Source organism: Manacus candei, unplaced genomic scaffold, assembly GCF_025592945.1.
Source record: "Manacus candei isolate 608988 ecotype Guabito, Panama unplaced genomic scaffold, ASM2559294v1 h1tg000067l, whole genome shotgun sequence".
Lineage (NCBI taxonomy): Eukaryota > Metazoa > Chordata > Aves > Passeriformes > Pipridae > Manacus > Manacus candei.
This window is the reverse complement of record NW_026138115.1, coordinates 9,942,490-10,003,437: the sequence shown is the minus strand read 5'-3', so window position 1 is coordinate 10,003,437 and position 60,948 is coordinate 9,942,490. Positions and strand designations below refer to the sequence as shown.

Here is a 60,948-nt window from a genome sequence, read left to right as displayed (position 1 = left end):
ATTTTGCTGAGGACATTTATTCCAGTCTTTCACTGTCCTCTGTAAAGTTTTGTCTAATGTATAACCTGACTCTTTCACATAATATTTTAAAGATATATTATTTCTTGTCCCATATACCCTAGAAGTGTAAGACATACCTCTTATTCAAGAATATTTTTATATCTAAAGACTGTACCATCTCAGGCTTCTCTTTCACAAGACTTAATAAAGTCAGCTCCCCCACTTATTCCACACAAAAAACAAGGTTTCATGTAAATATGTTCATAAAACGTAAGTACTGTGAATCCAAATTAACACCATATCTCGTGTAAAGATTTTGCATAGAGAATTTGTCACTAAAAAGCTGTACAAGTTTCTTCCCCGTCCTTCCACTGAGCACAGCAGTTCTGCTAACTTGTCAGGTCAAGGCCATCCTGGACTCCACCATGACATCCCTCCCAGCCCATTTCTCTCTGCAATGGGATTCAGTGAGACACTGCAGGGCCCAGACACAGTCAGGCAGCTGCAAACCTCACTTCCTGCCCTTCTGCTCCCCACCTCCTCTCATACCAGCCCCCAGTAGAGTCAAGCCTGAATGAAAATATGAGAATCTGCTGGAATTTTCCTACAGATTTCCAACAGGTGCAAAGGAATCTGTGACACACAAGAATTCTTCTTGGTAAAAAGAGACCTTACAAAGTATGTTACAAGCTATCCAGGGTGATACAGGGGCACCGAATGTCTCAATGGCAAAGTTCTGAAAAATCATTTTAGAAAAACTACAGGTGCTTTTGAAAGAAGCATTCCAAAGACACAGAGAATTAAACAGAATTAATATGTTAAAAACACTGAAAGAACTTCAATGGATTTAGATAACAGCTTCAAAGCTAAATAAACTCTGGGAAACAGAGTCAGAAACATGCTGATTTGTCACATGAGGCTTTTCACAGAGCTCTTTCAGGAATACAGAAAAGGGAACCCACTCTGAAACAGTTACAAAAAAGGAAGTTAGTGGCATAGAGAAGTTCAGATCACAAAGAGTTAGGCCAAGGTCAATAAAGACAGTACAATCCCTACTCATGCTCTAAGCAACATTCAGTGTTTCATAGAATCATTCAGGTTGGAAAAAATCCTTAAGATCATTGAGATGTTCCAGTTCACACTAAGAAAATGTATGTTAACTAAACAGTGGCCTAAAATCACCATAAAGAAAAAGAAATCTCCACTGTGTTTGAATTGCTCCTATGCAAGTTCACAAAGACACTATTTGAAGATTGAAAAAAAAAACTACAAAAGCAAAATGATAGCATAACAACAAATGATTGTCAGAAGTAAAAAAAATTAAATATTAATCAAAATGTAAAAGACAATATAAAATAAAGTCAACAGTATCACTCACCACCCTTGTTCACAAAAACTAATTTTGGATCCTCTCTAATAAAGACAAAATTCCCAGTTCACACAGAAGAACAGAGAGAATTTATTTTTCTAGTGCAGTCTACACCACTTTCATACTTTTATCAAATATAAGTTCTGCCTTGATTTCAATTCTTTATCAATGTTATTTATTTTTTCACTAACAGAAAAACTTAAGTCTGTCTTAACAAAATTTCACCCATTTAAACCATTCTCAGGTGTGATACACACAGAGTTTCTGCACAGTCTTCCTCTACAGAGCATAGGGAAATGAAAGATTGATGCTGTTATTTAACAAAAATTGTATGATCTGGTCTCTCATCATCCTAGCCACAATAAGGTGCTGCCAGAAATTAAAGGCAGTGTTTAATGCCCACTACACAGCCTGCACTGCGGGTAACAGCATCTGTGGTGTAGGGACAGGAAGGTATATGCAAATTTATTTGAGGAGGATAAAGAGTTCTTGCTCAAGGAAGTTTTCACTGCTAGGAAAACTAGGCCTGGGAAAAGATCAGTACAGGAAAATCCCATTTATTACACCCATGGATGTTTATTATCTGCCTATTTTGAGAATTAGGATTCCTGTGTAAAGATAATACGCTGTGAGGTCCTTGCTGAGAGAAAGAGGATCCATAAAAGAACAGGGGGAGAACACAGCCTTGAAGTTATGTGCATGTGAAAGTTATTGTTATAAAAGCACCAGAAAACAGGCCTGGGGTGTTCTTTCACCCACTGTGTTATTTTTGCAGTGTATTTAGGGTTTCCAACCTTGGAATAAACTTTTCCTTAATATCTTAGCCATGGTTTGGTATCTGGGTTTACCTGCGTGCATAACAGTTCTCACACGCAGCAAGGAAGCACAAGCTGTACAGAAAAGGAACTGAAATCTCTGTCCTCTGCTGTCACCTCAGTTGCTTTCAGTCCCCACTGCAGGGACTGGCTTACTTGGCATGGCTGTGCTCTCCCTTTTTCAGCAAAACAAAGTGCCATGGCATTACCTTATAATACTGATACCCTGTTGCTGCCCAATTATTTGAGTGATGGTAAGAAGGGAGGGGCACTGCCTAATAATTAACCAATACAAATTGAAGCAAAAATCCTTAATAGGCCTTATTTTGTGGTCTGCTGATATTTACCAGCTACATTTCCTCCGAGATTCGAGAATATATTTTAAGACACTAAACATACAAGGATTGTATTTCACTTCTACTAAAATATTTTTATTTTTAAGAAAGAATAATTGCTAATGTGCCAAAAATGCCAACTGATCCTTTCAAAATCTCTGGCTGCAAGTCAGGGTTATTAGCACTTCCCTTTTACAGGTAGAAAAGCACAAGTACAGAAGGCAATGTGAACTACCATCTTGAATTAGCGCTGGAGCTTTGAATCAAAACTTGCTTCTACAGGCAGTGGTGCCTAGTTTTAGCCAGGGGAGGCAATATGGCTCTAAAAGAAGCATTTAAAATCTTTGCACCCTGTCCTTTCCCCAGTGCTGTTACTGGAAACACACCTGCCACTCAACTACAATGCAGATGATGTCCCCCATTACGCCTGTGCCATTGCACGACTGGTTCCCTTCCAGTCCCATGTCTGTAGAGGAACTGAGAACCACTGGGGCTGAAGGGATCGAGGACATGGGAGCTTATGAACCATTCTTACAAAATGCATCCATTCAGAGGATGTAGATTTATTCCTGACCCAGGCTTTGCTGCCTCTTTAGATATAAGGAGTCAACTTCTACCAACCACCACTTGCACACAGGTAAAAGGCAAAAGCAATAAAAACTGTAAAAACCTTACTGAGGTGATAAATCAGCAGAGCTTAAGGTCCCCATTGAAGAGAAAATCCTTATTCAGAGACATATATGTTTGAGTATTGCAGAAGTTAACATAGGCTGCATGAAGTGATGCTGGTGATTAGTTTCGAAGAGAGAAGGAAGAAGCAGGGATACACATTTAGCTTACTTTTCCTAAAGGAAATCAACCTTTCAGCATTTGGGGCAATGTTGAGCTTGACAGAAATACTGCATTCAAACATTTTGCCTTCAGAAATGATCTCATGTGAAGAATGGCACACAGAGCACTACAGGAGAAGTAGCATTTCTCTCTGAAGTCCTCTACCAGGCTCTGTAAAGGTTATACCCAGTTCCCAGGACACATCAAATCCCATGGCAACCGGGACGTATTTCCCCTCATTTCCCATGACCCTTTGTTTGGAGCTCTAAAAGCAAGTATTTCAAGATGCCCTTCAGAAGGTTCCTCGGCAGCTGACCTGGTAATTTGTACACATTTCTTGTACTTGGTGCTTAAGTTACAGAACACTTTTTATGCCAGAGCTTTCAAAATGGACTCACAGGGTAGTGAGAAAATATAGTCAGCAGTCCTGTCTGTGGCAAGACATAGCCTGGCTCTTACAGATGAGGACAGAACCATTGTACCAGATACGCACTGGAGGACAGGTTTACAAATCTCCTGCATCATGTGGAGAACCTCCCATCAGAGTTCATGCTTCTCAGCACTTCAAGAGAACAGAACCAGGTGACGAGAACAGAACCAGGTGACGAAGCCAGAGCAAAACACTCGATCTTTAACTTTTAGTGCACCTCCAGACCTTAGGGATAGTGCATTTTATCTCTTCCCAGGCAGAAATGCCCTGCTCGGTCCCTCCCTTGGGAGGGACACTCTACACGTGGCACACCCCGATATCAGCAGCACCATTCCCCCTAGGAAGAAGTGCATCCTTCACCATCGCTTTGTGCCACAGGAACATCCCAATACCCTCCTCACCACCCCTCACTGCTTCCCACCTGGCAATTTCATCCCAGCTGTCCCGTTCCTCAAAGCTACCTTAACACGGAAACCTGCCCCTGGCTCCCCGCGGTACTTTATCGTCCAGCGGGACCACCTCCAGGACTCCTCCGGCCGCCCCGCCCAGCCCGACCGTCCTTTACCCCCTCACACCCTGACCACAGACCCCCGGCGAGCAGCGCTCAGTGAATGACCTCAGCCCCGCACGGCGACCCTTAAGCCGTCGCTTCATGGCCCCGCCTCAGCCTCTCCCCCGGACCCGCTCCCGCCCTCCCGCCCCGCCCCCTTATCGCCTGGCCACAGACGGCTCCCTTATCGCCCTCATCTGCTTATCGCCCACGGGCAGCATCACCGCCACCCGTCAGCGGCAGCCCGGCTGCGGTACAGCGGTGGGCACCCGGCGCCGCCCGGCCCGGGGCGGAGGGGAGCGACGCCCAGCCCCGCCCAGCCCCGCCCCGCCCCGCCCCGCCCCGCCCCGCCCCGCCCCGCCCCGCCCCGCGCGGGGCTTTGTTACCCCGCATGCAGCCCCCACCCGGGACGTGGCTGTGCCCGCCCGCCCCGCGCAGCGCGCGGGAGGCGGCGCGGCGGGGGCGCCCCGGCGGCAGGCCCGCCCCGCGCGGTGCCCGCCGTCACTGCCGCGGGCGCTCGGGCCGCCGGCGCCTCCCCCGCCGCCGCGGCGGCCTGATGCGGCACCCGGCACCGCCCCGCCCGGCTTTTTCTCTCCTTCCACCCGCGAAGCCTTCGCTCTGATATCTCCGGGGGCGAGGCGGGGGCGGTGACGCCCTGTGCCCGGAGCGCCGGCCATGCGGGGCGCGGCCCCCGGCGGCCCCGGGGCGGGCGGCGGGCGCTGAGCGCGGGCGGCGGCGATGCCGATGCCGGGGGGCGGTGGGGCCGCGGCCGCCGCCAGGCAGCCCCCGTCCGGCGAGGCGGCGGCGCCGCGGGACGAGGAGCAGCAGGAGGAGGAGGGCGAGGAGGATCTCCGCGACGGCGGCGTCCCCTTCTTCGTCAACCGCGGCGGGCTGCCCGTGGACGAGCCCACCTGGGAGCGGATGTGGCGGCATGTGGGCAGGATCCACCCCGAGGGGGAGCGGGTGGCGCAGAGGATCCGGGGCGCCGCCGACCTGCCCAAGGTGAGACCCCCCTGCGCGGGGCTGGTGCGGCGCGGGGTCCCGCCCGGGGCGGACCGTCTGCCGCAGGGCGAGCGAAGGGAAGGGGGGAAACGGCGGCACGGGAGGGGGTGTCCGCCTGCCCGCCTTAGGGACCGGGCTCCCTAGCTCGGGAGCGGTCCTTCGGCAAAAGGGCCCCCGGAGTACTCTTGAGGGAAGCAAAGCCCCGCTCTAACTCGGAGCGCCAGAGGGTGTCTGCGGGGCTCTGCCCTATCGGTGCGCCAGCAGCACCCCCTTCCTCTGCGGCCTTGTTGGAAAACAGACTTCAGGTGGCTGATGTGCGAGCAGCCTGGGGGTGGAGATGGGCAATGGCTAAACAGAAAGAGTGGATAAGTGATGAAAAGATGAGGAGAATAAGATTTAGAAAAGTCCTAATATTTGGGGGTGAGACAGACAGAGGTGAGTCTTTGAACCTGAAGAAATTCAGTTTCAGTACAGTCTCCCACACCAAAAGACATTTTCGAACAGAGCTGTGTCTGACAAACAGAGACTCTTGATGCCAGGAGTTTTAAGAGGAGTTCTCAAATGCTTGCAGAACGTATTCGTGGTGTAGGGTCAGATGTGATTTCCAAGCACGTTCTTGGCCTTGCTGTAGAGAATTGTACAAAAAGAGAAACCGCTGACCATTCCACATAACCTTGTGTCATACTGAAACATTTGCATGTGAATTCTTGTAATTGTTGCTATCTATGTTGAACCTTAGCCTGAGAAAAATCTCCCACTTTCATTGGCATCCTGTGAACAAAAGGGACTGCAAACATTTAGTGTGTCACTCCACTGGTTATGAGAATATTCCCATCACTCTAATAGGGGAAATTCAGATACTAAAAGATAAAGGTTTTTTGGCTCAGGCTTTTTTAGCAAAGACTTAGTTTCTTGGGAAGGTAATTTGAAGTATGGAAGAACATGCTATTATATAGTGCACAGGCAATTCATGCTGCTTTCCATGAGGAACTCTGGAGAAGCATGTGATGCAACATCCTTTGTGCAGTGAAGAGTTATAGGCAGCTGTGGCAGCAACCGGAACAAATCCTGAGTCCTGATTACAGTCCCTATTCTAACCCCACTAGACTTTTCCTTCCTTTTCAGATTTCCTTCCTTTCCTCTGACTTTGTCTGAGCCTAGGTAAAGACTGAAAACGTGTTTCAGTCAGAACACACACTACTTAATTTCGTAACCATAAGGGCTGATTTTGCCAGGAGAGCTGGGGGTAAAATGGAAGAAAGAAGTTAACAAACAGGAATACGGTGCATGAGGGGAGGGAAATACAGTGCTGCCTCTGGTTTTGGTCTTATGTGAAGAACTTCCACTGTTCTCACTTTGTAGTCTTGGTGCCAAAGGGTTACAGTTAGAGGGCACAAGTGGAATGAGTTCTTGCAATAATGGGTGAAATTAGGCTGTTTTGTTTTGGGGGTTGTTGGTTTTTGAGGTTTGGGGGTTTTTTGCATCTGCTAGCACCTCTGGGAAACAAATCTATAAACTCAGTGCTCCACCATCTGAAATCTCATTCCCTAGCTCCCCAGGCATGCAGCTGAGAGGATACTAGGATGCAGGAAACCACAAAGATGGGTGAGCTCTGTTTCTCTAGCTCTTTCTCCACTCTAGGGACGTATTTTTGTCTTTGAAGGCTGCTCATCACCACCTGTCTCCATGCCATCAAATTTCTTTGAATGGCTGAATGAGAACTAGGGCAATGGGTATACTCTGCAAGGCTAGCTCCTTTGAAAAGCCAGAGACTCTCCATGTGCACCTTTTTAGGTGTTGGGAATGGGACAGTGATTCACCTACTCCAAAATTTTGGCCTTGAATGGTAGCCAGCATTGTGTGTTGGGGGAAGTAACTCTCAAAAGAATTCTCTATAAACTAAAATACTCTAAAATGATGACTGCAGGAGACTGTGATCAGACTTTATAAATATGTTCACTGATGAGCTTCAGGGACCGTGTCTCTCACTGGGGTGAGCCAGAGTCAGAGATCTCCTCTAATCTTCATTTCCTTCCAGTAGATTTGGGGTGAGTCGGCATCAAGTGAGTTGTGCCACAGTGGCAGGACATAGCTGATTGGCCATGCATGCTGGGCTTGAGAGTGCCACCCTCCTTGGTTGTCTTTTCTAGCAACAGGGTGGGGTATTGCTTTGCTTGGAGCTGCTGGTACCATCAAATGGGAGCACACTGGAAATACAAAGTGATGTGTGCTTGCCTCATTAAGAAATGATGGATTTTAAATGAGGTGGTTATGAGAGCAAAGCCAGGAAGAGTTGCATCTAATGTATTTATACAGAGAGAGATGGAAAAAAATGTTTTCTTTTTTTCAGGCTATCAACCAAGATTGGTATTGCTCCCATGTTGTTGTTTCCAGAAGGAAGAGTAAGGGAGGAGCTTGGATACACATAAGTGCCATAAAAGAAACTGTTGCTAAACTAGGCTGGCAAAAAAAGCACCTCTGTTATATGGATAAGGGTGGAGCTTTGTGCCTTTCTCCCATCTGCCTTTTCTTATGTACAGCATGACCCACTAACTACATGAAAATCTCTGTTGTTCTCAGGATGCCCTTTCTAACAGCAGGGTCCCAATCCCATGCATATAGCCAGCCCACTGGGGTGCATGAATCTGGGAGTGGGGTGATGCAACCCCTCCACACAAATGATGAGGAACCAAGGATGCGTTCATTCAGTCTGCTAAGTCTGGCAGAGGTTATATACTCTGGGAAATCTGGGCTCTCTTTCTAGCTCTCTCTCCAGCTTTCAGAATAACCAACAGGAAATCAAAATAGATCTGATTTCCTGTATTTTCTGCTACAGATAAATTCCTCTCTGCTTTCTGGAGATTATGAAAATTGCCTAATATTTATAGCCCTTCTGAGATGTGCAGTGGATGATGCTGGATAGGAAAAAAGTGTAAGGATCTCTCATCCTGTCAGTGTGGGATAGAGAGATTAGGAACCTTATTCCTCTCCTGCTTCTGTTGCCCCATTAAAATGCTATAGACCTGATGCAAAAGAAACTGTAGCCCAGTCTGGGCTGCAGGCCCAGATCTGAGAGAGAGAGCACAGTGTACTTTCATCAGTTTAATTACTTGAGGTGCAGGAGGCTCTTCTGCATTAACTAGTCCCCTCCTGAACTGGTTGCCACTGCGCTGTCTCAGTGTTACACAGTCCTTTGAGGAAAAGGAGATCTGGGGGTCTATAGTAGTAAGGGAGGAGTAACTACCCAGTAACTCCTGCAGTTACAGTCTGTGCTGTCAACATGTACTCAATCTATCTGTCTCCACTCAAAAGCATGAAAGTCTCCCTGCAGAAGAAATGAAACAAAGTTAAATAGTCCGCCTGCCTTGGTTGTTACCTCCTTTATTGTTTCTGCCTGGAAATTATTTCCTATGACTCAGTATGTCAGCTCACAGCATCCAAACTGACTCAGCTTGTGTGGTTCCAGAGATGGCTTCATTCCTGTGCTGCTCTCTGGAGCCTTCCCTGCTCCTGCTGCAGTTGAACAAACTCAGTTTCACATCTGCTCCCACCATTCCTGTGCTGCCTTCTGCAAGTGAGCCAGCCGGTGCCTCTGCTTGATTAGGAGAGGCAGCAACAGCCTGTCTCTCAAATTTAAGTGGTCTCTGGTCCTTGTACTGGGGATGAGGGGGGGTGCACAAGGAGAGTGCAACCACGTGGCAAACCAGGACAAGGAGCTGATCTGACTGAAAACTACCCATGCTTGCTGGCTCAGTTTTCAGCTGCTTAAGGTGCCTGACCTGGTTCACCAGTCAGTTGTGCCAACCCAGGGCAGAATGAGGTATATGGGAATGAGTGGCCACAGAAATAGACATGAAGGGTGCACTAAGCAGTGCCACTGGCTACAAAACCGTGCACAGCAGAGGCAGTTGTGCACAGCAGAGTGGAAGGCCCAAGAGAAGAACTGGCTCTGACTCACTCTTTCATAGCTGTGGATAGCTGAGCTCTGGAGGAAGTCTGAGGAGGAACTGAAATGTTAAAAGCCAAGCTGCTGAGAAAAGATGCAGTCTGGTATCAGAGAGGTGCATGCAAGGCATGAGCTATCCTTCAGAGAGAAAATACTGGGCTGTTTCTCCAAGTCTGTCAGTCATCCCAAATTTGTGTCTTCTCCTTTATATTTGTCCTGTGGGCAGGACCTTACTTTTTCCTTAGACACATTTTCTCAGCTGCTGACAAGACTGCAAGTTATCCTCTCTGGAGCAAATGGTGAGGAAAATCTGACTGGACCCATAAGGCTGAGACCTCAGAATGGGGCAGCAGTCTAAATGGTGAACTTCCAGAAGTCATTCTCTGACCATGTAGTACGAAATACCAGACAGTGCAGGGCAGGGGGTCATGCTGTCAAGTCTCTGTCCAAGTAAGTGCTGACTCACCTGAGATGCCAGGAGGCAGTGAGGGACCTTCATACCCTTTTTTACAGGACTCTGGTGGCTCTAGGGAAACTCATTCTCCATTTCTGCCTTTCTCTCTCCTTCTCTTATTTTTATTTTGTGCCTTCTAGTTTCAATACTCTAATGAGATCCCTCAGGTGATAGCTTTCCTGTCTTGCATCTTGCCTTGTCAGTTAATTCTAATTGTTCCAATGTTGCATAAATGCAGGACCTTTTCACATAGTTTCTCCTGCAGCTGTGTAGTAATGCTTCATTCTGAATCCCTTCCCAGTTACCAGTGTGGAAACAGAGGAATGTTTCTGGTGTGGTCACTTTTGGGCAGCAAAAAGGGTCTGGTTTCAGAGGAACGTGCTCCCTATAGCTGTGTGTGACTGAGTTCAGCAGGAAGCTGGAGAGGTTTGGAAGCAGTGATTTATGTTCTGCTCCTCATTTCAGATTCCCATACCAAGTGTGCCTGTGTTCCAGCCGTCCACCCCCATCCCTGAGCGCCTGGAAGCTGTACAGCGCTACATCAGGGAGCTTCAGTATCCTTTGCTGTTACCTTAGTCACTGCTGTGATAACCCAGGAAAAGGGACCAAGGGGACTTTCTTTTCCTCTGAAGAACAGAAAAGTGCCTTCTGTTGTAGCTGGAGGAGAACTGAAACTTGCTCCTTGAAAACAGGAAGCTGGACTTGGGATATTTTTTTGGTTTGCTGCTCTGTTTCTTTTCTTCTCTGCCTAAGTTACCTTTTGATTCTGTTCACTCCATGTAATAAATGGGCATGTTGTCAAGGGCCTTTCCCCACTACCCACTCTTCTAGGTCAGCACCTTTACAGTGGCATTTTGTTAAAAACACATATCTGAGATCCTGACAGCCAGGTGTCAGATGGACATGGGTGAGCTGTGGTGATGAGAAAACCCTCTCAGGTCATTGTACTCACTCATTCTTCTCTGTAGCTGTCTAAATGACGGTCAGCCACCCTGCTTTTGTGCATCTGTGGTATCCTACTCCTTTATATGCAGAGCTGCCTGTGTGACTGTGTTCTGGGAATGAAATTTCTCTGTCCCTGTTGTGCTCGAGACCAGGTATGTGCCATGGAAACACAGTCTAATCTCACTGATGAGATACAGATCTAGCTCTGGCTTCAGCTCTACTTCAAGGTAAGAAGGCAGACCTTTTGACACCATCCAGGGTGGTTGTGCTCTGGATTGGGTCCCAGTCAGTCTTAGAATTTGGTGCCATGAATGTTTCATTGCTCTGTGCAGATCAGAGCAGGAAGAGATTTGTCAAACTCTATTCTGCCCTGGTAACTGGAAAGATGAGCAGAGTATGTACTGTCAGTATGGACCTTCGGGAAATGGAGTGGAAACCTGTCTGTATGAGAAAGAGAAGAATTGACAAGAAGGAAATACAGTGGAAGTAAGGAGGGACTATAAATGGGAGAAATGCAGGAGAGGGAAGTGAGGATTTTCTTGTGTTGCTATTATACTTGTGGAATCATGACTTTCCTGTGAGAATGGTAAATAACATGAAAGTTCTTCAGACAAGTTTTCTTCAAATTCTACTTTCCAAGCTGCCAAGCCCTTAACTTCTTGCCTCCAGGTACAATCACACTGGGACACAATTCTTTGAGATTAAGAAGAGCAGACCTCTGACTGGGTAAGTGTCTACAGCAGCCTCTACAGCATTTTATCCTTTCTTTGTTGTTGGAGCCCTGCTGTAAGCACTGCTTTTTCTCCATCCCCTGCCCAAGGTCTAGTGGCGCTCAGGGCTTTCAGTACTGCAGCTCCATCCTACTTTAGATGACTTTACTGTCTGTTGCCTCGGGCATAGCTGGGCAGAGCTGTGTCTCATCTTTCTCAAGAACAAGAGTAGAGTGGTTTTTTTGTCATGAATCAGTAAATCCTGTAAAATCACTAAAATGTGCTGCAAAGATGTGCAGATTCTGCCTGCTTCTAATTGGAATGTAACTATATGAACTTCTGATGGATTCTGAAATTAGGTCCTACTCTAAACAAATTTTGTAAAAGCCAAGTATCTTTACAAGTCTAACTTCATATCTCCTGTGAGTGCCTTTGCAGAATCTAGGCTCACTAAGCTTTTGGTGGCTCATACTTTGAATGAGAAATGGGAATTCTCCTCATTGCAGATTTTGGGAAGAGATGTGCCCCGTAAGTTCCTCAAGATAAGCACCTGATGTTCATTGACTCTCTTGAACAGCATATTATGGGTCTCCCAAGACTGGCTTTTTACTATTGGTCTAGTCCATAGACTTATGTGATTCCAAATGCCTTGTTTTGTAATCAGTGCAACGTCTCCTTCATGGTACTTGTTGAACAGAGACTAGGGTTGATGCCAGAGAAGTAGGCTTCGTTGTCCTTGAGCCTTGTGAGCCTAACGCTGCTGGGTCTTGGTCCTTTGAGGGTTTTACTTGTGGTCACATTGGTGTCCATCCAGAACTTGCTGAGCTATGTACTGTGTTCTCTCTGAGAACAGCGGTTGGCCTAGTAGGCAGCTTTGCTGTAACTCACTGAAGGGAGTTCCTTGTAAGCAGCAACAGCATGTGGCAGAGACCTGGTATGGATTTAATGTCTTCCTAGAGAAGATACTTTGTTCTGTTCCCTGTAGTCAGTGGGCCACCCTCTCCTGAAAACCTACCTTACCTTACGTGTATAGTGAAAAAAGGCTGAACTGGCCATACTTGCATAACTCAAGCCCTCTAATTGTCCTTGTCTTTCCCTTGTCCCACTTTGCAGGCTGATGGACCTGGCCAAAGAAATGACCAAAGAGGCCCTGCCAATAAAATGCCTGGAAGCTGTGATCCTGGGAATGTATCCTTCCCTCTTGAAGTTGTGCGTGTCTGCCCATCCTTGTGTTTTCACCTCTGCTCTCTCTCTTATGATGCTTTGAGGCTGTTTATAATATTGTCATCAAGCCCCACATTCCTCCCTTTTTTCCTCCCCAGTTCTGCCACAAAACTCTAGCAATAAAGTCCAAATCCAAGCAATTAAGTTAGGAACCCTCCCTAGCTTCCAATTATGGCATATGTCACTTATTAGCTTAGGCGATACCTTTATTAGTTCTGGACAGTTGTCTTTAAGTACGCATCTTTCCTAGCTGTCTTCCATGTTTAGTTTATGGCACTCAGGCTATAGGTTCTTTGTGCACATTGGTAAAACCAGCTGGAAGGGCAGAGGTGGTGAGTGAATGGTTCAGAAGGGTAGCTTTTGTCCTAAAGGTGAGTGAAACAGTAGCTAGTGAAACAGATTAAAACAAACTGAGGAATAATGCCGCAGTGTTAACAGTTTGGGAACTATGGAATACAGTAAACTTGAGGTGCTAGCATTGCAACTTCTGCATCACAAAACTGCCTCGAAATTAACTTCCCTTTGTTGACTGTCTCCTTGAAGAGGCCAAGTCTGTTTTCCCTGTGACCTAGATGAAAGTAGGGCAGCCTGCAATGAGCTGGACCCTGGGTCTGGAGAACGAATCCTGCCTGTGTGATGTGTGAATCAATAGTGAGTCTGCCGAGCAGGCTGGGAGGGTCTGGAGTAGGGAGGAAGTATCTTGTCAAGAAACTGGTATCACCAGTTGTTTCCTGAATAGTGGCTGCTGTCAGTTACCTCACCAACAACATGACCACACTGGACCGTTTCCCCATCAGCTTCAAAACCCACTTCTCAGGGAACTACTTCCGACACATTGTGCTGGGGGTGAACTTTGGAGGCCGCTATGGGGCACTGGGCATCAGCCGACGCGAGGAGCTTATGTACAAAGCACCTGTCTTCCGCACACTGAGCGAGCTCATCTTTGACTTCGAGGAGGCATATCGCCGCTGCTGGCACACGCTCAAAAAGGTGAAGCTGGGCCACTGTGTGTCCCATGACCCACACAGTGTGGAGCAGATTGAGTGGAAGCGCTCCGTCTTGGATCTAGACAAGCTAACCAGGGAAGACTTTCGCAAAGAGCTTGAGAGACATGCCCGTGATATGAGGCTGAAGGTAAGCGGCAAGGATGGAGTAGTTTGCTGCTGCATCCACTGTCTTGCTTGGCTGCTGGTGTTCTGGGGTAATGAAGCAACAGGAAGCGCTCCTAAACGATGGTGGAGTAGAGCGTGAATTGGAAGCTGCAGCCTCTTTCCCTTTGTATACAGGCTGGTCCCCTAATAGATGCTCATGCAGTGCTGCAGTTGAGATTAGCTTGGACTGTATATGGTCCTTGGAGCCATAGCTGTCACTGTAACTTTTTTTTCTGGTTTTTGCATTTTTGATACGCTTGCTTTGCCTTTTTGTCTTTTATTCCCATGTAATAAATCATTGTTAGTTTTTGTGTTTTCTGTTATTACTCATATTGGGTTTCTGCTCCTGTTGCTTTTTAATTTTCCTGGCAGATTGGGAAAGGAACTGGACCACCATCTCCCACTAAAGACAGAAAGAAAGATGTCTCCTCCCCACAAAGAGGTCAGGCCAGCCCCCATCGACGCAACAGCCGTGGGGACCGACGGTGAGTGGGGCTGCTGAGCAGGAGGCCTGTTTAGAGCACCTCTGTTTTACTCAGTCTCCACCTTGTTATTTGGGTTTGGATCCTTCTGATGTTCTGCTGGGTTTCTTTAGAACACGTGATACTTCTCTGACCTGCAGTAGCATTCTTCCCTAGTTTTGTGCCTTTGTGAGTTTATCATTGCTTAGGGAGTTGAGGGGACAGTTGGTTTTCTGTTTATTTGTTTGTTTTGGCAGGGAGGAGGAAGGCAGCTCAAACAGTGATTTTTTTGGTAGCTGACATTTAACCTTATGCATGGGTCTGAGCTCTGGTGTCTCACAGACCTGTGCCTCAAAGAGATCCAAAAATTACACTGCTGTCAGTAAGATTGTTTTCCTGAAACTAACCTGGGGTTCCAGAGTGGACTTCCTACTCTTCCTAACTTGCATTCTCTTCTATTGAGGTTGTTGGGAGAATTACTGGACGTTGCAGAAGATCCTGCCCTCAATAGTGCAGGACCAGTCTAAAGCTTTCCTGTGTACCTTCTCCTCTGCTGCCATCTCTATGTGCAGCATCTCCTGACTGAAAACAGTTTCTGAAGAGTTGTTACCCTCTTTGCTCACAGGCCGTCTGGTGAGAAGAAGCCTGCCGATTCCAAAGCCATGCCAGACCTCAATGGGTACCAGATCCGGGTGTGAGGAGAGCTGTGCCTTGCGTGCCTAGCTCCATAGACTTCTTGCTGGTCGCAGTTGGGACCTGGATCTACCTGCAGTGATTCTGACAAAGGGAACAGGGGAACAGGAGCAAAAGAGTGCTGATTTTCCCAGGTACTTACTACTGGGCCAGTCCCAGAGCTGGATCCCGTGGGTCCCAGAGGATTCACCTGTCTGTTTCTGGGAGAGGTATCCATCTTAATTCACTAAGTATTTTTAAAAAAAAAAAAAAAAAGGAAAAAAAAAGAAAAAGTTCTGTACATTGGTGGGAGTTTGCTTCAGGAAGAATATGGAGTGAGTGGGGTCAGCAGACTTGCTGTCAACTTTTTTGCCTTTACAGCAAGTAGATGAAGCGTCTTGTCAACAGTACTTCTTCCCTGTCTGCACAGAAGTCTTCAATCCACGGAAGGCCTGCAGGGCTGAGGGAGAAGTGCTGCTGGAATGGGATGGCCCCCAAATCTTGTGCAAAAACTCCTGGTTTTGTCATTATGAACACTTTGTTTATCATTTCTCATGTGAGACAGGTCTGAATTTGCTCAGCCCGATTTATTGATTATACGAAGTCCTCTTATCCAGCAAAAACATATCCTGTATGTTTAGTCCTGCCTATTTCAAAGCATTTCATTGTCTCTGAGGGGGTAGACAGTGGGATGAACCTCTTTGCCCACTGCAGTGCTGGTGAACTGTTGCTGTAAGTCCTTTTGTGGTTGAGTGGGTCAGGATATGCCTATGCCATTACCATATGAAAACAGGCACAGAGACCTCAATTGTCCCAGCAGTGGAGACAGGGTAGGCAGGGGCTGATGGGAACCCTGAGCTTTGAGTCATCTCTTCATCAGCCTTCTGTCTATTACTTCTAGTAACTGCTACTCTGAAGGCTTGTGGAAGGCACTTCAGTCACTGAGGTATGAGTTTAAAGAGTAAAAAGTTAAAGAAGAATGTAATGATGTGAACAGGTTTTACAAGCATTTTTTCCTTTCCACAAGGGTCTTGCTCCTTCCTCCCTGTAGTATTAGGGCTAGAGTTACATACACCTGTTTGCAAGGAGCCCTGCTCAAGGAAATTGTAGTTGCTTTCCTGACATCTCAGCCTGGAGCCTCCTGAAGGCATTTCCCCACCCCAGTGCCAGAGCTGTGCTTGTGTTCTGGCTCTTTGGATAACTGCACTATGTAACAGCACCACTTATGCTAACCTTTGCCAAAGGGCTCGCATGGGCCTTGCTACCACTTACAGCTTTGGCTCTTCCTACACTTCTTTTGGGGGAGTGTTGTACTACTGATTAAGTAATGTAATGCTTGTCAGAAATCTGGAGCGTTGTCAGACCTCTCTTTGAGGCCTAGAGCCTGGGAACAATGGGGTTTCCAGAAGTCAGAACAGCATGGTCTTGAAGTGATTTAGATGAATGGATCTAGGGGATGCAAGAGCTGAGCTTGGTAGCGGGAGTATCCTTGAGAGAAAGTGTCTTGTTTTATCACAGCACTGACAAGGAGCTAAACTTTCTGAAATATTGCATATTTAATTTCGTTAGAACCAGGCTTATTCTTTCCTGTGAACTTGTTAGAAACATAATGGAGTTTAGCTCTACCAGCTTTTTGTTGCAGTATTGCTGTGCCACATCCTGAAATAAGCAGAGCTATTTCGGTGGCAGAGAACGGGTTCTTAACCCGTCTTAATCAGCTCTTCTGTCTAGTTAAAGCAGTGTTAATCCTCGAAGCACCACCCACAAGCAACTTAACTCAGGCCTTACAGGTTCCTAATTGTACATCCTTAACTGTGATGTAACTTGCAAGGTCTATCCGTACCACCACCGTCTGTTTTTCGCTATGCTGTACAGCCAGGAGGACAAACCACAAGAAGGTGGCAGAACTTGCTGCTGAGCCACGAGAAGATTAATCCAGAATAAGATGCCAGTTTCCACAGTGCAGTGCAATGCCTGTCCATTCCCTTGCACTGCAGCTACATGCAACAATTGAAATTAACAGCAGTAGCGAGCCAAGCACCCTTTTGAATGTGTCCTCTGCTCATTTCTATGTGGCTGTAAATTAACATTTAGTGTATGGATGCTAACGATGATGTTAGCTGTAAAGGTAACAGTTACCTGTAAATAATATGGGCCACTTGGAAGCCACAAACTGCCTTTGCATAATGTTTGTTATGCAGAGGACTGAAAGTTCAGATGCCACTGTGAATCATATGATAAATAGAAGTAGCATTCAGCAAGGGAAACTGAATGTCAGGTTTTATTAAAGTGGATGAAATACGGGATTAAAAAAAAAATATGACTAGGATGCACCCTCACCATGACTTTGGTTAGTTGATTGATCAGTTAATTCAAAATAACTGAAAAGCTCTTGAGAATAATTAGCAGCTTCATACAGAGAACATTCAATAGGTGGACAGACTTGAGCCTTTTTAGATGGAAAGGAGGGGAAATGTGGGGGGAGGAAGAATTCAAAACAAATGAGGCAAGTGAGGGGTCAGCTGCAAGTTAATGATGCTTTCTTGAGAGCAGGGCAACAGGGATGCTCAGCAGTATTAGATCACCAGGGCAGAATGGCTTAAAACAAAATGCTTTGTTTGACTTCGTAATTAAGCGCTTTCCTGCAGGATGTAACTGAGGCCAATAGCTTAGAAAAACAAAGGAAGTGGATGTTTAAGAAATGAATGACAGGTAGCATTCAAGGTCTCTTAATCCTCAGCTGCAGCCAGACAAGAACATCCTCTTTCAAATTTAATTGCACAATTATATATGTTAGGAGGCATTTAATTCTTTGCATGTATCCAGTGTTGGTAACTGCTCAAGATGGACATTGGAGCAGATAAGTGCCCTCTTCTAGGGTTACTATTTCAAGCCTTCTACTATGTTTCTCTGTGGGGTAGAATTCCTGCTCTTTACTGTTTCTGTATCTCCAGTTTAGCAGATGGTGCAAGAAACTGGAAAAGGACCATACCCTTCTTTCTCTTGCTCCCCCTATCTTTGTAATAAGATGAAGCACTTAAATACAAAGCTTTGCTTCTTTCCAAACAAACAGGACAGCATCCTTCCATGACAGAGAGGATTAGTGCAATCCAGCTTTATGCCATAAGAAAACTGAGGATACAATGCAAGACAAACTTTAGCTCTTCTACTTCTTTCCTCCCTCATCCACTTGCTCTGACTTCTGGTCTGTCTGCCTCTAACCTTAAGGAAAAAAAGGCTGGTGATGAGAGTCTTTTTCACTCCTGCAGTCTTTAGAGCTACAGAGAAGGAATGAAAATAAGGAACTAGACTGAAACTCATACTCCTTAGTGCCTGCAGAACAGGAAAGATTAATCTTGAGGTGTCCTATTAATTATTTAATGTTAAATATTTATAGGGTTGTTCATGTAGCTCTGTGGTGTTAATTTCACTTTTCAGTAGGTCTCCCTGATGTCTGTTCTGCAGTACAAGTCCTTTGAATTCTGTGGAAGGGAACTGTGTCCGTACACTATGGAATGGATAGACACTGCCTACATTGTATGTAAAGTCTAGGTGAGCTTTGAAAGACTTCAACAAATGCTGAATTACTTACTAATTACCTATTATTTGCAAAACTATTTTAAATGTAATGCACACTTTGAAATAGGAATTCCTCTTTTTACTTTCATGGACACAAGTCCCTGGTACCTTGGTACCTTGGCCAACTGCAATTTTTTTAATGGATGGATGGATTAGTGAGCAAAACTTTCTGCTACAGTGTCACTGATATAAACTTTGTATATTAAAGAGCGGGGTTGGGTGTCTATCAATCTGTGACACACTAGCCTTTTTTTTAATTCTGATATAAGCTAAAGGAGTCTTTAGGAACTTAAGGTATGTTAGCACGTGTTTTAGCTGGGAGTGGAGTGGTTTTTTTCAGTTGACTATTTTACCTGTGTGCCACCCTATGGCTCAGTACATAGAATAAATTACTCCAGAACTGTGGTTGAAACATAATTTCTGTTCATATAGTATTGCTGTTATCAGATCTGTTTAACATGATGAATTCTTTTTAAGTATTTCAGGTGAAAGCCTTAATCAGGTGCCTGCCCCTTAAGGTAGGCTCATATGTGGTGTTGTATAGACTGAAATATGACTGTCCTTAAAATTTCAGAGTTTAGAAACCATAATGAACAGAAGAATGCTCCTGTTGCCAAAGGGCAAGAGTCTGGATTAGATTGATTTGACCTTACTCTAGTGGCTGTGGCTAATCACTTCAGGTGGTTGCTTTAGCCACTTGCTTCTTCTAAGTGAAGTATTTCAAATGGTCTGATGATCAGACACTGGATATAAGCCGGAGGTGTCCTGTGTCCCACGTGTACTACGTGTGCGAGACTGGCTGAAATAACACCACATATTCTGGTGGCCTTGCGCTGTTGTCCTGACAACATTAAGACCTGCATTACAGATTTATAATCTTACCTAACAAAGCAAGTGCTATTCTGGCTTGATGTTTGCTCTACCCCAGAGCAAGGTGGAGATGGCCCCTCTACAGCCAAGCTGAACTCCTTAGGGAATTTAATATTTTTGTCTGTTTTCTGAGCAAGTGTTTACTTGTATCATAACCACTCTCCTTCAGTGGTGCCTGGCCCTGCCTGCTCAAGAGCAACTCAGCCTAGGCCCAGAAAGCTACTGAATCCCCCACAATCTCTGCAAAGCAGAGTTCCCTCCAGGTCAGGGTTGAGATGGTGCTAGTGGGACCAGAGTGGTCCCCTTCCATGCACATCAGTATTCTACTCTAGCATTGATAGGGTGCTCCAAAACCATTTACATCTTTATCACTGGTACAGCTCAGAACTAAGAAATGGAAATTTTCTTTCTTTAAGAACAGTATCACGTGTGTCTTTTTGTAATTAATCAGTGTGGTTCTGTGTTCTTATGTAGCCAACGCAGAATTTTTATTTAGGTTTAGTTCTTACTGCACTCCCATGGCCCTCATGTTGATACTTCTTCCTGCTTCCTTTGACACTTAGACAATAAAATTCCTTCTGTACTGCTCTCAGTTTGTGCAGAGAAAACAAGTTGTCTGTACTGTCCTTCTTTCTGATTTAAATTTTCCCATTATAAGTCATCTAAGAAGTCAAAGGGACAGCCTTGAGTGATGGTATCAGGCAGATTATGTAGAGATGCCCTGTACTTGCTACAGTGTGGACATGGAAGAACTCACACTCTTCTTTAATCATCTGAACAGGTGAGTATGTCTGTGCACACAGAGGCAACTGCCAGACATTAAGTATATATGTGGCTGTTTGGCAAAGGCTAGAACTCATGTTTTCCCCCTGAACTGCCATCAGTCCAGCTGGATGGAAAAAAAAAAATCAGTGCAGGCAGCAACAGAAATTTCAGTCTTACAATACTGTAAGGGTTAATACAAACCTCTGCTTGCACTGCTCAGCTCTTCAATACACAATTCAGTTTCCCTTCCTGGCCTGAAAAGCGATTCTGCTCAAGGTCTGTGTTTAGTGACCGTCCAGACTGATGACCTTAGCAGGACTTCCCAAGACAAATGCTGGGTTAATAAAGGGCAGTCAGCTGCAAGATTCAGTGCAAGGGGGTCCAACTTTATTCAGGCTATCATCTTTCAGGCATAACATACCCCTTCTCTCTTGGGAAATGAGTAATAGCTGGGATCAGGGCCAGGATGTAGGCAAGCCTACAGTGTGTAGAGGAAGGGAAAAAACATTTCCTAACCTGCTACTCCAAAGAGAAAGGCACATGCAATAGTCCCTTTTAGCCATGTTAATGATATGAACAGCTTCTGCCCTGAGGGAAAGTAATTGCACAGTACTAAACCTCTGCTTCAGATGCTTGCTTGAAAACACCCTCTGCCCCATGTCTTACAGATATTGCTAAAAATCAGGTAACTCCTATACCACCTATAGGGGGCAATTGTTAGACAGTGGAGTGAGAACACCAAAACAGTGATGTGGCCACAGACTTTCTGTTCCCTTTTAGATCAGGCTTTCCCCCTGCTTAGTGATTTTTCCTGCAGTTCTAGGTTTTTAAGTCAGAGCTTATGCTATTGGACCTTAGGTGGAAAATCTTTATTTTGCAAAGGATAAACAATTGGTCAAAGCAGAAATTTAAAAAATTAAGAAAAACGAACCTAGTCAGTTTTACACTGAGGCCCAAAACTGCAAAACTTAATGCTTTCACATGTAAAAAGCACATAGAAATTCATTTATGAGAGAGTGAGACTGAGCCTTAAGAGTGCCATTCATGCAGAGACTGCAGGATTATGGTAGACAAAGGTGTATAACATACTAGGGATAGTAGGCCATGACAATTCAGTTAACTCAGCTGAATTGGCTTTCCTAGATTATCTTTTTATTTTGGCAAAGAGTAAGTCTCATCCTATCTCTGACTTCATTCTAGGGGAGGGAGGAGAGGAATAGCTGTAGAATAACTACTGCATTCATTTACCCCCAGTTCAAGAGCAGCTCCTGAAACTGACCAAAAACTGAATAAATAGAAGTAGAATAAATATAAGTAGAAGCCTTTACATCCAGAAAGAAAAGAATAAAAAAATAAATAACATTGCTACAGCTTGAAGCCAAGTCTTTTTTGTGTGTACAAATGAAAGATTAGATGGAACAAATACATCTTCTGTTGTAGCACATGCCAGTGTCTAGCCTAGTCCTTTTCCCATTTGCCAAATGAGCACCTTGAAAGCCACTGTGATTGTCTAACCAAAGTTACAAAGCATTTCCCAGCTCTACTATACAGCATTCCTATTCCCTTAGAGCACAAGAATATACAGTCTAAATCTGAAAGAAAATAAATAAATTCTAAAATAAATAAAAGCAAAAAAGGAGCTTCAAGACTAGAATGAAATTTTCAGTGGAAGTTGGAGGACAACTTGCCTTGACAGGAGAAGCCAAACTTGTACAGCTGACAAAAGGAAGGAGCTTGAGGCAAGCCAGCTGTTAAATCTGTCATCTTGGTTATCATTATAGCAGGTGTCTTCTCTACAGAAACTCAGTATCACGCTTTGAAACGCAGTGCAGTACATCCAGTGCAGCTTGTGCATTGCAGCAGGACAGCGCTGTGGGAAGCCCTACAGGCCAGGCAGCTACAGTCTGGTAAGGAGCAGGTCACAGCCAGCAATTCAATTAACCTGCACAACAGGAAGCCTCCTGAAAGGACGTGGTATCTCACTGATGCTGGTGTGCCCATCCCTATAGGTAAGCAACAAACGGCTTCCTCTGCATTTGGATGAACCGTGGATATGTCTGCAAATTTCTGACCACTACATCCGATACACATTCATTACTGAGGTGGTGGTGATGGGAGGAGATTTTGCACTGTAGAAACAGCCCACTTTACAGACTGTTTGCCAATGCCACTCAAACATCATTAGGAGCAGGACACATACCTTGATCCACTCTTAAAAGAGATTCTTTCTGAGATGCTGAACTTGTTCTTAGAGCCTCTAAGAGACTCCTCAGAGAAGAGGAACTAAGGTCAAGTGTACTTCAGAGCTCTGTCTTCACAAAGCAGGTGGCATGCAGAGCACTAACAGTAAGTCTGAAACTCAATTTTTTGTTTTATATAACAAGAGTTATTCCCATCTAAGTGTTCGTTTCAGAGCTCCCTCCCCTCCCACTTAACTCGTCAGGAGTGAGGGAACCCACTATCTTATGTCTTGACCCTATGTAAATGTTGAGTTTATAGTAAGACTTAGCTCTAAAGAATTCCACCCATAGCTTTTAACTGAAGAAATACAGCTGCAGAAAAAAATAAACATCAGTAAGTCAGAAAGATAACTGGATATGGTAGTCATGGGAAAACAGCTGCTGGAGAGATATCTCATAAGGAAAAGGCATGGAGAAGACAACCTCAAACAGCAGCCAAGTTTCATTTATTAAGAAAAGGAAAGAAGCTAGAGCAATTATATTGTTTACCACTCTTCCCATTCCATGTAATTGGGAAAACGGAATATAAAGGGCAACCTCCTGAAGTGATGAACTTAAAACTCTGAGAAAACAAAGGAAGTCCAATTTCTATCTAAATAGCATAACTAAATACAGCCTAGCAGCTGCGGTGCAAACTAAGCTGTTTTTTAGCAAAGGTACTTTGTCAAATGTGTTGCCTGTACAGCTGCATGCTCCTGCAGCTTAGGAGACTGCCAACAGAGGATGTACACATACTCCAGTGGTCTCTGGCATCACTTCACCTAAGTACCAGTCTCCCTGAGCTCTACATCACTACTAACATGAGGTAGTTGGTGACTACCTCTATGATACTTCCCTTTCTGAGCATTGCAGGTATTCCTGCTGTTCCACTTCCATAATAATTTACAGATCCCTTCGTAATTCATCAGAAACCTGTGTTAATGGCAACTAGTCATGCATTTAGGTCCAGAAACAGTGTTAGGAACCACATCTGGAATCTCAGTTATACATGCCATGATGCTCATTACTGCAGGCTCTGATTAAATACTGGATGCTATTCTTAAAGCATCACAAAACATCTTATTTTCTCCCAACAACTATACATACACTAGCTGCTATTTTAGAGTTAGGGACCTTCTACCTGCCCCACGTTCAAACTTCTCCAGTCCCCCACAGTCAGAGGCATTCACAGGTCTCCAGATCCATTTGATATAAACTCCAAATTACTCTAGAACACAGGGGTTTTGCTTCCTGAACAGGCCAACTCTATAGGGGTCTATACTAGAGCTTCAGGGGCAGTGGTCAAAATAAACACAGTGATTAAGACTTCACCTCTGCCTTTGTGTCTGTATGCAGTCACTAGCAATGGTTCTGCATTTCTGCAATAGTTTCACCTATAAGTGCCCAAGGGAGCATATGTAAGCCAGGGCTTTGGGAGCTGCAAGTCCCTGTGGGAGCTTTATAACCTTCAGAGAGACAAATAAGGGGACTTGCAGGCATTGTTCTGCAATTTCTCAGCACATGACTCCAATATCCAGTGTTCAGCAACTTAATCATTCATTCCAAGTACATACCAATTACTTCATGCATGGAAAGAGGAAGCATTAGCTTGACCTGCGCAACACTGGATTTTCCAACAAAATACAGCTGGAAGCTTACAACCTCCCTGAGATGCCTTCATGCAGGTTGCCCAAAAGTCAAGTCTTTGATTTAAATAAAACGGGAAAAGCACTTGTGATGTTGGAATTACATCACAGGATTGGCAGGCTGCTTCAGCCAGTGCAGGGGCAACCAGTTCAAGTGATGGTGCACTGTGCACACCTTATGGGTCTTAATAGGTGGGGCAGGCAGCTTTCACATCCCCCCCCATCAACTGACCATCAGACCTGCCAGCAATTAAAATGGAAGCAGATAGCTAAATTTTTAAGTGCCAACACCATGTGTCACAGCATTTTTTGTTTTGCTTTTGGTTGGTTGTTTTTAAACTCTTAGTGTCTTCCAAGCTTCCTATTACAATGTTAACAGCAGGTGGGAGTCATCTGCAACCAGGCTGCCTTCTGGCAGCCTTTTTTGGAGCCTGGCAGAAAATAAAGCTCTCAGTTCACCCTTTCCCACCCTCCCTTTACAAATACAACCACTGACAAAATCAGAATAAGAGTACTTGCAGAAGTTAATGAAACTGTCAGATAAACATAGCGATAGAAATGCACAGCTTTGCATCCCTCCCCATATACCAGTGCCATGCCAGAACCATTACTTGTCAAAGTAAGGGCAAACAAAGCTGCAAAATTATTCACCCTCAAGATTGCTGCCCACTTAGAGAAAGTCCCAGTTGGGTAGCAAAAGCCATTGACACATCACCAGACAAATACCACACCATCTGGCAGGGGCACGAAGGGAATAAGCAGTCTTAGGTACTCGTAAGGGCACAGAACACAATCCTCACACCCTGCCCTTGTTTTTGTACAGTTTACAGAAGAGATCTGTGAACGATCAGCAGTACTTTCTTTCTCTGGGGGAGAGCGAGGGTTCCTTTTTTTTTTTTTTTTCCCAAGACAAGCCTCATGCCAGAAAAACCAGCTCTTCTCCAACTCTGGGATTTTGGGATATGCTGGGAGACAACAGCTAAGCTCACTTCTTCCCTCTCTTCAACCCTCATTACTACTATCTTGTGTAGCTAATTTTTCCTCTTCTCTTTCACATCTCAGCCAGCTAAACCTTGTTGAGCAAGTCTTCAGAGGGTTCAGCTGCCAGAAGTACAAGGTGCTGTCATTAGTTTGCGGTTTTTTTCTTATTTTATTTTTCAATAAAGGAAGTAACATTTAAAATATGAAAGTCTTCAATACAGACCAGGGAGAAAGAACAAAATTTCAAGTCTCCTTGTACCTTCCCACAAAAACCTGAGGTGGGACCACATTTCCTGCCTCATTTGTGAATGACTGATTGATAATATTTCTGCCAATATTGGTCTCATCTCTTAGGGAAAAACTGAGGACCAAATGTCAGGCTGAACTGGGGAATTTACTCTAGAAACAAGTACAGTTCTACTGCTTTTGTACTGGCCAAGCCACTGCTGAGAAAAGCACACTGATAGGACACCAAAGGTACACTGGGATCCAAACGACTGACAATCTGGCTCCAAGTTACACAGCCTTACCCTTTCTCCCAATGCCTGTCAAGAGACAGGAGTCAGTCCTACGAGTTCTACCTAACAAAACATGGCTGGGGCCAGAGGAAGGAAGGAGCAATAACTTCAGTCTGGCACAGGTGGATGCTACAGGTTGGCTATGGACCCCTGGCTGAATGGGAGTGCACAGAGAAAGAGTAGGGCAAATGACGAGTATCAGCTCTTCCATCTGAGGTCTCTGCTGCCTCTCACATACCTTCCATTTTCATCTCTCTTTTGGGACCTCCAGAGTTAGCCTTCTGGGCTTGTCATGCCTTACAGGGTGATTTTTTTCCAATGGATATTCACTGGGAGGATCCTAAATATTTTTCCTACAACTGCCAAACTAGGTACAATTCTGAGACTGCTATAGAAAGGAATGGAGTCTTCCCCAAGGCCTCTAGCCTTTTGCTGCCATTCTAGAGCTGCTGTGGGTGGCTCTGTAGAACCCCTGGCTCCCTTCCTGGCAATCCCATTCCCTGGTCCATTAGTCACAGCAAGCAGTTTCTTGTAGAAACTGTTATACCACACAAACCCTTCTGTCAGCAAGGCAGCCTTTACACATTATTAAGTAAAAAACATTTCTAAGCAGTTAGCAGATCCAACATTCTAAAAGGCAACAAAACAACTAGCCCTGAAACGACCATACTTCATAAACTACCACTGAGAAATTAAAAGAACTATTGTTTTGGTGTAAAAGAATATTGGTGGATACATCCCATGCTCCTTGGTAGCAATTAACGAACTAGAAGTGGATAGCACTGCCCTTCTCTTTTCCAGCTCCTTGAAGATCTCACACAGGGACAAATAAACATGAGAGTTATGTTGGTTCCCGCAGCACAAAAACACCTGCTAAACAAAGCAGTGGAACAAGGATCCCTTTAAGAGATGGTAATGCCTGAATACAACTGGAAGCCCACTGGGAAGACAGCTCAGGGTCGCAGAGATCCAGAAAACACCAATGCAAAAAGCACTCCAACTCTCCCATCCCTGCTTTTAGTGAGGGTGTGAGGGGAGGAAGAGACTTTTAGGGTATGATAAGGAAGAGTTTTCTTGCAAGCAGGTTGTGCAATCCAGAGTGTCAACTGCTGTATTCAGAACAGCCTTTCTTTAGGGAAAGGGAACCAACACTAACTCTCTCTCAGGCTGGAAATCTCCAAGCCAAAGCTAGCCAGCAGGCAGAGATGATCAGATGAACAAAAAGGATTTGGTAAGCCATTTGCCATCAACAGGACATCTTCAGAGAGCAGGGAAAGGCGGCCAAGCAGTTTCAGGGCTCCATCCTTGTATAGCCTGCGACCTGACAAAGAAAATGGAAGGAAACATCAGCCAGAGACTCATGCTGTAGATTAACTCTATACACTCCCAAAGGGATGCTTGTCAATTCATTCCTATTCTTTCCCCGATGAATGAAGACAGCCTGCACAAACACTGCATGCACCTTTGAGCCTAGATGTGAAAGCAGTGAGCATCCTACAATAATAGCTGTTCATGGTTTCATATATTTGCAGGCATAGGAAGCAAGAATATACTAAATTCACCAGGTAGTTCCTTACAGGAGAAGTTCCTTACTGTGTCCTAGCAATAGCTTCAGATGCCCAAGGAGGAATTCATCTCTTCATTCCTAACCTGTTCCCCAAACTCGATTCTGACATGACCCAAACCAGCTCAGAGACAGTTCTTGGATGCATTTACATGCAGGCTTTCATCAACGTAACTCCTGTTTCAGGTAGCAGAGAAGAGGTGCCATTGTAAGGTAACCAGAGTCACCACCTTCCAAGGCCAGCGTGTGGTCTCAGACAGACCAGAAGTCCAAGTCTTGAACTTAGGAGCCAGCACTGCCTGTTATCAGGAGCACAAGTGAGATACTTACACAGAAGAAAAGAACCCATTCTGTTTGAGCTTCCTCCAAAGTCTACATGAACCTAAGCAGCTTTGTTTTTTTCACAGCAAAGATAAACATTGTCTTCTCAAGATACACAAGCAAATATTGCTTCCACCTTGTGCATCATTTCAGTCAAAGACACTCTGTAGATCTACCCCAGCTTAATGAAATGCACTGGCCTGTCACAGGGATAAGCCCTGCACTGCCACACTCACCTGCCCTGTTTTCCACGGGCTCTGCTGAGTAGAAAATGTAATCAACAGTGGCTCCAAGCCCCATGGGCATTGTTGTGACCTCTGGGCGTCCCCTCTGTGGCAGGAAGTGGCTGTAGACAGAGGTCAGGTTGAGGCCATGCTGGATAACACCTGAACACCTGCACACAAACAGACCATTTACCAAGGAAGGAAAGAGAATTATGCCTTTTTGGTACTGCAGTCACAGCTGAATGTTCCCTTGCTGATGCAACTGTCCAAACTATTTCTACTTTTTGAACACATAGAAGAAAGTATTTCAGAACTATTCACTTCACTTACAGCAAAGCAAGGCAGACTATGAACTTCCTTTGTCTTCAACACCCAGTCCTGTCTATGCCCTTCATTCTCGACCTCACCAACACAATGCTGACAGAGCAGCACCCAGCTGTTGGGACACTCCTGGAAGGATCTAGCTCTTCCAGATAGCCCTCCTTACTTTCTTCCATTCTCACATTTATTTCAGTCTTTACTTCAGCCAGATTTTCAGTACTCAGGAAAACAAGACTGAGTTTGAAGAGAGGGGCCATTGAAGGTGCACCAAATTACCTTGGGATGAATGGCTGGGGATCAGGGTCTTTCACCATGGCAGCAGGCTTGGGCCAGTGTGCAGGGCGGTCTGCAAAGGAATAAAGAGATTCCAGCCAGACCTACACAGATCCCAGAAAAAGCTCCCCATCCCAAGTCTGAGAAGCTTCTCCTGAGACCAAATGAATCTTTTTGCCCAAGAAGAGCAGATAGCTACCAGTCACAACGATCTTAAAGAAAAATATCCAGAGGAAACACCAGCTCTAAGACTAAAAGAAAGGTCCTTAGAGCAGATCAGTGCAAATAACAGAGAAGTCATATTCTGTCCTAAGGACACGTTCTTAAAGCATTTAATATTATTGAAGCTCAGGGTACTTCGACCTTTGCTCTCAAAGAAAGTTTGCTTGTCTTAGCCTAGAGCTTACTCAAAGAGTGTCTAGAAAGGCTGAACAGAAAATGGAGAACGCAGAACCAGCCATGCCACAAGGCCCATAGGTGAGGCAGTGTTTACTGGGTACCAACATCCAGAGACATCTATGTTGTGCCCATTGTGTGACATTAATCTTCAGGTTTGTTCTCCACCACCAAAAATCTTGAAGCAGAAAAAGTGAAATATGTATACATATGTGTGTTTCACTTCATAAGAAACAGCCTCAAAAAGAGGCTGAGTCTCAGTGCATCTCAAGGAACGCAGTCAGTGTGTATAAGGGAGGTAAGATTGTACTCCTCTGAGCTCTCATTCAATCTAATCACGCAGTCACAGAAGGCACCCTTCTGCCTTCCCCTTTCCTCACCAGGCATTACCTCCACCTCACGTTTTCCTTGGCATTATAGAATCATATAACTGGGTTAGAAGAGACCTTAAAGAATGTCTAGTTCCATCCCCCCATCCCACAGGCAAGGATGCCAACCACTATATCAGGTTGTCCAGGGCCCCATCTAACATGGCCTTGAACACTTTCCACAACTTCTCTGGGCAACCTGCTGTAGCGCCTTACTACCCTCTTAGAATTTTAAGAAGTTTAAAACAATTTCCCCTTGTCCTATCACTATATGGCTGTGTAAATAGTCACTCTCCCTCTTTTTTAATAAGCTCCCTTTAAGTACTGAAAGGCAACAATAAGGCCTCAGTTGAGTCTTCTCCAGCCTGAACAACCCCTACTCTCTCAGTTTCTCCTCACAGGAGAGGTGCTCCATTGAGCTAGGAGAGTCACAAGCTGAAAAGTCTCTCATTAATACCTGGTTTAACATCTGTCACACCTTCCAAGAGCACCAGGTGCGGGGGTCGTTCACAGGCAACATCACAAAAACGAAACTGTAGCAGGAAGTCACGGCTGTATTCACGTCTCCCTGCAGAGAAAAGTACAAGTTAAAAAAAATAACTGCAGCAAAGTCACATCTACCAGGAACACCTATATACATTTCAGACCTTTGGGCCTCTTAGACCTCTTTTGTTTGAGAGAGGCTTTTGTGCCCAAATATTTTAATACCATGAGAATAAAAATCACTCAATAAGTTAAATGCAGAACAGAACAGATGTGTAAATGTAGAAGAACAGAGCACAGATATTGCTATCCCTTTAGCTAATGCAACAAAGTCAGCACAAATTAAGAATGTCCCCTCTGAGACACCACAAGTTCAAGGGACTTTCAAGCAGATCAGTCAGTGTGCAAGTCAAGGAAATGTCTGTCAAAAAAGAAAAAACTATTCTGGAGATCAGATTGACTATAAGTTCTACATGCAAGATTTTAACAAAAGCTATTTTGTGGGGACTCCTCTTTTTAATCCGCTCTAAGGATGGTAGAGAACAGACATGATAGAGAACATGAAAATTAGGCTCTTAGGAATGATTTCTTAACAGTGCAGATGAAAGCCGTGGTTGCTGAACACAGTTTACAACTGCACAAAAGCATAAGTCTGGGAATAGGAAAGAGATACTGGTTACTGGTATGGGAACATCCAGCTCCTGACTAGAGAAAGAAAGTGGCAGAAATGGGGCCACAGCAATAGATTCTGGAAAAATTATATTTAATTCATATACCAAGGAAATAGATAGAAGAAGAGAATCTTTGCTGAGTGCCTCATGCAACACATGCCCAAGCTATTCAGAGAGACAGCAAGGCCCACAAACCGCCCATCCTCACAAACTCATGTTCTCAGTGCATACTGGAGCTTACCCGGTTTCTTTGGCTGGCACTGGGTGACATACTGGCAGTTGTCTGTTACACCCAGTGAGCTTGGCCACAGCGGGGCCAGCAGTTTACGTGAATACAACTGTTGGGAAAAGTCTTCCTGACCAGACACCTGCAAAGAGGCCAGAAAAGGAGAGGAACCATCAGCAACACAGGGCAGAACTTTTGCAAGCTATAGTCAATGTATGTACATACACCTGCAAAGGGTAAGACAGGAGAATGCCCTCATAGAAAGGCACAAACTAAGCTATTCAGAATATGGTGCAGCAATAATAAACCTTCAGCTGTGGGGGGAGGATACAATTAACTAAAAGTCATCTGATGATACTTCGCAAGCATCTTGTTGAACTGATGATTTAGCTTGAAAGCCAATGATGTATTTGATCCCAGACACCGTAAGAGGCAATCGCAAGAGACTTTAGCACAGGTGCCCATTTCAAACTGTTTTCAGCAAACATCCACATAAAATTTCAGTAAGTCTTGGTGGAGTTGCACTCCAGTCACTCAGGCACAAAAATTCCATAGCAAAGGAAAACAAAGACTTGAAATTAAGTGGTCTATTATCATAGGTCTACCTCAAGAGAAACCAAAAGAGCAGTGGTGGAAACAACAGGGACACACTCATCCACTTCTTTCCCCTGCAGTGCTGGAGATATTAGGGAAGACTGCTGAGTAACTGAATTCAGAATTCAGATTATTTCCTCACAAGAGAAAGAATGCAGCCATGCATTTTTCTGGCAACATGCAATAAAGAGCTACCCAATCCCACTTCTGGTTGGCAACTACCTTCCAGGCTGGCATTCCATGGTAGGAAAGTTCACCATTCCGGATGAATTTGTAGAGTGGAGAATCAGGTACGGAGTTCAGGTCTCCACACAAGATGACAGGATAGTAGCTGCCTTCAGTAGTTCTTGCAATTTTGTCAATCTCTGCTAGGAGCAAGGCCACCTGGGCTAGTTTGATATCTCCTCGGCGTGGATTGAACAACACATGAGTGTTGGCCACACATAAAGGACTGATGGCCTTCAGATCTAGGCCCTCTGGGAGCACAGGCTGTAGCAGCAGCACCAAGCCCACATTATCCCGATTGAGGATGTCCAGGCCAGGACGGAAATATTCTACAGGGCTGAGGCTGATCAGCTGAAACCTGCTGTGCTTATAGCACACTGCACATCCATCTGTCTTCGTCCCAGTTCTCCGTTTGTAGAAGCATGCAAAGCCTGAAAAGAAACCATCACCTATTAAAAGGTTTATCCAGTCACTACCTCAGACTCCCCCTATAAGCTGGGAGTTCAGTAAGACTGTGTAGAAAAGGTTCCTACTACATTTGGGTATAGTATTATATCCAATTCTGTTCCAATAATCAGCATTTATTATTAATCACAGGGGGTATTTTCTCTCTCTTTGTCCTTCTCGGACCCTCTCAGTTTTGTTACTCTGATCTTTCAACCCTGAGAGACATCAATTACAAAAGAAAGCTTAAAGATCTAGGCGGACAGTTCAGAAGTAGGGCCAGCAGCCACCTGGCAAACAGGAAGAAGTCTCTTGAAACTGAGTGCTTTGAAGACAGTAAGCAAGAAGAACTTCTTGGCCAGTCCCACGAGCTAGATGTACAAACCAACAAAAGCAGGACATACCCATCTCCTTGAATGTTGGTTCCAGTTGCTCCCAGTAATGGTTCTCTTGTACCTCCTGGAGACAAAGAACCTGGAAGGAAGGCAGAGACCTCACTCACTCCACAAGTATTTGCTAGTTACCTTGTTCTGGGGAAGGAAGAAAATGGAAAAGTACACTCACATACCAACCCTGCAACCAGAAATGTCATCATCGCAACTCTGTCCTGTACTTTCCAGATGAAGAGCAATAACTTTCTGGGCCACATTAGCTTATCATTCAGTTTTCCAGTGATGAGGCAAAAGATCCTTCATCCCACAAAGAGGACTCAAAGAAGAGAGAAATTCATGAAGTCCTCTTCTATGCAGGCTTCCCCTCCTGTGCTGCCTTAGAAACCTGGTCCTTCTTCCTCTATTTCTGCTGTTTACAGAAGTTAAACCCTGCCATCAAAGTATGACTAGTTTCCACAATCTAAGCAAGATAGACACCAAAAAAAAGGTCTGTGCAAGTCCTCAAACACTCTCAGAGCAATCAGTGTTCAGTTACCAAGCAGGTAGTATCTTCCTAGGACCTCCCCCCATCTCTTTCTTTAATACTGCTAGATCAAATAAGGAATTCAAATTCTGGTGACACTGACGTAGGAAGGGCTCAGTCATACTCACATCAGGATTCCAGTGCTGGATCTCTTGCAAAAGGTTTGGAAGGCGGTAGTTCCAGTTCAGGATATCTGGATGACAGTGTACATAGAGATCAAGGCCCTGTTCCACCAGGTCCTGGGCAAGGATGTTGTAAGACATGACTCGAAATTCAAAGAGAGGAGTGTTTTTTGAGACCTGTTCTAGGACACAGGGCTGGACAGAAAGATCCTCCCAGTCTCTCCATAAAATCTCTACATGCAAGAGACAAAAAGCAAAGTTACTGACACGCTGGGCACCTTTCTGATACTTTTGTTCCCCTGGGACCCAGAAAACAGCCATTCTCATTCCCTAAGCTAGGGTATTAGCCCCTGAGCAAACCCTTACCCACTCTGGTTTTCAGGTGCTCTTTCTGGATGCCTTTGAAAATAGTTGTCAATGGGGATGGCATAAGACATGACCAGAGTCAAGTACACTGAAACACTCAACCAACCTTTCAGTGCATTTTAGATTATAAAGCCAGCACTTGGGAACAGTTCTTGGGAAGGGAACATATACTGATATTCATACCAGACAGTCTAACAGCACAGAGACCAGTAGCTGTGAGCCCCTCCTCAGCAAACACTCACTTTACAGTTTTCACGAGCAAATCCTGTCAATTCTGCTGGGAAGATCAGTGTCTTGCTGACAGCAAGTCCAGACACAATAACCTGACCACATTCACTACAAATGCCAATCCCAAACTGAACATTAGATTCAGAGCCATTACTGACCATGGTAGGGCACCTCTGTCAGGACAGGACAAAATGGTACTGCATCCTGAATGGGCTGGACTGGGAGCTCTGCTGGCACAGTCTCTGCATCACACGCTAAACTCCAGGCCAGCACAGCTGGGTCATCATTCAGCACTTCTGCGTTGATACCAGCACAGCCAGCTATCTGCTGATCTGTCTGTGGCACCACAGCTGCCCAAGGGGCACTGTCTGCTACAGTCACTGTTTCCTCTGCTGATAATCTTGCCTGTTCAGCCACTGCATGATCTTGCAGTTCTGAAGAAGCCAAGGCTGCTTCTGAGAGCTGCTGATCAGCACACGGTGTGGCTTCTGGAGACGAATTCAGTTCTCTGAGGCTAGTCATCAATAGCTCTGAACCTTCTAACCAGCCACTAGTGATTGTAACTGATACTTTCCCCACTGCTGGAACACTCTCACTGGCTGGCAAATTCCCTGCTCCTTCCTCCAACCACTGCTGGAGAAGGGCTTCTTGCTCTTCTGAGACCAATCTTCCTCTGGACGCAGCAAAGACGCCTTCTATCTGGGTGGACGGGCTCTTCGCCAGAAGCACATTCTTTCGACAGGTAAAGAAACCATCTGTCATTTAAAAACAAAATCAATATAAGACAGCCAGAAATCCTTTCCAACTCACTCTTTTCTTTTTCCAGTGCATTTGCTGTAACTCTGTGCAATACAACCATTCAGTATATCAACCCAAACAAATTACTTCTCTGAAGAAAAATAGTTTCAATCTGAAAAACTTCCCCTGCCTGCTCTGGAATGCTAAGCCACAGTCCAAATCTCGTTATGTTCGTCAGCCAGTGAAACTGCATATGATAGTAATGGCTTTACCAAATCCAGGGAATGCAATTCTAACTTATGCAGCACCACAGACAGTCACCCAAGCTAAAGGGCTTTGTAGAAACTATCAGCTCTCAGCAGCACCTATAAAGGCACAATCTGTTGAAGTTAGCTGAAGTTAGCTGATCAGGTGTGTGGGCTAAGAAGCCAAGGTCTTGCAGATCATAACTTGGAGCAAGTTTCTTTCCAGGGATTGAGTAAGAAATAGCAGTCAGCTAAGAGAATGAAATATTCTCTCCTATGAGGAGAGGCTGAGGGAGCTGGGGTTGTTTAGCCTGGAGAAGAAGAGGCTCAGGGGAGACCTCATCACTCCCAACAACTACCTGAAAGGAGATTGTAGCCAGGTGGGCGCCAGTCTCTTCTCCCAGCAGTAGGACAAGAGGGCACAATTTTAAGATCTGCCAGGGGAGGTTCAGGTTGGATATTAGGAAGAAATTTTTTACAGACAGACTAATCAGACATTGGAATGGGCTGCCCAGGGAGGTGATGGATTCACTGTCCCTGAAGGTTTTTAAGATGAGACTGGATATGGCACTTAGTGCCATGGTCTAGTAACCACAGCGGTAGTGGATCAAGGGTTGGACTTGATGATCTCGGAGGTCTTTCCCAACCCAGTTGATTCTGTGATTCTATGATATCAGAAGAACAGGAGAATGTGTTGTAGAAGAAAAACTGTCCTGTTATTAAGAGATGAAAAATGAAAACACAGAGGGACCAACATGTGCCTTACTAGAGAGAATATACGCACAGAGGAAGTCCTGATAAGAATTACAGATCACCTGATGACTGACACATGAAGCAAAAAAATAAAAACATTTTAAACTGCTTTTAATGTAACAACTGAACATACTAATATTCATGGAGTAAAGCAGAAAAAGACAGACTCTTTTCACTTATATCTATATAAGAGTTGTCATTTACATTTTGCTATGAATTCTGCACAGACAGTAGTCCCTACTGTTGACTAGCAATTTCTGTTGACTACAAATCACTTTTTTCTCTGTATCCCTGTGACAGTCAGTCAGCCAGAGCAGTAACATACTGTCAGCAACATCTGTGTATGCTTTCACTATATCTTTTGTGTCAAAGTTTTCTGTATGTGTCAGAAATGGAGCTTTAAGAACCATATGCCTCTCTGAAGTATTGTAATTAAATTCATGAATGTCAGAAACACCAATGCACCAAGGTAATACTTCCATGCACCACTAGCCAGGCACGGTTGTTACTAGAGCCTGTTACTACACCACAGAAGCTGAATTTGAGAGGAGTCAGCTAGCTGCTCACTATGACCAAAAACAGCGTGCCCGTCATTGCTACAGGCCCAGAGACAGGTTCAGGAGAGAGGGTGGCTTTACATCAGCACAGTAACCAGGGACTGTGAAGCAGCAGCAGGATCTAGGAAACTATGTGAAATAGCAATGCACGCAAAGCAAGAGTTACCCGCAGATCCCTGGGGAGTCCCAGATCTCTGAGCAGTCCATCTCTAAAGATGTTCCCAAGCCTGCAGCGCAGGCCCTGGGCAGGAGCTGGAGCCCCCGCACAGTCCGCAATCTGCCTCTGCAGTACAACAGCGGGCAGCTGTTCCCTGCGAACACCCAGTTCCTCGCGGTGCCCCGGGGCCAGCAGCTCCGGCCGGGCACAGCTGCCCCAGGCCCCGCCTGCTCAGGGCCGGGGGCTCGGGGAGCTCCGGGACCGCCGGGCCGCACCCGCCCTCCCCTCCCCCTTCTCCCGCCGCCTCCCGCCCGCGGCTGGGTTACCTTGCAGGGCCCGGAGGAGCCTCGCCGCCGGCAGTAGCACATAGCAGAGCACGGTGCCGATCATACCGCCCGGCACGGCAAGGCCTCCACCGCCCTCGGCCCGGCCCCGGCGCCGCACCGCCCCCGCCTCAGCTACGACCTCTCGGCGCGGGCTCCGCGGAATCGGCTCGCCCGAGCACTCACCGCGTCGAGCCGCGGGGCTGGCGGCCGCCTCGGGCCTGGCGCTCCTCCAGCGCCCTTCCAGGACCGCCCGCTCCCGGGAGACCGCAGCCCGGGGTGGGACGGCCCCGCGGAGCGACTCCGGCCGGGGTGGGGCCCCGCCCGCCCCGCTGTGAGACGGGAGCGCGGCCGGGGCCCAGGCGCTGGCCGCTGTGCCGTACCCGAGGGGTCCCGACCTGTGACCCTGGGCTGAATGACGGCAGTCTTCTGGCCTCGGCACCCTGAAATTTGTGGTTTCAAACAAAATTTTTCACCCCCGGTTCTCCAGAATTTCAAACAGGACAATTTCCCTCGGCAAAGCCACCATTTGCTCCAGATGAGTTAATAATTACACCGACTTTTCAAACACTGATGCAGTGGGTGAGATGGCAGAGTGGGAGCGTGCCCTCCCTCAAGTGCTGCTGACAGGTCACCACAGGTCTGCAAAATCACTCCTCTCCTGGAGGTGAGCATTCTGGCCTCTGCAAGTTGAGATCCATCACATGTTGCAACCAGACAGTTGCATATGAAAAGCAAAGTCCTCATTGAAGTCCAGGACTTTCATGTTTACTTCATGCCACAATTAAATGTTTTCAAAATCTAAAGGCAAACAGATCAAGCTGAGCACACTACAGCTTTTTACATGAAATACACCTTTCTAATGTGCAATCTCAGTATTCTTCCAAACTCTTCAAGATGGGCACCTGCAATGAAGTCCAGATTCATGTCATCCCTGCCTTTTGCATTGATGATAGCTGCCAAACTGTTCCCTTGATGGTGACCAGCTGCTGTGTCACAGCACAGTCAGGCCAGGGCGTCAATGTTAGACAAAACACTTGGTGATTAGCACAATGAGTGTCCACAGCTAGGACCTGAGATGATGTTATAACATATATAAATAATAATCCTACCAGTCTCCTTTTCAAATCCTCAGTTATAAAATACCACAGACCATAAATGCAGTGACTTGTCTCAAATCCCACAAATGTCTCTGGCAAAGCACAGAACTGGACTGTGGTCTCCCATCTGTTGCAGTAACCAAACCATCATTGGTTTTCATTTCTAGTCAGAAAACAGAGGGTGTTCTCCAGAGGAAGTATCTGCAACATTAGGGGCTGATGACTGGGTCATTGAAAACTAGGCTGTTCTTTAAAAGCAAAGATCTAAGAAACCCACATCAGAATAATCAGACTGAAATCAGAGAAGAATGTTAGCTGGTGCTATAAACAAGCAAGCAACTGTGGCCAAACAGCCATAGTTGTTTGTCCTACACTAGAAAAAATATTTACAAACTTTGGCAATAAAATCAAAGCTGACAATGGTCATCTGCTTCAGGGTCAAACCTTCCACTGGGTTTTGTGGCATTTTGTTCTATATCAAAATATAACTCTACCACAGTTTCTAATGATTGGACTACTTGAGAGGTCTATGTAGAACCTAAGAGAATAAAGCCACTAAAATTATCTTTTTGGGGGGGAAACAGACTTTTTCTTCTTCTCTGTTTTACATATTACACTGTGTAGGCTACATAAATTTCAACCTCTGTACCAGAGGTTATGTTCACTGAGCATTGCCCATAATGGAAATATTTCTCAGTGTATGAATTAGTTCTGCCCAACCTTTATCAGAAAGCCTCTTCTGTTACAGTTTTGGTTTTAGCCCCTTAGGAAAAGTTACAAAGTCCTCAGTATAAAAGATGTAAAATAATAAGCATTGAACCAATTTTGGCACCAGCAATAGTTGGTGGGACGAATGAGCACTTGATTCAAGGCCCCAATAAGTGCTGATATGTTTACAAACCACACTTTATTAGTTAACTTACTGGGAATTTGGCAGTAGGGAAGTCTGAATCTGTTCAAGACTAAAAAAGTGAATACATTTCTATCCTCATCTCCTTTAAGACTGTAACTGCCACAGTCTGATTTTCCCATGAAATTGTACACACTGGAATATGAACTTAAAGGAGACAAGAACTCTTATCAGCACCGTGGCACAACTCTTTGATACATCTGTGGGGGTTTCCACAGCCAAAACCACAGCTGTTCTCAGTTATTGGGAGCTGACTGGATCCCAGAGCGATGGGGTTTCCAACACTGAATGTCACCCTTAGGAGTCAGAAGGTGCAAGTGGAACAGAAGAGTGGTGGTGGCAGGACAGGGCAATCACAGGCTCTGCAGAGCTTTCTCATAACTCCAGGACAGCCCATGCAAGCCAGGAATGGGATTCTCCTATTTAAAAGCAGTAGAAATCAAGAATATAGATCTTACAAGTGGTATCATTCCTCCTGGAGAGGTTTTAATTGAAGCCAAGCAGCTGTGCTTTTTGTGTGTAGGTGTGAGAAACTTACAGGGTCTAGGAAGTCGCTGTGAACTTCTCATTTACGGAAGAGAAAAAGCAAATGAACCTGCACACCTGCACACCTCTGTGTCACCTGGTGACACAGAGAATGAGTCTAAGAAGGATGCAGTCGCTGTGTTTACTTACTGACAAACTCACTTCAGAAATTGTCAGAAATGGCCAAAGAAAAATCACCAGCACCCAAGACAGACTGTTGTTGCAGCAGGTTGATCACCAGGTGGGAAGGCTTCTCTTCTCTAGGCCAGGCAGCAATGAGGAGAACGGTAGTGATCAGGGATCCAGGGTACCAGTGCCCAGAGATGGGAGCTGCCATCTGGGAACAGTTTGGAAAAAAGCAAAATTAATCATAAGAGGGCTTGCCAGTACCAGCTTCCAAGACACTCCACCCAGCTGCCCCTAATGCCCACAACAGATGTCAGAGCTCAGCATCTTGTGAGACCAGATCCTGTTTGAGCTCTCTATCGTCCAGAAGGACAGGCAGGGCGTGAGGGGCAGGAGAGTTTTCTGAACCTGCTGCTCTCAGGCTGTGCTTGTACACAGTTGAGTCAGGCCCCAGGACTGCTCACAGCACTTTGGCCTGAATTCCTAGGTGAGCATAACAATCCTCTTAAAATTAAAAAACTCCTTTGGTCTGTCAGTCATTACAAGTTAATTTCTTGTTTTCCTTTGTTGTTATATATATAATTACTTGTAAAATAATGTAATTATTGTAAGGTAGGGACATATGTGGGACAACTTCTCTCTTTGGCTCGTTTTTCTTTATTTAAATAGAGTATGAAGTGCAGAGATCACTTCTGAATCTACTTCAGAAGACTCAGTCCACAGACTGGGACTGGCTAACGTACTGAGCATATGACTTGTCTCATGAGTTCTTTCATGGGATTTAGACCTATTTTTACCCTTTCTTTTGTCTTTTTCACACTAAAGTAATGCAAGTAAACCCATCATTTGAAAAATAAAGTCTGGCAGAAGGAAAAGGTCTTAATAAAGAAGCTGCAGCTGCAGGGCTGGTTGAAATGTGGTGATGTGGATGCCAGCTGGCCGGTCTTCCCCTCACATAGGTCTGAATGAACAGCCAAACTGCAAGCTCCACATCATACATCAATACTAGGTGACACCCAGGAAGGGTACAAAATTTCAGGTCAACAGCCTGGAGCTCTAAATGGAAATAGACAGTAAGGAAAGAAGGCAGTAAAAGCACTGACAAGGAATGAAAAGGAAGATTTAGAGAAGAAAAAAAATATGTATTACGCTATTAGCCAGAAATTATTTTGGCAAAATCACACTTCATTATTTTTTATGCATTTATTCCTCTTAAAAAGGATTTTTTTCAAATTCTCCTTCTCTCTAACTGTGAAATAAATTATGAATTGTGGGCAAGAGAAGCTGTATCACTCCCAGTGATTCTAGTTACATTCAGTCCCAATGGACAGTACCATTCAAATGCTTTCTCTTCTGCCATTCAGGAAGAGTACTGCAAAGCATTCCCAGACTGATCAGAAAGTCAGCCAACAGTGCCTGGGAAGTGTGAGTCACTTCAAGAGCGGCAGGAGAAGCTGGCATGGGTTTGGCTTGTACACTTGTGGAGAAATGGGATGAAGATGAAAAATTTGCTTTGGCTGGTGGGCTCAGAAATTGAGAAAGGGGAGAAAGGCAGCTTGTGAGGGAACAAAGACCTAATGTGGGAGAACTGTGAGTTCCTTGCACATGGGCTGAAGAATTTGAGAAGACCTTTTTCAAACACTTCCAAGCACTAGAGTGAGCCTATCCCCACACTGGGGCCAGCACCACATGCATACAATGTGCAGGGAGTGGTGGGCACTAAGCAGAGATGCAGCAGGAGTACATCTGCAACGTGCTGAAGAGGGGCTTCAGTGAGAGGAGTGGAAGATCTATCACACCCCAGGAGTCACATCTCTGCTGGGCTTGCATTGACAAACTGAATCTTTTTCATGGCAGACTAGAATGAAGAGATGTCAAAATCAGTGAGTCTCAGGAGTCTGTGTCTCTGGCTGATGCCTCAGCAGAGAAGGCCACAGAAACCCCTGACACTGACCATGAGGTTGAAGCTGAACGTTTTCTGACCATCTGCCCTCACTATCCTTTCCCTTACAGCCAGAGCTGTACCTACTAACTGGTATGTATTCAAAATGGAGACCAAGGACACAATCCTGCCAGAATTCTGACAACCACATGTAGTCTGGCAATTGATAAAGACAGAGGCAGGAATGAATTTCCCCTTAAGAGTTCTCCCTTTGATGTCCAGTATCTTCCCTCAACTGCTCTCTACACACCACAACTATTTCTTTGTTCCTTTTTCTTTCCTCTAGTCATTAATAGCCAATATTGCCAGCCCAGACCACTGTCTGGGCATCAGGAGCAGCTATCTGAAACCAGGGATGGGACTGCAGCCCTGTTTGTGCACTCCTGATGAAACACTGCATAGCACTTAGGGTCTGCACACCATGGTTTTGCCACAACCATCCTAAACTTTTCTGGTGGCTCTCCTTTTATTTTCTGCCTCATGAAGTCAGTCCTCTGGCTAAGCAAGTCATTTTTGTAACAGTAAGATTTATCCATAATTTAGGATAAGAACTTTCTAACCTGTTATAAGTGGAAGGGAAATCCAAAAACATAAGAATGCAAGAACAAGGACTGTTTTGTTAGAGGTTTCAAACTGAACTGAAAATGGCTTTGATGAGAGGGGAATTTTTCTTGAGGTCAGACCATTGAATGCATATAACAACATGGAGAAATATGAGCTCTAAGTATGGGGTTTGATGAAGGAAATCCAAATGACAGGTTTTTGTGGAAATGCAGCCTCCAGCTGCACTGATACGTCTCGCTGCAGCTGTGTCAACAACACCCAGTGGCCAAGATGAGAATGCTGGGATCCTTCCTGCTGGTTGTAAGCCAAAATGTTCTGAGCTGCCCTACTTCTGCTGTCAATATCAGCTGCGTGCTTCAATTAAGATTTAAAAAAAAAAAAAAGATGAAAATGTTTTTCCCCGATGTCAAGAATTCTCAGTTACACCAAAAAAAGTTCAGTCACATTGCAGACTGGTGAAAAGCTGCAGCAAGTCACTGGACGCCAAATGGAGAAGCAAGGAGGGCACATTAATGCCTGGAGGTCTGGGATAAAGGGATGGGGAGAACCAGGGGATGATAACTCCTAAAATGTAAAACTGTACTGGTTTTGCATAGTGTTCCTTAATTTTATTAAGTTTCTTAATTTATTTAAAAGAGAAGGGACAACACTTAATGCACCACTCATCAGTATACTTTTTCTCTGTAGAACCTGGGAAGGCCTTTGCAGATGCATGCAGGCTGATGAAGGTGGTGCCTGTCTTACACTTGATTCAAAGTTTGGCCAAGCCTTTTGTATATCTGAACCACCATGGTCTAGGACTCAAAGGTGTCAAAGTCACTGTTAGTGTTATGGTGGTGAGTAGCCAGTAACAGTGGAGCCACTGTTCTCAAGAACAGTAGGAATTTTAGGCCTCTCTCAGGCCTGGAAGTCATCACTGAGTACACAGTGTGGGAGAAAAAGTCCTGTATCTTCCCCGTTGGAACTCTGAGTATCCCTAATGTTTCTAATCCTCTGCACAGGAAATGTTCCGTGTGGCAACTGATGGCCTTTCATGGAGTAACTCCAAGAGCAACTGATGCTCTTCCATGGGTCACAAGTCCTCAGTTCTCCTAACCCATACAGGGCCTCAGATAGGGGTAGAGGGACTGGTATCCCACTCTGGGTTCTGCATAGGTATGTGCTACACCCAACAATGGACAGACCCAAGATGCCCGAATTGAAGCTGGGACCTGAACCTGGGTCTCCAGGCTGGCACAAAGCAACAGAAAGTCCTACTCTCCAAGAAAACAGCTCTTTTATGTGCAATTGCCACAGCCATGGCTCTGTCACATCCCCTGATCACAGTCTTGCTCAAGACCTGAAATGCTTCCTAAGGTTTGGAGGAAATGCCCAGCATCTGTTGAACTAAGAAAACTATCCTCTTTGTTAACTTTGCAGTAATGTTTTTGCATGTCTCTGTTTATCTTTTTGTCCTCCTAGTCCAACACAACCATCATCCATTTAGAGTTAGAAAAGTGCATTTTGTTAGGAGCCATATGCACAGCAGAGATGCTATGAGAGAATTCCTCCCTTCAAGAACTGGTACCCCATCTGACATAGTTTGTGAGTCAAAATTATTGCTCATCAAGTTCAATCATCTGAAAGAAAACAAATTCATTCCATTAAGATTTTAACTAAATAGTGGCTGTTCCCATGCAAAAACATTCACATTCTGAAAATCATGGTATTTTGTGCTGTGCTACTTTTAAAAAGTACAAGCTTCTGAAAAGCAGAAGTGTGTATGTAATGGCAGTCTGGTGAGTCTGGAAGTGCTATCTTCATTAGCAGATGTAACAATAATTTCCATAACTAAGTCTTTCCACTTTATGCTTAGCCAACGGAAAAAAAATTTTGGTCAGGAACTTTCATTCTCCAATATGACATGGGGAAACTTTTCTAAATAAATTAAGGGAATAATGCAAGACTTTCAGATATTAACTGGTAGGAATGTTCCTTTGATCTGAAACTGAGGTATCATGGCTAGGCTTCACGAACGAAGATTTGGGAAGGGCTCTACCCACATTTGTTACAAGCACGCTGGTGGCTAAAAAGGCCAATACAAGATAGACGCGTCCGGTTGCAAAAGGCACAGCAGAAAGACTCCTTAGGTGGTATATTCTGCAAGACACGATTCTTTCTGCATTGTCTTGTCTCCTCGAGAGTGATCCTGTGTGCTTTCTCAAAAGCATCAGCAGGGTTAAAGATAGTGTGTCTCCAGACCTCCCAATTGGAGGCCAGAGTAGACCAGTTCTGTTGATCAATATGGCCAAGGCTGAGATGTTGTTTCAGGGAGTCCTTGTATCTTCTCTCCAGGGCTCCTCTCTTGCAGCAGCCAGTGGCAAGTTCACCATAAAGCAAGATCTTAGGGAGGAAGTGATCTTTCATCCTTGAGACTTTCATCCTTGTGTCCTGCCCAATGCAGCTGTGTTCTCAGCAACATGGCCTCAATACTTGTGATTGGTGCTTGTTCTAGAACAGATGTTCTAGTCACATAATCTGACCAACATCTCTCCAACATCCCCCCTCACCATTAGGCTGAGGGTGGGCAAGATCTTGGAAGGGTACATAGCCAGGACAGCTGATCCAACCTGACCAAAGGGATATTCCATACCATATGGCATCTCCTCAGCACTAAAAGCTAAGAGAAAGGCGTGGGAGGGAGGAGTGGGGACAGTAAGTGGCAGCACATTTATTATTACATTTGTCTTCCAGAGCAACCACTATGTATATTGAAGCCTGACTTCACAGGAAGTGACTGGACATCACCTGCTGATGGGAAATAGACAATAAATCCTTTCCTTTGCTTCAGTGTATGGTCTTTTACTTTATTAAACTGCCTTTATCTTGACCTACAAGATAGGTTTTTTCTATGTTATTTTCTCCCTCCTGTCCTGCTTAGGAGGGGAGTGACAAAGTGTCTTGGTGAGCACCTGGTGTCCAACTAAAGTCAACCCATCGCAACTTCTTACAGCCAGATATGGACCGTGATGAACTGGGGATTCTACCTAAAAGCACAACTTTCTGCAGACCCCAACACAGCACCAAGGGATAGATCAGCGCATTGTTAACATACTTTTTTTACTCCAGGAAACAACTTTGGAGAGGAGACTGCACCATACTTTGCTTGGGCATTAATGGTGAGTTACCTGAAATCCAAGGTCATTTGCAGCCCTGGCTGTGTAACAGACCCTTCTCATCTTGAAGCTGCTACTCACTTGGCATGATTTCACTTGGCAATGCCCACATGATTTCCTGGCATAATTCCGCTAAGTGCCTCTCGCTTGGAGACGGAGACATGCCTCCAGGGTCTGCCCCCTCACAGCTACTGTGGAAAAATTGACTCTGTCCTGGCCAAAAACCAGGATACAGGAGTACAGGCACTGGGGGACTTGATGGAACATGTATTTCCTTCCCTAGCAAAAATGCCCCATGACCTGGTTCGTACTACAAAAGCCAGGGCACCCAGATTCAGAGCTTCCTGGATGGCCCACAGACTCACCCTCATCACCACAGGTGACTCTAGCAACAATAACTAATGTATGAGAACACACATGCAGGATGAGAAAACACAGTAACAGAGCAGTCTGTCAGAGAGAAAGGAGATGAAAAACAAGTCCCTCAGGGTGTATAAAGCATAAAATTGCACTCTACTAAAATCTCATAGAATCAGAACTGTTGTTCATTGTAAGCTTCTGATTACAAAGTTCAGGAGCTATTTCAGTTTTTCTTAAGTAGCCCAAACCCTAATGGTTTTAGTCATTGCACAGTAAACAGCGAGAGAAACAGATTAGGAAGGAATAAAATTAAAATGCCTAATCTGTCTGTTCAGACAAAGTGAGATACAGAGTGTGCTAGTAGCCCTTGAAAGGGAAAGTAAACAAAGCAGTATTTCAGTAATCTCAGGTGCTATTACTACACTGTAAAAGACTTGCATGAATATCTGAGGGCTCTTCTTTCCCCAGTATGTTCAACACACCTACTACCATAAAGGCCACAAGCATGTGCTGTGAGCATCCAGTGTTCCTTGAGCATTGCAGTAACACAATGCCTTTAGTTTAATTAATGCTTTCCTTCTCCTGGTTCAGTATTTCTATTGATGTGTATCTCTTTCTAATAAAAGTCCATGTCTTTGAAATATGGATCAATTAAAACTAAAGTGGGGACAAGGCACTGTGCCCCTGCTTGAACAAGCTTGCAGGCAACACAGAGATCAGTACTGAAACTTGTGACCTTCCTAGTCTAGAAAAATGCCTCTCCAAAATTCAAGGTTTTACAGTTCTTCTCTCCTTCCAGCCCACTTGAAGCAGGAGCAGCAGATATTACTGCAGAATCAGTTTCTTTTCTGTTTTGTTTCTTGGAGGAATATTTTTAAGTCAGCTAAATTCACCATCTGTCCCCATCCAACCTCCCATACATGGAAAATTTGGATGAGAAATTCTCTCTGAGAATGAGAAGCAAGTGTTGGCAGCAAGTCCTCTCCCTCCCAGTGTCACAGTAGACACAAATGAATTCACACATACCCTGCTCTAAGTAGAACTTACACTGTGAGGTGTGCAATGCATGTGAATTGGCATTGGCACTGGCACATATCCAGGTGGGCACAGTTACTATATGAAACTGAATTCTTCTCCTCTGCTAATCAAACATAAGCAGAGTGAGTCTTGATATTTTAGATGTGGCAAGGAGAATCCAGCCATTTTTCACAGTGAGAAAAACAGGCAGTGTCTATTAATATAAGAAATCCTCCCTCTCTCTGTTTTCCTCCTTCACAATGTAAATCATTTGCTAAGAATTTATTCAAGCACAGGATAAACTGTCATTTCCACAACAGGGCAATGCCACAGCACTACCTAAAGTAGAAGAGTATTATCAAGTCCTGGAAAAAGAATGGCAAAAACTGCCTTCTAGGAATCAAGGAATCAATAATCCTGGAAAGGGCAAAACTAAACAACTAGCCAAGATGGCTTCAGAGGTTAGGGTTGAGAGCTAACATGTCTTCTCAATCCAAGATCAGACTCTGGGAATTCAGCTCAGTAAAGTCAGCTTGCGTATGAGCTGCATCCTCAGCTAGATCTAATATCACCATCCTGAGAGTCTGCAAATGGCTTGAGAGTAATCTTTAAATCTGTTAATGTAAGCCTGTCTCTGGACACCCCTGTCCTTGTGAATCACTGTAACTCCATCAGTCATTTGCACTGATGTTTTAGATTATATAAATAAACATGCCTGTCTGCCTGGCTCTTAACCTTGCTTGAGGTAAGGTCACTAGTTCACACCAAGGCATTCCTCTCTCTCCATAGTCATACAGATTGTCTTAGGAGCTGATAGCACAAAGGACTTAAAGGAGGACATGTCTTCTGCTGGCCAACAGTAACAAAGAAAGTTTTCTTTATAATAGTGGGAACGGGGACTGCACATGAAGTCCAAGGTGGGGGAGAGATGATGTTCACACGCTAAGAGATGCACTTGGCAATGCCAACCCTGTAATGCCAGATAGCCAGACCTCGTAGGCCAGAGGTTGACAAGCAGCCTGAGCTCTGATCCTCTGCACTGCCAATAGGAACCAACAGTATGGGAAATCTCCCGAGGCATACACCTCCATCCAGAGGGATCCTCCTAGAAAGCACACATTCAAACGTAGCCCATTGCCTCAGCCTCTCCCCATCACATGACTGAACATGATCCACATCACATCCTCCTGCATGACAGATGTAAGGGACCTGATATGTGGAATTTCACACAAAGAGATAGAGAAACTGAGAAGGTAACCCCACTTGGAAACTGCATTGCAGACTTTTGTGGAAGAGACAAGAGGTGGTGAGACAACAGATACACCCCTTGAAAGGGACCACAGTTTTTCTACAGCCCTGCTGAAGAATGGGAAGAAAAGGTGCTTACAGATTCACCACATTTCACTCCCATTTATTTTGTAATAGCAGAACAAGAACAAGGAGTGAATTCCCACTGGAGGATGAATTCTCTCCATCCCCAGAGCTATCTTCCTCCAGAGTAGCCTAAGATGCTAGATACTGTGAAGTGCTTTGATACTCTGTCAGTCTGTGTGAGGAATAGAAGAAGATGGATGCTTCAAGGTATTGAAAGCAAAGCAGTTCTATTAAAAAAAAAAAAAAAAAAAAGAAAAAAAAAGCAGGCACCAACAAAAAAACCCTAAAACAAATCAAATATTAAAAGGCTGGTGAGGAAGGAAAAAGAGATCAAAGAGGACAAATCTTAGTATGCTACTCTGTAGCAACACTGGAGCATAACACATGCTGTTGTAACCTCATGTGCTGCTTCTAAGAAATGCTCCTGAGTGAGGGTAGGGATTGCATTGCAGACCAACACAGGGGAAAGACCCGGGCACATATCAGTCCAGTCCTGGCACTTCCATCTATGCACTGATTCCTCATGGGAGCAGTTACAGAAGGTGTCAGGGGCCTCAGGGCCCTCCACCCACCTTTGGGAGCAGCATGATTAAAGGAAAGCATTTTCACAAAAATTACATTTGGGACATAAATAATATGTTCATGCTTGAAACAAGGTAAAAGTAAAGTTCACAGGCAGTTTTGGACACTCATGTAATGGGTTGTATCTAAGTTACATCTGCATGTGTTCTTTGTCCTGTGGTTAGTATATTAAAGAAAGAAACTAAAAATAAGCAGAATAACTAATATTCACCTATAGTCTTTCCTGAGAGTATTGAGTGCTTTCAACAGAGATCATCTGAAGAACAGGCGTTCCTCTAGGGTAAAAATTTTTTCCTGCATAAATTAAGATCAAAGAGAATTATTTTCCAAGTCTGCAAGGAGTCAGGCCTCACTCTGCAAAGGAAAACTAAAACAGGCTGTATGGGGGTAGAGGACTGCATTACAGTAGATGTGGTTCCTCTAGTTTTATTACGAATAACCTAAACAATTAAAAAATTGGAAACAGTAATAAATTTTAGCTAAAATCTGATAAATTAAAAGGAATTATTAAAATGCATTTCTTCAAGAGGAAGCACTCAAGAAATCTCACTATGAATTTCTGCTTTTTAAGGTTATAGAGTTGTTCTCTTCACCTCACCATTGAAAAAGTCTAAATTACCTGGCATTTCACAAGATAAATGGTCAATGGCATAAATTTACAATGACATTTCAGTATCCCAATCAAATGGTTGTAGGCAAACATCTAATCTGTCTGCCAGACTTCATTCCACATGTGATGTAGGGAGTCTTGCATTTCAATTCAGAATAATTGTAAATATACAGGGCCAACAACCTTCCATTGTCTTAAACCTTTGAGAAATTAGTAAAGGTTTTAATCTTTTACAGGAAACTTAAGGGAAAATATAAACAAAAGCCTCTTCTGCCCCTTTTCTCAGGGATAAATGCTTATCTTGACTTTTAAAGAATGAATAATTATTGTGTCTATAAGAGGTATATGGAATAAGGATCATATCTAGAAACCTTTCCATGGGTTTGACAGCACCAGCAATGCCAAAGTAATAGAAAGGCACATCTTAACAAGTTTATTCCTTCTAACAACATTTCTAAGCATGACTGTTCCCCACATTCTTTTCATAATCTCCTCTTTATAGGGTTCCAACTTGCAGATACTGACAACCAAACATTTTCTAAAAGTTGTGAATCAAAGTAGCCAGCAAATGCTCATCTTCTGCATCACAGTACAAAAGAAATTACTGTTGCTTTTCAGCTGTCTGGGTGTTGTTTTTCTGAACTGGACTGACTGTGTCAAACATGCAGAAACACCCAGGTTGGCTCCCTCCAGGTGCCACCCAATCCCAGCATGGTTTGTTAGGCCAGACACGTGCTTTGGCTACGCTGTTTCTGAGGTGGCACTGGCAGTCCACCAGCTCTGCCATGGGCTCAAGCCAAGCTGGCAACCCTGGAGAGAGCAGAGCCAGCTTGGGCTTTCCTGTGTTTCATTCCCAGGACTAGGTCACTCTCCTAGTGTGCATGGTGCAAGGATGTCTGAATGGCTTCTTCAGAGAGCCACTCTGCATCCATAAAACCCTTGGTGCTGAATGAAAGGTAGTAAACCCAGCTGAACCCAGACTGGTTCAAGACTGTTATTGAGTAGTAACAGTCAAGAGCTGTTACTCTACACAGTAAATGGATCTTAAGAAAAATGGATTTTAAGTTTCTAAAAAGAAGATGTAAGAATGCATTGGGAAACTTTGTAAATTAACTTTCGGGGAAAAAATACAGTGCTTGATGCATGTGGAAACCTTCCACAATGACAGAAACAGAAGCTTTCATGAATTTCCCAAACTGACTTGAAATTTCCAACAAATAAGTATATAACTAACATAATACATGAAACAATTCCCCTGTCATCATGGGCATGAACAAAATCATAGTCATGTCTTTAAAAGATCAATCAAGGCAAATGCACATTTGTCATAACTTAAATTTAGAAGAATAATTTACAGTGACATCAATACTATTTGCATTGATAGCTTACTTTCTAATATTCCAAACCTCTAAACTGGGACACTGTGCTGCTCCCCATTCAGTAAATGTTAAAACAGAAAACTTACAATGTGAGCTCTGAAATGCTGAGCTGTCACTACCCTGTTTGAAATTCTTAGGAAAAAACAAATATCAGGTCTTCTACTGCTCACTGGAGCTTCCTCTTACAGTTACACACTGAAAGAGAGCTTTGAGAAAAGTTCTTTTCATCTGGAGACACCTGGATCCTCCCCAGATAGGATCATCTTTCTTGTCTGGGCTATAAAGCTATATTGCTGGAGATACTAATCCTTTAAGGTCTTGAGTGATTTGTTTTTCATTTTTGCAGAACTCTATGGCACATTTAGGCCATTAACTGTTCAACTTGCAGTCTGCATCTTAACAGAATGGAGAGAACTGTCTCAGAGATGAACATGAATTACTTGAATCACCAAAAATAAGAGATCTTCAGTGATGACCTTGCATTAAGCTAATTTCTGCATAAATTAGTAGATCTTTCTCTCTCAGACATGGAAAAAGAGAAAGATGAACAGTTATTTAGGGTCAAACCTCCACGGTATTCCTGCAAGTGAAGAGCAGAGATAGCAGAAGGCAGCATCTGTAGGAGAGAATGATTAATGTATTTGTGAATACAAGAAAATCTTTGTTGTCCTCTGGGTGTCCATGCTGAGTGCACTTTCCTTGACCCTGTGTGCCAGAATGAGTTGGTGAATGAAACTTTCAACAAGTTGAAGGATTTGGTGTGTCAAATGCGTCCTGAACTAGATGTCATCTACAGTGAGGTTGAAGGCTGTATCATCAAGATCCCCAACAGTATCCAAATCCCATGGAAATTATGCACGTGAGCTATTGAATTTGGGTCCTTACTGCCTGTACACAGTACACATGCCCCAGATACTTGGAGGGATGGAGGCTGAAAGGCAAGCTTTCTTTCAAGTCAGAAATTCAGCCAAGTTCCTTCAGAAAAGTAAATTTACAAAGACAGTCACGATGTTCACATATCTCAGTTCACGCAGACTGACTAAGCAAATCCTCTGCTTTTCAGGAGAAGCTATTGCCTTGGGATCTGAGAGCACTGGGAGGGTGAAAAAAGGAATGGGAATAGATGTTTGCTTCCTGTGTAAAACACATTAATTGATTAATTAATGTTTATTCCTCATCACAAGCCCACCACAACAGCTGACTTTCACAGAACACTTCACTGACAGTTGTGCTTTAGCATCAAAATTAATGTCCTGCAGAAAAATAGGATATGATATTACAAGCAAATACTGCCCTAAATAGACATTACGTAGCTTTTCAAGGTCTGCAGTATCCATGGATAGCAGCAGATGGTGCTGTCCTCCTTGCGGAAGCCAACGCAAGCACTTGAGCATTGCTGAGCTAAATAACACCTTTGTACTACCAGCTTTACTGTGTTTCTTAACTGCTGTGCAGATTTTCAACTAATTGGATGAGGTCTTGCTGTAGATAAGGGTTGGGATGAACTTAAGCAAAAGCTTGGGCTGTTAGTTCACATCAAACAGTGCTGCTGTGCTTCACAGCTAGTGACACTTGCACTACCATACTTTGCAGTTTTTAATAGCCATTATGGTATTCAGCATGTCCCCATTCAAACAGAGGTGGAATGCAGAGAAGAGTAACTAAAGTGATTAGAGACCTGGGGGAGAGAACCGTCTCGATTAGACAGCCTAACCAAGCAGTGACTACTGGGATGAAGACCAAATAACCATATGTAATTATCAGGAAAAAAACAGGTTTACTACTGAGTCTCATTTCAAGGTAGCAGGAGAAGAAGGTATAACTGAGAAGAATGGGATTAACCTGAACAAAAGGACTTTGTTCTGGCAATGTGGTGACTGTGTAAGGAATAAAGAACTCATATCTCTCAGTGGTGGGGTGAGTAAAGGCAGGGTGACGGAAGAATAAGGGGAGAGCAGGTATCAGTGGCTGTTTCATGGTTATGCTCATGTTTTATCTCTGCTTCTATTAGAACTATTTGAAAGAGCACAACCTACAACTCTGAGACTTTTTTAGGATTATTGATGAGAATGGAAACATGAAGATTCCTGTGGCAGCCTTCTGGAAAACCATGATACAGGTGTGCCTCTGAAAGCATGGCCAGAATCCTCTTCTTTCAGGGTACTGCTCTAGAACCCTTCTGCTGCAGCACAGCCGCCAGCCAGCCTTTCTGGTGACATTGTTCAGGCTAAAAGGCAAAATTCACTCATCACAAAGTTAAGCCTTGAAGGAGACCAATGGAAGTGTTGTGACACCCAATAAGTATTGCAGATGGCATCAGTGACAATGGACAGACATCCACTGTTTGTATGGGGTATACAGGATATTGATAGATACTTATGTCTTACTGCTATGTGAAAGTGGGGGGGAAAAGCACCTAAACCCTCACCTGTACAATGGAAAGGACAGTTCTCTTCCTGACAAAAACAGCATGGTGCTTGGGATCAGTAGCAACAGTCAGCCAGCCATGATATTCTTTTACAAAAAAACGTAAAAAGAAAAAAGAGTGAAACTGCCTCCTCACCACCACTCTGGATTTTTTGCATCCTTTCCACCATGCATAGGGCCATCTGCTCACCCACTAAAAGATAGCCAGGCCCCAGTCTGATATGGAGGATTTTTCTGCTTAAAATTACCCAGGTTTCCTAGCACTTCTCTTCTTCTCTTAGCAACAAATCATCCCACTGGATTGAGTTCAAATTGGGGAACTAGTGCACAATCTAGACCGGAATCAGACAGCAGTTGTGGACTATAGGTATGTGAATGACTCCATTTACTGTCCTGGCTTGTCTTTCTTATTTTAATTTGGCTCAACACTAAATAAATATAACCTTTTTCACCTTGGGATGTGAAGGGACATATGGTTTTGGCCAGTCGATTACTTACCTAAGTAAAAGGTAGATGAAAAAACACCTTGTATGCTTAGAAGTTCTGTTGAATCAAACTAGAAGTTAGTCTTATTTTCCTATTTGATAAACTTGCTGTGAGAGTGCAGAGACCTCAGAGCTGAATGGCATTTTCATTCATTCTCGTTAGCCTGCGTGAGAAGCATCAGCTCAACACCGTCCTCCCCCTGAAGCCAGGGTAAGATTTGCAACAACAGCATATCTGTGCCTTCAGAACTTTTTCTCTATCCTCAGGGACTCTTGTTTTTTTTACTGCTCTCTGATCCCTCTTCTTAGGAGACCTAGTTTTCCCTGGAAACTTGCCTTCAAACTACAGAACTTTTCATTCTCTTGAAAGTGCCTCTTCTTAGTGCCTGTAGCAATCGTGTCCAAGTTCTGAGAGCCTGAGCATTCAGCAGCAAACTCCTCAGAGGCTGTCAGTCGCTGCAGGCTAAACTGCTTGTCATTGGACCCAAAATTCCCCCTAGATTTTCAGTCAATTCTGACATATGACTCATCAGCTGAAAGCCCTGTTAATCATGCCCAAATATTCCCATCATCAGCACATACTAATGGGTTTAAGTATATGCTGTAGTCTAGTTTTAAGGCTAGAAGCAATGGGTCAGTTTTGCTCTTAGCCTCCTAATGTTTTCAGAGACAAGCAAATTATTCTGTTGCATTTGGTCTTTATTCCTTTGCATATATCAGTGCCATACCAAAAGCACCCATGCTCAGGTGCTAGATGTGCCTTAGACTGGTTAATCTTCAATCAGAGATTACATGGAGTTCCCAAGTACTTCAGGCTCAACTTACACAACTGTGGTTAAGCAGTAAGCAGATGAAACTGTTGAAATCCAGTGGCTGGCAAAGACTTCATCTGGTGCCATTTAATGTGGCTGAGTTGATATATGGGGAAAAGCAGATATAGCTTATCTAGCTTCTTGATGCATTTTAGCACTGTAGTATGTGTGAAGTGGTAATATTCACCTTGCAGAAAAGAGTCAGAAGATTTGTGACCTTTGCTGTCCTTACTGTTCCCACCTGAGGCTGTTTCTTCAAGATCCTCTCAGAAGCTTTAAGATACCTGGCAGAGAAGGTTCACTTTACTAGATTAATACTGGTTTATCTCCTTCTTTTCCATCAGTCACATAGAAAAGCAGAAGCCAGCACAGAAACTTGTTGAAGGGGAAATCAAGGAGGAAAAGAAGGAAAAGCCATAAAAATGAAGCAAGGAGGGAGGTCAGACAATGCAAGATTGTGTGAGAACCACTGAAAGAAAGCTCAGAGTAGCTCTGGCCCTGGGGAGGCCCAACACTGGAGAGTCTAGGTTATTGCATGTAGAAATAAAGTTAATGTTCCACTACACTTCAGGTCCCTGTAGAGTCTGGTCCTTTTCTGTTAAAGAAAGACTGGTTCTTTGGACCTGGTTACCAAATCTGTCTTGCTCTGTATGCTGACAGTGGTGAAATTACTTGCAAAGATGAAGGCAAAAAATGGGAAATGGGAAACTACAACACACACATATTATCTCCTTTTGAGGTAATGCACACAGACGAAGACTGAAGCAAGGGCCCTGCAGTCATCTCCTACCAGCTTAGGATATCTGACACAGGGACCTTTGTAAGAGAAGAAAAAAAACAAACTTCATGAGAAACTATAGCTCATATTGCTTAAAAAGTTATGGGTGATTGAAATTTTATTTAATATCCCCATGGGAAAAAATATGCTAGAAAGATGGAAGACATAACAGATTTTTAAATGGCTTAGATAGTGATCGTTTTTTAAATCCACATTAAAAGATATATTTCAATAGCTCTTAAGAAGGAATTAAAGCCTTGCATATATTAATATTTATTTAAAAATATAATTTTTAAAATGTAAATATGTACAGGAAGTACATTTTGCCACATGAGCAACAGCCAACATAGAGTATAAACCAAGGACCTTGGAAAACTGGGGAATATTGGCCACTTTGGGAAGATCAGCCTTCTGTGAAAAAGAAAAGAAGCTAGTTGCAACCTGGTAAGTCTCTGTTTCCCAGTGGAATTCCTATGTGGAAAAAAAACTTTGAAATATCTTGAAAATCTTTGGTAAGAGTTCACATGGCTCCAGTGCCTAATCAGAGGTCAAGATGACTGTTGACATGATGGTATTGGTATGTCTGCTCAGTAGTCACCTTCAGAAGGCTTCAGCTCATTACCCCAGGAAGTCTGTGTTCTCTGATGCCTGTGACTTCCAGAATTTACTTGTGATTGCAGTCAGTGCCCCCACATATGGAATATGGGGGGTGTTGAGATGAAGAATCAGAGAAGCATTAGAGATGCTGGGCAGTTTGCACATGCAGGGATAGCACTGTGGGGTTTTCTGTTCTTTTCCTAATCATGCCTGAAATGTAATTAATGTTTCTTGACTATTCCTAAGCACTCATGTATATTTTCATAGAAGCTGTTGTGCTTTCATCCCAGCCAGCAGCCAAGCCCCACATAGCCACTCATTCACTCACCCACCAGCGGGACTGGGGAGAGAATTGGAAGGGTAAAAGCTGGAAAACTCATGGGAAAGCAAAAGTCACACACACAAACAAACTAAAACAAAGAATTAATTCAGTGCTTCCCATGGGCAGGGAGGTGTTCAGCCATCTCCATCACACGTAACGGTTACTTGGGAAAACAAACAGCATCCCTCCAAACTTCTCCACTCCTTCTTCCCCCCCAAAACTGATATGCTGAACATTATGTCATATGGTATGGAATATCCCTTTAGTCAGTTTGGGTCACCTGTCTCAGCTGTGTCCTCTCCCTCGCCAGTGTGGCAGTACAAGAAGAAGAAAAGGCCTTGACTATAAGCAAGTCCTGCTCAGCAATAACAAAAACATCTCAATATTATCAACCCTGTGTTCAGTACAAATCCAAAACACAGCCCCGTACTAGCCACTGTAAAGAAAATTAACTCTACCCCAGCCCAAGCCAGCATAGAAGCGTACACCAAACCCGCCGGACCTTACTGCTGATCAGTGGGGCTCGGAGAGGGCAGGAGAGCGACCTGTGCCCATTACTGTACAATTCGAGCTCACTCCCTGCTAAGAACACCCACTGACCCCGCGCTCAGCGGGAGCAGTCCCGGGCTCGGCCGTGCCCGCGTCGCCGCCAGGTGTCAGCGCAGCCCCGGCGGTGCCGCGCCGGCCCCGCTCGCCCCGGGCCCGCACACCGCGGCACGGCGGCCTCGGGAGCCGCTGGGCGTGGAGTCAGCCAATGGCCTGGGTTGGAAGCGACCTTAAACATCATCATCTAGTTTCTGTCCAGTGCCTCATCACCCTCAGAGTAAAGAATTTTTTACTAATATCTAATCTAAACTTATTCTCTCGTGGTTTGAAACCATTCCCCCCTTGTCCATGTCACTTATAAAAAGTCCCTCTCCAGCTTTCCTGTAGGCTCACTTCAGGGTACTGGAAGGCCACAATTAAGTCATCCCGAAGCCTTCTCTTCTCCAGACTGAACAAACACAATTCTCTAAGCCTTTCCTCATAGGAGAGGTGCTCCATCCCTCTAATCAACTTGATGGCTTCCTCTGGACTTGCGCCAACAGGTCCATGTCCTTCCTGTGCTGTGGACCCCAGAGCTGGATGCAGTTCTCCAGGTGAGGTCTCACAAGAGCTGCTCGTTCCATAACTACTCCATTGCTGCTTTCCTGTGAAGAACCACCAGCGGGGGCATAATTTTAACTGTTGTACAACGTTCCTCCAGCATCCTGCTCCTGAGACTGGTGGATCCGTAAGCAGTGGCTGTGACACGTTTTATGCTGGACTCACTGGTGGTTGAGGGACTGGAGATACCTGAAAACTGGTACATACAACTGTGTGTACCAACTCTGACATGGCTTGTTGGTCCACATGTGCCATATGTACAGAGAGGTGTCACTGCTGCAGGACAGTACTAAGACTCTTGGACCCACTGAACTTACTATACCTGATCCACAGACCTGAGTGTAGATACTCAGCATTTCTGGAGGGGACTGTTGTTCAAAACACATAATCTTCTAGGATGTTCTTCAGTGGCTCCAAGTCTGTTGACACAACATCCACCATTCCCTGGCTGTGCCAATGTAAAATACCTATGCCTCTCTCTCCCCCTCAGCCCCAAGAAATCCTTTTTGAGTCCCTTTTTTTTTTTAGCTTAGGAGGCATAAAATGAAATAACAACATATGCAGGCTCAGAATTAAGGCCAGGGAGTTGGGAACACCTAATGATTTTATATTTTGCACCAAAAAAAAGGGTTTTTTTCATGATCTGCAACTATTGTTATGTAACAGAGAACAAGAATTACAGTATTCCAGATTTTCATTTAAAGTGAGGCTCTTGGCTTATCAGCAGGCACATACTCTATGGTCAGTTAAGCTCGATCAGAGGTGAGAAGTTTCCAGACTGGAACAAGAAGGAACAGAGAACAATGGGATCTTGGGGTACCTGATGGCAGAGAGTGAAGGTCCTGCTTCACTGTCCCTATGGCACTTTTGTTCTGCAGAAAAGGGTGCACTTTGGAGTAGAGGAGTAGCACATGTATATACTGTTCCATATCTTTGTCTTTTCTTCCCACAGTGTCTTGGGTTTGTGCTGCATATGTTACACATGCATCTTTATCTCCTGCAGAGTGCTGTTGTGTATTAGTCACGCATTATTGTTCAACTTTGGTTTGCACAGAATCAGATGCCCAACTAAACTAATTTGTCCAATTATCGCCCTTAAGTTTCTAGATTAGCTACAGCCATCAAAAATCTTCTGCAAGAAAACAACATAATCAAATAGAGATGGGAACTGGCCTGCAGCAGGTGTGGCTTTTATTTATTTGAGTGTCCACTTCAACTCCAGACTCTACAAAGATGTGGCAGCTAGGTGGTACCTTTACATCAGGAAAAACTTGCAGGGAGATTCGATGGTTTCTTTCAGCTAAAGAGTTGGGGCCCAAATTTCTATTCCAGAAAGACTTGATAAATATAAAATATTTATTTTCTGAAAACAAAATCAAAAGGTAATGGATCTCTGGGAAGGTACTAGATGCAACCTTCTGGCTTACTATGTGACCTGATGCAACTAAAATACTAGTAAAAAATTGAGAGTGTTAGTGAAAATTTTAGTCATATGCAAGCAGTGTGGTGGAGGGGTGTAGTTGCAGTTTGTATTGTGCAGAATCTCTCTGAGTATTCTCAGATCAATAAAGCTTTTTCAAGCTTGGGGGCAGCATTTGTCCCCTTGCTGAGAATTCAGGGATAAACTGTGGTAGACACTGAGCAGGGGCGGTCAGGAAGTGGAACATGAATTTCTCTGCTGATCCTGCACCTGTGAAATGGCGCAGAAGGAAATGGTTTGGGTAGCATAAATTAAGGCAGCTCTGAGACTCATCTAACATACCTCAGGAATTCAGCCTGCCAGCACAAAATTAGACAGTGCAGAAAGCTGGCTAAACACTATCTCTGTATCTTTCTTAGCTCATGAGAGTGACACAGCCAAGTGACATTGTCAGAACTCTTCAATATTAGAAAGAAAACACTGTCTAAGTAATGTGTTTCGAAAACACGGCATACACACCAGAGTATTTAATGTGTTAGCTAGTTTAGATGAACCTTTGGATCTCTTGCAAGGGAAATCATCTTTTTGTAATGGATCCCTTCCAGCAGAATGAGACAGTTCAGACTAATTTCCTAGGCACCACCACAACATTTAGGACAACATATCATTGCATTATAAAGACATCACTAATCAGACTGTGGAAATCTCAGAGCAAGTATAAAGACTAATGTTAGATGCCAAACTATCTCAGCTTGTTCACATTGAAGATCTTTGATCTGTCTAGCTGAACTGACCTACAGGTTTTTGGCTTTATTTTCAAAGGAGAAATCTCACGGGTTGCTGAAGTGGGTACAGTGATACTAGTCTTCCTCTTTTAGATCAATAGTTCTTTTTTCCAGTGGCCTCTCATCCATATAATGATATATCACAACATGTCCACTGTATATCAGTGGACATGCACCTTATGCAAAGGGGCATCTGCAGCCATGAATGAAATAATGCATCATGAGATTGGGAGCATGCCATATACAAGGTACTGGTGAGTGCAACGGGGATGCTTAAGTCTCTCACCTAAATCTGTCACGGTAATGTTAGAGAATCTGAAGAGATGATAGAGTGAAAATTTGCAAGGACAAAATTTAATTTTTTCATCATGAAGCAGCAGATTTGAGTCAATTGACTGGTGATAATGGTTTTTATAAGCCACTGGAAAAGGTCAAGATCATAATGGACACTTCAGTTCCTGCAGATTTATGTTATAGTTGTTCTTTTCTTCTTAAGTGGGTGTGTCCTTATCTATCAACAATACTGAAGCTCTTTCATAGTTTCTTAATCCAGAGAGCCCAGCCAAAGGATTGCGTTCTGAATTTGGCCTACCAGAAAATGCAATCAATCCATAGTTTGTTCCTTTCCACTCCCTTTGTTGTAGGCTGCTAAGATGGCAGTCAGACACATCACAGACTGCACAGATTGTTCTGGTAGCCTTGTCTCTTCCAAACACTTCATGAAGACCTTAGTTACTCCACTGACTTGCTATTAGCTGTGCATCTCTCAAGGGACAAATACGCCAGCTTTCACAGCCTCATGGGAAGGGGGTATCATATTACAGGAGGACGATAAAATAATGTCCTGCTGTGTAACTTTATTCACTGGATCCTCCTTTCAGGAAACTGAGTATGTGCATTCCTTTATGGTCTGTGTTTGCATTTGGGGCCATAGGATAAAGTGGTCTTATGATGGAGAAGATCTCCAGGATATGATCTTCCATAAGGGACTGAGACCATATCTAATCATGTATGATCTTCCCCTGTAAGGCAAGATCAAGCCACTTCAACTCCTCTTTGCCGGTTCTTTCTCCCCATCCCATCTTTAGGGAGCTGGAATGGGAGCCAGCTACACCGGGCTCGTGCATTGAGGACTCAAGCAGGGCGGTTCGAGTTGGAGGGCGCTGCACAGCGCTGGGGTCACCGCGAGGGCACGGATGTGCCCGTGCACGGCTCCTCTGGCTACACCTTAGCAGCAGCAGGAAACTTGCTTCTCCACCCTAGAGCTGCACCTTTGCCTGCTTTTCCCTCCTTCCCACCGAGCAGAGGGCGCTCCGCCCTCAGAAGTGGGTCCTCGGCACATTCCTGGGATAAGCTAAACCACTGGAAGGAAAAAGTCCTGCGCACACCCAGGCACACATGCACACCCTAGGAGACAAAAAACCCGAGCTAAAAACAAACTTCGAGCTGGGAAGAGGGTGGTTGAAAGCCTTGGAAACCCAGGCAGGCAGCAGCCGGCGAGGCGGGCGGGGTGCGGGGTGCGGGAGGCCCGGGCGGGGCGGGGCGGGCTGGGCTGGGCTGGGCTGGCGCAGCGCCTGCGGCCCGACAAGGGCACCCTGTGCCCAGTGCCCGCATCGCCGAGCGGGATGCTCCCGCTCCCACCTCACTGTGCGGCGCAGTGGAGAAGCCACAATGCGACTCTCGGGGGGAGTAGGGGGTGGAGACAGACACAGGCGGAGTCAGGGCTCAAATTCTTGAACCTTTCACGTCCTTTCTGTAATTTGAAACATACTTGTTCCCATGCCAGAACCTTTTTTTTTTCTTTTTTCTTTTTTTTTTGATTTCTTCCTTGAGGCTATGGAAATACGTTCAGAGAAAAAAAAATGAGGGAGAGAAAGAAAGTAAAAAAAGGAAGGAAAAAAGCAAGCCCATTACTTATCAGAGGCTCCAAAACAAAACAGAGAAACGTGAGAGCACGGCCCTCCCAGGCACAAGTGCTCGCGGGCTCAGATTTCCCTTCGGAGGGGTCATGGCTGCTGCAGTCACGGGTTTGGAACGCAGCTGGTCCTGCCTGCAACAAGGCAAAAAAATCCTGGCTCTGCTGCAAATAGCACTTGCCTCCTTTCGCTTCTCAAGATCGTGGTGTTTTGAGCAAAGGAAGCCATTTGCAAAACGCCTGGGGGACTGGTTTGTGCCCTTACAGATCCCAGTCATCTTCAATGGGTCATTCCCCCGCCACATTCCCAGCCCCTTCCACGCAGGGACATCTGCGTGTCTCTCTCCTGTGCACAGCTGGTTACACACGTAAAAGCACTCCAATTTATTTCCTTCCACAAGACTTCCAGGTAGACAGTCTCCATGATTAGTGTGGAGCGTACACATTCAAGAGAGGAAACTGGCTTTTGAACTGTCTTAAAATTTCAAATGTCCCTAATCACCCAAAAAGCACAAAGCAGCATCAGCCGGGCCATCAAGCCCACTCCTTTCCCCCTGGGTAAACCACAGCAGGTGATTGTGCTGGTGCAGGGCTATTTTTGTTTGCTTTGTGTAAGGAAGTAACAATTAC

The 60,948-nt window shown here is 44.6% G+C and overlaps 3 protein-coding genes across 5 annotated transcripts; 2 read left to right on the top strand and 1 right to left on the bottom strand.

Annotated features, from left to right (window-relative positions):
* The first annotated feature begins 4,747 nt into the window (after positions 1-4,747).
* On the top strand, positions 4,748-19,955 carry VASH1 (vasohibin 1). 2 transcript variants are annotated; one of them, XR_007907555.1, is made up of 8 exons: positions 4,808-5,332; positions 10,198-10,286; positions 11,347-11,403; positions 12,501-12,575; positions 13,364-13,745; positions 14,135-14,247; positions 14,849-15,050; positions 15,277-19,955. XR_007907555.1 is itself a non-coding variant. In XM_051806400.1 (7 exons), exons 1-7 carry the CDS (start codon positions 5,069-5,071, stop codon positions 14,919-14,921), a joined length of 1,053 nt encoding a protein of 350 aa, XP_051662360.1. In that variant the 5' UTR covers positions 4,748-5,068; the 3' UTR covers positions 14,922-19,955. The 2 variants fall into 2 exon arrangements, 1 of the variants encoding a protein (XP_051662360.1); XM_051806400.1 differs by having other exon boundaries at positions 4,748-5,332; positions 14,849-19,955.
* Positions 19,956-22,773: 2,818 nt separating this feature from the next.
* Positions 22,774-36,305, bottom strand: ANGEL1 (angel homolog 1). 2 transcript variants are annotated; one of them, XM_051806357.1, is made up of 10 exons: positions 36,174-36,305; positions 33,373-33,969; positions 32,627-32,853; positions 31,988-32,057; positions 31,137-31,570; positions 30,336-30,462; positions 29,398-29,508; positions 28,180-28,249; positions 27,595-27,752; positions 22,774-26,794 (listed from the first exon to the last, which is right to left on the bottom strand). In XM_051806357.1, the coding sequence occupies exons 2-10, from the start codon at positions 33,734-33,736 to the stop codon at positions 26,625-26,627; spliced, it is 1,731 nt and encodes a 576-aa protein (XP_051662317.1). In that variant the 5' UTR covers positions 33,737-33,969; positions 36,174-36,305; the 3' UTR covers positions 22,774-26,624. The 2 variants fall into 2 exon arrangements, with proteins under 2 accessions (XP_051662317.1, XP_051662316.1); XM_051806356.1 differs by lacking the exon at positions 36,174-36,305 and adding an exon at positions 35,991-36,155.
* A 5,329-nt stretch (positions 36,306-41,634) lies between these two features.
* On the top strand, positions 41,635-53,775 carry LRRC74A (leucine rich repeat containing 74A). The gene is given in 6 exon segments (XM_051806751.1): positions 41,635-41,990; positions 50,348-50,456; positions 50,459-50,490; positions 51,643-51,750; positions 52,340-52,425; positions 53,700-53,775. Coding segments are annotated over 6 exon segments (594 nt in total). The 5' UTR covers positions 41,635-41,807.
* Positions 53,776-60,948: the final 7,173 nt, after the last annotated feature.

Excerpts from the sequence above, each read along its gene's own strand:
- VASH1 (XM_051806400.1), top strand. The coding sequence starts at position 5,069 with ATGCCGATGCCGGGGGGCGGTGGGGCCGCGGCCGCCGCCAGGCAGCCC. Across the intron at positions 10,287-11,346 it reads CGCTACATCAGGGAGCTTCA|GTACAATCACACTGGGACAC; the intron begins GTATCCTTTGCT and ends TCTTGCCTCCAG. Across the intron at positions 14,248-14,848 it reads AACAGCCGTGGGGACCGACG|GCCGTCTGGTGAGAAGAAGC; the intron begins GTGAGTGGGGCT and ends CTTTGCTCACAG.
- ANGEL1 (XM_051806356.1), bottom strand. The coding sequence starts at position 36,054 with ATGATCGGCACCGTGCTCTGCTATGTGCTACTGCCGGCGGCGAGGCTC. Across the intron at positions 30,463-31,136 it reads ATGGAATGCCAGCCTGGAAG|GTGTCTGGTCAGGAAGACTT; the intron begins GTAGTTGCCAAC and ends GCCTCTTTGCAG. Across the intron at positions 26,795-27,594 it reads GCCCGTGGAAAACAGGGCAG|GTCGCAGGCTATACAAGGAT; the intron begins GTGAGTGTGGCA and ends TTTCTTTGTCAG.